General features: G+C 44.6%; 2 protein-coding genes across 2 annotated transcripts in view; one reads left to right on the plus strand and one right to left on the minus strand.

The window, feature by feature from the left end:
• NABP1 (nucleic acid binding protein 1) overlaps positions 1-3,455 on the plus strand; it is a 10,933-nt gene extending 7,478 nt beyond the window's left edge. The window contains exon 6 of the mRNA XM_056496334.1: positions 1-3,455. This exon is cut by the window's left edge and continues 1,279 nt beyond it. The gene's annotated coding sequence lies outside the window, so the exon portion shown is untranslated.
• A 35,453-nt stretch (positions 3,456-38,908) lies between these two features.
• Positions 38,909-48,892, minus strand: CAVIN2 (caveolae associated protein 2). The gene is made up of 2 exons (XM_056496332.1): positions 48,445-48,892; positions 38,909-41,360 (listed from the first exon to the last, which is right to left on the minus strand). Exons 1-2 carry the CDS (start codon positions 48,832-48,834, stop codon positions 40,608-40,610), a joined length of 1,143 nt encoding a protein of 380 aa, XP_056352307.1. The 5' UTR covers positions 48,835-48,892; the 3' UTR covers positions 38,909-40,607.
• Positions 48,893-66,138: the final 17,246 nt, after the last annotated feature.

Here is a 66,138-nt window from a genome sequence, read left to right on the forward strand (position 1 = left end):
CTAAATGAGAGTCCAGTGCCATATTTCAGATCAGGTTCAAAAACAACTCAGAAACTGAGGTGTCATACTGGATTCATCTGTTTAACTCTTCTTACCTGACCTCTCAAATAAAAAAATTGCACTAACCACATCAGAAACAAATCTAACTTTCTTTCTGTCAAGCCATAATGACTTCATGACAAAAGGCTGATTCTGAATTGTGAGTTGTCTCTGTGTTTGAATCTACCGATGTGTTAATAATGTTTACAGGTTGTTTACATTTGATACCTTTTGCTTTTGGTACTCTATCATGATCTGTTGAAAAACTCTTCTGATTGGTGCAAGTTCCCTGCTTGGTGTGAAATACTGAACTTTGTTTGAAGTGCAAGCATCAGCAACAAGAAACTTCTGAAGGGAGGGTGAGAGAGACCTGTGTGCCCAGACACCTGAGGGCTGTTTGTCTCTGCTCTGGTAAAGTGCTTTCCTGGTACTTCCAGGTGGAACTAGTGAAACTTGTTTTGGACACAAGAGGGTGGCATGCCTCAGGAGATCCCCTCTGGGTGCTGCTGGGGAAGAGTACTGTTCATTGGTGAAGCAGAAAGCAGTCATTTCTGGAGAAATGGTGTAAGGAGGTGATGTGTAACTCAGGGACTTAAAATTGCTTGTTTAAATAAATGTGGTGTATAGTCTAGATGCACGGACAACCTCTTCTGCAGTGTTGCTCTAAGACACTTGATAGGCTTGTGAGAAGGAAGCCAAGAGGACTTCTGAATCCAGGAAGTACCTGTGACATGTTCCAGAGGTACAGAAGATGTAAGTATGGTGTGAGAGCCATGCTGTAAAATTAGCAAAGTGAACAGTGCAGGTGGTGGCATGGTGGGGACTTGGACCTCAGTGGAGTATGTGCAGTGTGGACCTCAAGTCCTGGTGGTCTTAACTTCTCTGTGGCATGAAGAAGTTTAAAATCAAGGGCAACCCTGTTTTAGTGTGTGCTGAGGTGCCTGGTGTTTGTAGCCCTATGCATCTGAGCTTTTATTAAGCTAATAAACAGAATACTTGTTCACAAATTCCAAGTAAAAAGTGATATGATTAATTCTAATGAGTGGCATAAGATTGAAACCCTGCAGTCAAGTGGATGATCGATGTGTGGTTGGGAGGAAAAAAGCAGGAGACATCACATTCCAAAGGTTGGTAGCATTCCTGCTTTCCCATTTCTTACATGAAACTATTGCAGTTTATTAATAATTTTTTACTTCTTTGCAGGGGAAATCTGTGCCCTGAAATGGACATGGACTTAAAAATACAGTTTTTCAAGGTCCTCTGATCTTCCACTGAACCTGTGACAAAATTGTTTCCCTCAGAGGTATCAGTGTCAAGATAATGAGCTCTCAGCTTGCAGAGGAGTCTGGGACCTGCCTTACAGCTGCTGGGATCACACCACCTCGGTTCACAGAGACACAGGCACACACCACTATGCAAACAAGCTGTTGTGAATTACTAGTTGTGAGATACTAAGGCAGTTCATCAGTGCCCAGTGGTTAGGTCAGGGAGTCTCTTTACATGTCCTCCTGTTAATGGTTAGGCTGCACTTAGGGTAGTCTCATTCTTGGTAATACAGATTTCCAAAGGAAAAAAGACACTGGAAGGTGTTCACATACCCAGACACAAACTGCACGGTGCTGAGTAGTCCCCATACACTTCAATCACAAGATTCCCTGCTCTCATCACCTGACATCCCCTCTCCTACCTGCCCCAGCACAAGGACTGACGGCAGAGTGGCAGTGGAAAGACCTGTGCTGTATTTCTGCTGCCATCTATGTTTCTGCTGTCCATCTGCAAGTGTCACCTTGATTTAAAAGTGGCAAAGCAGTCCTGTGCTGTGAAATGCTGTCATGACTTTTGGTACAGGGGAAAGTCACACACCCCATGTCCATAGTGAAAATGGGAAGGTGCTGTAAGAACAAATATAAATGCTGGACCAAACTGCAGGACCTGAAATGTAATCTGCCTTCAGAACTTGTTTAATTAGCTTTGGCCATAACATAAAACTGGCAGATTGCAGTCCTGTGCTCTCCAAATAATGCTGCTCTTAAGCATCACAAATCCCAGGAAGGGTGTCAGCAGTGAGTGCTGCTTCTGTAAAGCAGTGATGAGTGGTACAAAACACCTTTTCTACCTCAGTGCAGTGTCTGCACAGACAACCCCCTTAGCAGCACTGCAGGGCTAGTCACCGTGTTCTCTGGACAGGGGACTGTTCAGGAGACAGGTGCTGTTTCCTGAAACCCCCTATGTTTTTTATAGACAGTGAACTTTGTGTTTTGTACTGACCTGGGTGCTGTGGCCATCTTCTGCAGCTCATGTACATTTCCTAAAACAAGGGATTTTTTTCCCCACTATAAAGCAGTTTTCTTCAGAAGCTCCTGAAGTGCTTTTCTAGGACTAGGAGTTAGTAAAAGCAATGGGGCTTAGAGTGTTTCTGGGGAAGTCTGGGCTCCTTCATGGCCCATGTGTGTTCACCTGCCAGGTTGTTCCCCTGCTTCTCAAATGCTTGCAGATTTGCCCAGTCAAGCATGCTCTTTGTCCCTAGCCCCTGAGCCAGGCATTTGCACTGCGTGTGTGGAGTCCAGCGGTGCTTTCCCGCGGGATTCCCACAGGGAGGTGCCTTGCTGGTGGCTGGCTCAGGAGCTGCAGTCAGTTAATTCGGGGAATTGTCCCTCAGTTCAGCACCTGTGCGTGCTCCTGAGGAGGCTGCAGGGCTGTGAGTGCCCATCCCAGAGCTGATGAGCTCTATTAATGACTGTGCCCCAGCCAAGTGCTCCCCTGACTGCAGTGCTGCAGGGTGAGCCTGGCCCTCCCTGCTGAGGAGCACAGGGGACCCAGGCATCCCAGCAATTCATTAAGAGATGCTCTGTCTTCAGCCTTCATCATCCTGCTGAATCCTTTATTCTTGCTTCCAGAGAATGTGAAATTGTTATGGCTCTTTATGGGAATTCTGCTTTTTAATTTATTCTGTGATGAACATTTGTGTGGGTGTGTGTAACTGGGATGAAAAGATTAATCCTAAACAAGCTGTTGATTAAACTGGAGTTCAAAGGGATTAGGAAAAAGTTTGGAAGTGACTAAGGGGAACTCTTAAGGACTTCATTTAGGTTTTTAGTTTCTCTAAGTTGTTGATGTTTTTTTTCCTCATAAAGAAAACAATGCAGTTGTAAGAGCTTCATCTAAAACTGCCCTCCCACACCCCCAGCTGATAAAATACTGTCTGGATTTGTACATGTCCTAGGAAAAAGATCAGGGAAGGAAGAAAACATCAGGATGTAGCTCAGAGAAGAAAACTCTTGTGCTTTAAATGTACCTTCAGAGCTAAATGTTTCTTTATTAAACAAGTTTAAATGGGATGGTTTCAGCTGTGTAGAATGGATTGTAGGGCTGACTGGCTGCTCCATTATTAATACATTTGCATATAAAAGACAAAATTGGCGTAATGCTCCATCTATGACTCTATGGGAGAGTATTTTTATGTTGGTTGTAGTGTGTCAGCAGGGCCCTCTACCAGACTTTCTGTGGGTTCATGTCCAGAGGATGAAATGGCTTTGCAAAGTACTGGGCAGCTATTTGGGAAATTTGGAATCATGTTTGTCCACCTGATGTCCCATGGGGCTCACTGGGAGATCCCACTGACTTCAAGGATAATTTGGATGACGCCCTGTGCAGGCAGTAGTTTCTCATCTGTAAAACTGGGATAAAGGGGTAGTGCAGACCTGTCAGATGCTAAATTCATAATTGATGGTGTGGACAAGCTGGAAGCCACAGCCATTATATAGACTTCTTTCTTTCTAAATCAGGAAACTTTTACAAATATATGTTTCTAAGCCTGGATCCTTTCTAGTTAGATAATTGGCCTTGCCCTTTTAGATTTGCTCTTTTTTTTTTTTTTTTTTCCCCAGTGGTGCCACGTGCTGCAGTTCTGTGCCCAAAACTGCAAGTGATCTGTCAATGCAACTGAGAGTAGCTGCTGCTTTCCTGGGCCCTGCCTGCCATGGCAGGGGTGGGGATAGCCCAGATCAGGACAGCTGGGGGATGCCAAGGCAATGCCTGTAAGCAGAAGGGCTGGTGGGACCCTGACTGGTGGCTTCTGGCACCTGTGTTGTGGGTAAATTTTTGAGAGGGTTGGACAAGAACTGTCAGGAGTGGCTTGGGGAAGGGGGAAGTTGGTTCTGGTGTGGGACAAGATGAAGATGCATTAAATGATCTCTAGCTGGCTCCACCATTCTTTTCTATGATTTATGCATTAGCTTAAGTTTTGTAATTTCCTTCTTCCTAGCTTGATTAATACTAAATTTAATTTTCTATAATCAACTTGAGCATGTAACTTGAAGAGATGAGGTTTAAGCTGATTGCAGTAAAAATCTGCCTATCCAGCCTAGCTTGAATAAAACAAAACTATTTTTATCCCTAAATTATGCAATATTTTCATGGAGCTCTGCAGCCTACTTATATTTAACCTTTGAAAGCAGTGCTCTGTTTTTTCAGATCACCTAATGCAAACTTTGCAAATGGGTTTTTTAATTATGAGAAACCCACCTGCATGCCATCAACCAAATTATTAGTGAGGCAGAGAAGGATAACCAATAGTGCTGCCAGACTTAAGGTGAATATGAAAAATGTTTAAACGCCGATAACAGAAGTTGCCAAGAAATAACTTTAAACACCAGGTGCTGGAGGAACAAATTAATATTACTTTATTTTTAGAAATAGTGAGTTGAAGCCTGATGCAGATAGACATTTCTGTCTGCAGCAGCAGCAGTTTGCTATGCAATAGCACCAACAAAATCAACATAGCTTTCTTTTAGAAGAAAATAAAATACCTATTTTAGTTTAAAAAAGCCTTAGATAGGGAGAGAAGGAGAACTTCATAAACTCTCTATTGTTTTTAAGTCTCTGGTGAGCTGTTGAGCTGTTGCTTATCAGAGCTGTCTGTGATGTGGGTTGGGATGACCTTGAAGCCAGAAACTTCTGTGCAAAAGCCATTCTTGCAAGTGTTTCCCTGGAATGCCCAGTCTGGTTTAATTTTGGCTGTGCTTTACTGATGGCAGGGCCCATTGCTAGGGACAATGAGTCTAAATGTTCTTGCTGAGCTTATTTTCCTCAGTAGTATGAGGAGTCAGAGGTAATTTCTAGAGAAAGTGAGACCCAAAACTTCAGTAAGCCAGTATCATGAAGCAAATTAGAAAGATGTGTCAGCTGAGGAAAATTGCTACAATAAGCTTCCTGTAGTTTTTTTAGCCAGGTGGATTTGCAGAAGCTCACTGTGCAACTTCATCAGTGTTGGACCTGAAGGCACAAGTCGCAGAAAATCTGGGTCTTTCTAGTAGATGTAAATGTCTGGAAGCCACACTGGAAAAGAGGTGCATTGATCATGGTTGTTCTATTGGATGTCTGGTGACTGGGAAACAAGAACTGATAGCAGATCTGTAATTACCTTGTGGTCTGGGGATGTGCTCCAGCGCCTGTTGTCACTGGGCTAATTGTGATTCAGTTTGGGTGTTTTGAGCAAATGGCTCCTTCTATGGCTGTGGCTGTTCAATGGCCAAAGCTGGGGAGGCTTCTTCAGTCCAGCCACGCAGGTGGCCCCAGAGGAATTAGTTTAAGGGATTAGCTTCAGGTGCTGTGTGCAGGCTGTGATCAAAAGTAACAGCCTGTCACAGGGCCCCAGCTGCCAGCAGGGTGATGCACAGGAGGAGTTGTCCACAGGACAGTATTTTTAGCTACCACAGGTGTTACCTCATGTTCCAAAAATATTTGGTTCACTCAGGATATGAGGGTTTTGGGTTTGGGGTTTTTTTGTTTTGTTTGTTTCCTGTAAACTTGAGAGCTGCCTGCTGTGCTGCTCTGTGGTTTCTTTGCCTGTCTTCTCTTTTACCTGTCCTGAGAAAATCTTCCCAGTGGAGGTGCTCACCAAGTGTCCTGCCCAGCCTTCCCCTGCCTGTTGCTTGCCTTGCCTTGTGAGCACTTGCACTGCTGGTATTACTCCTTGAATGTTTGATGTGTCTGTCTCATGATTCCTGCTCATTCCAGCTCATTTCTGTATTACCAAAGCAATTTACAGCCCTGCCCAGTCAGAGCCCGTTTCCCTCCCCAGCTGGGTGTGACATTGCCTGCTCTCAGGAATAACCATGATCCCATTGATGGGATCCACCGGGGCTGGAGAAGGCGTTCCATGCATCACTGTAACAACTTGTTCACAGCTCCCCATGTGCTGGGCTTCAAATTCAGCCTTTCAAAAGACTTTGATAAAGAAGAAAGGACCATTTTTTTTCCCTGACTGCTGCAAATGAAAAAGCTTCTCACTTGGGAGTTGTGGGTCATATTTATGGAAATGGGGAGAGCAGTTGCAATATTTATGGCAGTAACAGAAGAGCTTGAATCTATATTTTATTGATATGTATTTACGTGCCCACAAAAATCTTATTGCACACTAGTTGAGAGAACTTTATTTAGATTTAGTATTTTGAAGTCATTTTTTAGTGCTTCTTTATTACCCATGGAGTGCGAGGTCCAATATTTCAAGTAGGACTGTCACCAAACAGCCGGAGGTTTTTAAAAGATTTTTATTTTACATAAAGATAAATGTTGAAGCCGCATTTTTCAGAGGCACCATCTGTTCTGTGTTGACCTTAATTTTCTGGATGAGTGCTTTTCTTCAAACATTTTAAGTCTTGTCTACATTTCATTTGGTTGGGAGTGTTTAGGTTATTTGTTGAACAGGAAATCAGATATTCAGAAGGCAAACACACCATTACGTTGCAAATTATTCCCTTTGTATAATTTAGCAAACTGCTTGGTAAATACTCTGCAGACTTGCTGGGGTAGCTCTGTGTGTCTGGCATCTGGTGGGTTGGCCCTGTGTGGAGCTGGATTTCTTTGGAATGTCATGCCTTGCACTGGGCAATGGAGTGCAGAATACTGAGGGAGAGCTGCTGAGTGGCTTTTTAATGGATAGTTTCTGGGAGTGAGGGTTGGGTAAGCATTTGTTGGTTGTCTTTGTGGCCTTGGAAGGATTTGCTGTCCAACAGACAACAATATGTGCTCCTGCTAAAAGATGACACAGGGCAATACTCCCCTTTCTTCCTCCAAATTCTTCTTGCTTCCATGTCTCCAGCTGAAATGGGTTTACAGATTTTGCCTTCCTTAGCCTCCAGCCTTGCTTTGTGGCTTGTCTGAGCTCCTGTGGCTCCAGCGGTTCAGCTGTTTGCTCCTCTGCCACTTCCAAGGGCTTTCAGGGCCCTGCCTGTCTGTCTGTCCCTTCTCTGCTGTATCAGCTCCCTGCCTTGCCCTGTCCAAAGCTTGTCCCTTGTCATAAAAGCTTCTTGGCGCTGCCTGTCAGTGTCTCTTGCAGGGGGCTGCAGCCTAGGTCTGTACAGCTGAATTTCTATTGATATGTGGTCAGTCTGGGCTAACACTGGTCTGCAGCAGCAACTATTTTAGTGACAAAATGTACTCTTGGCAGAGATAGTAATTTCTTCGTGGCTTTGGATGGGAGGTGAGACCATAACCCTGCTCTTATGTGGTTTTTTTAGTTTTAATTTAGCATCTCCTTTTGCCTCTGCAAAATGCAGAGTGATAGTGAGACTTTTTTTTCCCCTCAGAGTGCACGGATTTGGAAGTAAAACTCATGATGTGGTAGAAAAAGTGTTACAATATAAATTTTTTTCCTGTGTGTGCGCTTCAAGAAATTCCCAGAGGGGAAAGCTGTAAGGGCTGCACTCTTCTAAATTAACCAGCTGGTTTCTTTACAGCTCTGCTATGTAAGTGCCTAGTAAAGCCCACTTCAATGAGGTGCCAAGATATGGGGGAAAAGAGCTGAACAAACAACAAAATATCTGCTTGAACCAAGGCTGAGCTGTTCTGAATACCAAAGCACAGAGTCTGTCTCACCAGGCTGGCTGCATGTGGAAATACCCATTCCTACACCAATTTTTGAGGCAAGAGATGGATGGGGAGGCAGAAGGAGTGACTGCTGGGCTTGTAGCTTGTGCTAGTGGCTGTTTGCCATCCCAAAAAGCACACAGAGTGCTGGATACTTAGAAGGTTTTCAGATGTTCATGTGGTAAGTGAGGCCCTGTGGAGAAAAGCAGTGTGTGGCCAGGGCAGGGGAGGCAGCAGGTCAGGTCACTGTTCTTCCTCCTCACCATGCCCAGGGCACCAGGCATCTCTGCTGGGAAGTGGGGATGTCAGTCTTGTTTCAACTCCAGGATCCTCTCCAAATCTGTGTTATAAAATAATTAAATCTAGAGTGGGTAAGTTTTGCCTCTCACGGTTATCACTAGCATCTAGCTTTATATCTTTGTTTGCAAGGACAGAATTCATTAATACTGGAGAAAACAAAGTCTGCTCTCCCTTGACCATGGAAATAAATGCTTTTTTTTTTTTTTTTTTTTACTTCTGAAAAAGCACTGAGTCCTGAAAATGGAAAATGAGAGTGGTATGGGTTGTTTTGAGGCTGTGATTTATGTGCAAATTGCACATCTTCAAACAGGAGAAGAGTAACTTATCCTGAAGAACTCCAGCATCATCCTGCGCCTGTGAGAAGGGCTGTTAGGAAGGCAAGGTATCTGGCTGAACTGCCAGAAGGTCAGCTGTTAATTATTACTGTAATTAATCTCAGGTGATCTTCTTTATCTACTCAGCAGAAGGAGCTGTTGCAGAAACTCATTAAAGTGTGACTCTTCAGCAGAGTAGGGAGCTGTTCCTGGGTTCTCCTGGGGTGGGTGAGACCTCAGAAACAGCACATGGGGCTGACAGCAGCATTTAGGTCCTCAAATGCCAATCTAGGCTAGCTTGAAGCATCTGAACTGTCAGAAAGCTGGACTGTGCATCTGATGTGGGAGTTCTGGGCAATCTAGTGGCACCCCAGTGTGCTGCCAGCTGCCCTGGCAGCAGAACCCCCTCCAAGGGGGCTCCCAATCAAGAGTCACAATCAAAATCCGAACATTCCGAGACAGAGTCTGCATTTGCAGCTGTTGGAGACTATGGCAGAAGTGGAATAAGTGAATGAGCAACAGCTGTGTTGTTTTCATAACAGAGCTACACTAAAAGCATTATTTCTGTCTTTCTAAACAGAAAAAAGTTTAATTTTACAAGACAAAGACCTGGTGTTTGGGGTTTTTTTGGGTTTTTTTTGGGGAGGTTTTTTATGTGTTTTTTTTTTTTTAAATACCTCATGTGTTTGACTTTCTACAGCTTCTTGAGAAAACACCTAATTTTGGTAGCATTGTGGCAGAATGAATTGTTTGGTGCATGTTCATGTTTCTTTTGGTAGTTCCATAGTGTGGAGTTTGGGAGGGTTTGAAGAAATAAGTCTTTTGAGCTAAAAAAACTAGTTTTCATGTGACTTAAGTAAAGTATTCTGAAAATACTGCCTTTGCTTTGTTATGGTATGTGGTCATATCTGGACCATGTGAGTAAGTGTTTTGGGGTAACCAAAAACTCTCTGACCTGCTGGTGGCAAGTTAAATAGGAAATTACTGTGAAACTATTTGGAAGATTACAACTTTGTTTCTTGAGTTGAAATGTAAGTAGTTATCCACCTTAATGTCATTACTATCACCACCATGTCATTTAAGATTAAAAAAAAAAAAAAATTTTGAATCTAGGGGGAAATAAGTTTTTCACTGGCACATAAGGATAGGTTATTACTTAAAATAACAAAGGCAGCCCCATCTACTTCAAATGTGGCCTCACCCTCCCCAAAATCTGTGCTTTTCACTGCTAGTGCTTTTATGTTTTGTGGTGAAATCTAGTGCCTGTTTAATTTTTGAGGGAGGCTGCTGTGCAGTCTTTCTCCCTGGGTGAAACTGATGCTGAAGCAAGGGAAGCAGTTCCAATGTTGCTTTTGTTTGTCAGGGTGAAACAAGATGCTCAGTAACGGGAGATTTCGTGTCATAACTGGGCTAACCCCAACATGCAGAGCAGCAAGATGAATCGACAGGAAGGGACAGCTGAAGGTTGTCACAGGGAGGTTACTAAGGGCTGCAGAGAAGGCAAACACAAGCTAATGGGTTTTGATTCTCCTAGTCTGCAGCAAGAAAAGAAACCTTCACCCAGTCATACCCTGCTGCTTGGCTGCAGGGTCCTTGATGAGAAAATGAGCCCACAATTTTCCAGACAGTGCTGGCTGCCCAGGTCTCACCTGTGTGCTCGTAAGGCTCTGCCTCAGCAGCTGCCCTGCTCTCTCTCCAAGGGCTGCAGCCTCTCCTGGCTGGGCTGGGGCAGCACAGATCTCCTGGGGCTCCCCACTGCTCAAAATAACCCCAAACCTTCAGAATGATTGTTTGATGTTTGGAAGAAACAGCAAGGTTGGTCTCCTTGGCTTCTGAGAAATGTTTTCCTTTTCACTTCTCACAGAAAACAATTACAATTGCTGCTTTGTTTGTATCCATAGTTTTTAATAATGCAGGCTTCTCTTTAAGGAAATTGCCAAAAACCCACATGTTCACAAGCCAAGTGTCGTTTTTCCTTATTAGAGCATGTTATTATCCCATGTAATCTCTGAATTATAACTAATGAATATAGCTGCACCTAATTACTGAGCTAGCTACAGGTGAGAAGTTTATTTTTAATGAGATTTCTGTTTGGTGGGAATCAGTGGATTCTCCAAATGGCATATCTGCTGTCAAGTCATTTGATGTTTTGTGTAAAGTCATTTCCCGTAAACAGGTTATTGAATATCAAAAGACTTGTCTCATACATAATTTCTGGAAAGAAACAATATTATAATAAAGATGAGAATCTGGCCCTCATGTGAGTTGGTGAGCACTTTCTGGATCACTGTAGCTTCTTGGTGCTTGCTTTATCCCAGTCAAGGGAGTGACCTGGGAAAGGAACATTTGGAAAGGAATCCATAATAATAACGATAATAATGTTTCTAGGTTATTCTGCAATTAACTGCTGATATGATATATGAGGAAAGACAGCAGTGAAATTTTTTTCCAAATATCAGAAAAAGTTGGAAAAATATGGATTAAAATACCTCAGATCTGACAAACCTTTCAAGCTGTAGAACTCATGCAGAGCAATGGATTGGGTAATACAAGCAGATATGTTGAAAAGCTAAGACATATTTGTTCAGAACTGTTGATGAAATAACTGCTATATTTTCTTGGCATGAGGTTCTTACCTGTGCTTGGAGACTGCTGTCATTTGGCAGATGCTGCACTATGTAAAACTGAGCATCAAAGCTGGTATGTAGCTGAGTCTTTTGCAAAAAGAAATAAATTTGCCTCTGGATGCCACCAGTTCCTCTTCCAAGTGCTGACTAACATACCCTGGGTGTAGGTGTATAAAACACACAAATAAGGTGTTTGGGGTCTCAAAGATTTGATGGATCAGGCCAGTAGGGTTGAAATAGCTTTTTATTTAATCATTTATTCATTCCTTTATTTGAACAATCTCTGTTTTGAAAGGGGGTTTCTCCTTCTTTGAAGACTGCCAGAAAAAGTAGTTTCTAAATTTTTCATCTCTTGTAGTTTAATGTGATGGATCAGTATAACAAAATCACTGAAATAGGCTGGGTTATATTAAAGAGGCAACTGGACATTGTGCTGAGTAGAGCTGGATTGTACTTCTGGCTTTGTCCAGCAAACTGCCTCCTACTTGATATAGGTTTAAACAGTTTTACACCTTAATAAACTTCAAATATAAGCCCCCTATTACTGCAGAGGGTGCACAGTGGTGTCACCACCAAAAGGAGCAAACAGCAGCTGGGTTTTGCCCTCTGCATGGTTCTCTCATTGTTGGGCAAATTCTCATCTGCTGGGTATTGCCTCTATCTCCAGAGGAACTGATGTGACTTAATGTATCTGAGGAAAGGATTTATTATGAGGAATGGGAAGGTGCTGTTCAAATCCTTGGTGTTCATATGGTAACGTTTTCTCCGTGTTCCTTTTATCAACAAGGTGAAATTAATCCCTGAGGGTCATAGATATCTAATGACCTAAATCTAATGCCATCTAAAGACCTAATCTGAAAATGCTGACACCATTGCTTTGATTTGATTCTTGGAAAAGAATTCAGTGCAGGTAGAAAGCCAAGCACAGGGGGGAAAATGGGATAAATAAAACCAGATTTTCCCAGTGAGTACACAGCTTTGAAGGAGTAAAAGTGTAATGTGCACTGATAGTGCTGTAGCCTGCAAGTTAAAATTATAACATAAAGCAAATCCACAATACCCACAGTAGGAAGCACAGAGCATTACAGTGGAAATAATGTACCATTTCTGTGGTCAAAACGTGGGGCATGCTGAATAGCAACTAAATTGTCTGGGAAGAGCCTGGCCTGACACCCTGTATTCCTGTGGAGCTCTTGTTCCGAGGTGTTTTACTTCTCCCTTCTGGCTCCAAGGAACAGAAAAAGAAAATCTCCCCAGCTCCTGCACCCTGGGCAGGACTGATGTCCATCTCTGCCATGCCAGCTCTGTTCTTTGAGAGGCTGCTGTGTTCTCAGGCCACTGAGATCCCCCTCTGCAGAGACCCTGACCTGAGGGCACTGAGCTGTGCTCAAAGGTGAGGAAGAAATAGCAACCTTTGGTTGCTGGCACTGTGTGGCTATTGTTCAGTGCTCATACTGTGACTGGTGTTCAAAGGAGTCACTGCAGATGTCACCACCTGGGACTGCCTCCCAAAGTATCTGTGCCTTTCTGCTGCACACAGAGGAGAGGTGATGCTGGGAGAAAATGGTGTATGATGTAGTATTTCTGATAATAGCATTGTGTCAGTGCCTGCTGTGGAGTGTGCAGGAGAGGCTCAGTGGTGCAGAGGTGCCAGGGATGTCTGCAGCCTGCACAGGGGATGGGCACCCCTTCCTTGCAGGGTCAGTGCTGTAAACTGAGTTTGCTGTACAGTAGGAATAAACTAAATTGGAGATGATGTTGCCTTTGAGCTCATGGAATACATGGGAAAGAGAAAGAAGGGTTAATTTCAAGTGGAGAAAGTTCTCTATGGCCAGGGCTCTTTGTGACAATGAATCCAGAAATGCCTGAGCCAGAGGTGAGGAGGCACAGGAGGTTCCAAAGAGGCAGCAGCACACCTTGGCCAGCCCAGGACTTCCATATTTCCCCCTGGACTGGGATGGTGGCAGGGATATAGCCACAGCTGCTGTGTGCACCCTGGTGTCAAACAGCTGCTAAGAGGGAGTGCTGCTTTTCCAAGCCCATTCTAACAGGATGCTGGGAGCTCTCCTGGATTGCTGTGCTGCCTTCCTGGCCCCAAACCAGCAGCTCTCTTGTGTCGATAGGTGGTGCAAGTTTGCTACGGCTCCTGGAAAGCTGGAGCAGCTTTTCCAAGACTGCAGTACGTGTTCAGGCTACAGGGATCTGAGAAGGAGAAGCTGCCTATTAAATATAGCCCCTCTCAACAGCCAGTACCAAACAGCAGTGTCCTGCCAGGTGTGCCACTTCCACAGCCCTGGGGTTGTGCCTGGGAGGTGGCACTTGGGCAGGCTGTGCAGCAGAGGGATGCCCCAGTGTGATGCCCAGGGTTTGCTGCTGGTGGCTGCCCCAGCCTTGCTGCAAGAGGAGTGAGCTGTGCTCGCTCAAAATGAGCTCTGGAGAAAACATGGGAGGACAGCAAAGCAATCAGATGTTGGGCTCCATGTTCTGCATGCCATTAAATGGCTGTGACAGAAAGTGAAAACCTTGCTGATGCAGAAGTGACAAAGCCCCTGGTTTCAGCTAAAGCAGCTATGACTGATAAAAACAAAGGGAAAAGAGGATTTAAGCCAAAGCTGGGTGTCTAACAGGTCCTTGCACACTGAATGTACAATTGCACAGTTTATCAGTCAGCTTGTAAATGTGTCCTGTAAGGTTTGCAGATGGTTGTGTTGGGGAAATCTGGTCTAAATCAGAGGCAGAGTTAACTATGTGCAGGAGCATGAGGCCATCAGGACTTCCACTGCCAGAGGAACTCTGTCCTGGTGTTCCAGTGGTTAACTGTGGTGTTGTAGAGTCTAAATTATTATATGGAAATAATTTTCTTCAGAAGGGATCCCTATGAACAACTATTTAGTAGGTCCACTCAACAGAAATATTAATGCTCATGGACACCCCCAGTGTAAGGACACTATGAAGCTGAGGAGTGGGAAACCTAAGTGGTTAAGTCTGGCTGCAGGAATATTTTCTGCAAGGGTTTCTTTCCATGCCTTGTATCTGGCAATCACCCTGTCCCAGCTGTCCAGGGAACAGTGATTTCTGTTTGCTGCAGCTTTCAAGGTTTTTAGCTGCGGCTGTTTCACATTGAAACAAAAATAAAAAATAAAAAACTTGGACTGCTTTCATCAAAGTGGAAACATCTGGTTTGGGTGTAAAAATAGCTGGGTGTGTTCTCATGGCAGAGCACATTTTGCTTCGCTTGTCCTGTTCTGCAAGAGCATCAGGTGCAGCCACTCTCTGCCCCCATGGTCACCGTGGCACTGATTTGCTGAACCATGGTGTGTGTGTGTGTGTGCCCCTGCCCAGCCTCCCTGCCTGCTCTCCTGAGCAGCTGGAATTGAAAGCACTCTATCTGCAAGCAGCAATGCTGTCTGGAAAAGCAATGTGCTCCAGGAATATGTTACTGGGTTTAACATGTCTCAATCAGAAAGAACATTGCTTGAGGTAGAAGCAGTGTAGATAATGGGGTTTGGAAAGCTTTCCTACTACATTTGCCACATTTGTGGATTAATCAAGGCCTTCCTCAGACAGGCTGGAAGAGAAAAGTTGAGGTAGATCTGGTATTTCTGCCCTTTTTTCTCTCCTTTCCTTTCCCAGCTGCTCTCCTTGCACAGCACATCAAGCCACAGGGAAAAGCAGCAGTATCTCCAGTCACTGGAGCCAAGGAGCAGACCTTGCACACCTTGCCCTGCTCCCAGCTCCTCTGCTGGCCATGGCCCAGCACACAACCTGCTCTGCCAAGGAGGAGTATCTTTGCTTCATATTGTGTGGTTCTCTTGTTGCTGATTGTGGGGATGGTGGCACTTCCAGAGAAACACAGAGTGCATCCAAGATGGATGGGGGAAAACTGCATTAAATCTCTTGCTAATAATCCTTGATTAATGCAGTTATACGTTCTTGTTAAAGGCTGTTGCTGGACAGGATTAAGGAAGAAAGACCTTTGAGAAGCAGGATTGGTTGTGAGTTATCTTCTTGTATCTTTTAATCTCTCATGTGCTGCTGCCTGATGTTTTCAAGTTTTCCTTTTGAAACAGCAGATAGAAACATATTACTGCTCTCTAGAACCTTTAATCTTCAAATGAAAATAAGCTTTTCTTGCAGAAGTAGGCTGCTTTTTCAGATGCTTTCAGAAATGCTGATGTTGTGCCTTGGTTGATCTGGCTAATTAAAAATGAGCTTCTGTCAATCAAAACTATTACTGTAATGGTAATGGCAAAAAATGCAAAGTGCTGCTCTAGTAAAGCAGTGTTAGAAATGTGCCTTATTTCTGCTGTGTGATTCACTCAGGGAGAACTGGAATTTTTGTGAGTTTTGATACTCACTTTTCTGTTACAAATATTACCCTTTTAATTCCTGTTGTCTGCTTAGATGACCAATAATAGATGACTCCATACTTAATTACTTGCCTAAAATTGTGAAGGGTATGGCCTCGAGGGTTCTGCTGGGCTGAGTCCAGCTGGGTTTGAGTCTTCTCCTCCTCCTCCCCCTTGAACACCTCATTTTACCAGACACCTCATCCTGCTCCATGTAAAACTGGGCTGAACTGAAGCCACAGTTCCAGGATTTCTATCCTGCTGTCAGTCTCTGAGCTGTGCCATTTCCCAGAGTTTGTTTGCTGCCCTTGATGCTCAGAAAACTTACTCTGATGATGCTGAATCCTTCTCTGACACTGGCTATGAGTGACTGAGAAGGCTCCCTGATTAAGCATATACAGACAGCAAAGTATTTTTACTCCCTCACATCCTTTGTAGTGTATTTGGCTTTTAAAAATCTATTGCTGCACCAAATAGATGAGTAGTTGCAGTGAAAGACATTCTGAGTGTAGAGTTTGACTTAGAAGTGCACACATGAAAAGCTTATAAAGATACCTCATTGTCAAGGTTTGAAGGTTATGTGCATGCAGTGTTACATCTGCCCCTGGTTTTGTTTCAGCAAAGACACAAACCAAAGAACCAAACTTTATAGATTGAATCTCTCAAATGGCAGTACAAAGACTCCAGGTGCCTAATGATTAATTAGACTCAAAATGGCAAATATGACCACCTAGCAGCAAAACCTAATTATATGCAAATAGTGAATTGAGCTCAACCCAAGGAAACTCAAAAGATCATAAAGCAGCTGAAGGATTTTAAAAAGTGTTTCTTATCCACCCCCCCGCCCACCAAATGCAAGGAGCTTGACCTCCCTCAAAGCAGCCTTGTATAGAAACTCTGCCTTTCCCTTCTTTTCCTGTATTTGCTAACCCCCAGTATCTCTCTTTGTCACTTAAAACTTTCCAGTGGTGAAGTCCTCCTGCTTCTGTCTGACCTGAGCTCCTTCCCCTGCTGACTCCTGTTATATCTGGCTCAGCTGTTCCTGTCCCTCCCATCATTTTGGAATAAAACTCTTTTGTTCTGCCTCTATGCATGTTCTTGCATCCCCATCCAGCAGCACTTCTTTGGTTCCTCACCCCTTCTTTCCTTTCTTGCCTCAGGCGTTTCTCCTGCCTGTCTGCAACCCCCCCTGCACTGTGAGCTAAAAATCCTCACCTGGGAAGATGTAACTGGGGCAATTTAATAGCAAGCCTGAATGCATCAGGACAGCCTTCCTCAGGTTCAGTACCTTTCCCCAGGTGTTGTAAAAGTCAGTCATCCCTGTTACTTTAAGTGTTCTTCAGATTTAGTTTGACACCAGCCTGGTGGCACCAGTTTCCTTCTCCAAGTCCCACTTTAGCCTGTCTCAGTGTGGGAGCTGGAATTGAGCAGGGATCCGTGACAAGAAGAGCTGACATAGATCCTGCACACCTCTGCAGCAGAGCCTCTTGCCTTCCCAAGGTGGAGGCCTCAAAGAAAGTATCTGCTAGGGTATTCCAGTGCTCTCACACCCCTAATTACCTCCTCATGACTAAATCATAAGCTGCCTTTTGCTCAGGTCTGCTTGTAACATCCCTCTTTTCTCTGCTTCTGATGCCAGGGCTTTCCCTTTAATGTAGCAGCTGCTCAGCTCCTGTCTGAGTGATGGGATTGAAATGCCTGCAGACAAGCTGAGGATCTCTCAAATTCCTTTTGAAATACACCTGGAAATTGCAAATCCAGTTCCTGGATGGAGAGCTGAACTGCCTGCCAGCTGGGGGAGAAGGCAGGCACGTGTTCCCTGCACAAGCAGGCAAATGGCACGGATAGGAAACACAGCCTCTCCCCTTCACAATTCACCCCTCTTCCACTGCAAGGCAGTCTCATGATGGTCACTATTTTCCTAAGGCCTTAAGATTCCAGTCTTGTGATCAGACTGCTTTCATCAGGTAAAATTGGCCCAAAAGCAAGGGGGTGTTCAACAGGGGGGTGTGTTTGGCTTGAAAACCATAAGGCAGAGGTACACAACCCCTTATTGTAAAGCTTTTTTTTGCTTTAGAGGCCATGATTTCTTTGGAGGAAACCAGAGTGATAATATTGGAGTGCTAGTGGCAGCTATTCCCAGCTGCCTTTTATTTTTAGGGTGGAACATGAAGGAATGTTTTCCCCTATCTTTGAGATATCGCTCAGGGCGAAAAGGATCATTCTGAAAAGTCTCTCTGTTTTGTATGACTCTTACATTTGAAATACTGGGCTTCTTTTAGGCTAGAAGACATGGATTTTTAGCCAAGCTGTTTTGACCATGGCTGTTGGCATGTGCACATTGAGAAGAGCTCACTTTGGTTAAAGTGCAGTGCCAGTGCAGGTAGAGGCAGCCTTTTGTCTTTCTGGTCATGTGTGTGCTGAAATAATTTTTCCTTTGGATGATGTAAAAACACAAGGAAAAATTAAAACATAGCATCCTTTCTGCTCTGTTGGGTTCTCCCAAGACTTGATTTTTTGATAGTGAGAAAAGAGAATGTGTCCAAGAGGGGAAAAAATAAACCTGTATATAACAGCTCTAAACTAGGATGAAAAATGTATAGAAAAAGCACCCTTTATTTCCCTCAGGTCCTACAGCAAATCTGGGAATGATCTGCTTTACCTTTCTAAGGTAAAAATCAGATTTACTCCTAAAAAGAGTTTCTAGAGTGTTTAAATTAAAAAGAGTTACAAAACACATCATGCACTGGTTACCTTTATCATCTATTTTATGAAAACTGAAGGAAATCTGTGGCCAAAGTAAAAGGCCAAGGTCTAGCAGAACTCTGGCAATAAATTTGGGAACTCCAAAATCTCGAGAACAGTATATTTGGATCATGCTTTCATCTAGTGACAAAATCTTCAGAGTCACCTTCTCAACCCTTTGCTGTCTGTGATCCATTTGTCCTCCTAATGCATATTGTGAATTCACCTGGCTCGTATCTACGCACATACAAACATTATAATGAGGAGGAATTACTGCTGCCACCAGTGGATGTGCCTGGCCAGCTGCCAGGGAGTTCACTGATTGCTGGGGGCATGCCAGCCTTTATGAAAAACGAGCATTCTCTCACATCACAAAATTGGTTTTGATTGAGGCTGAGTTATGAATAGCCGCTGTGTCTGCCGTGGCCAAATAAGTTTACTTGGGAATCAGTGCTGGCAAATGGCTCTGTGGATATTGAGGGTTTTGGACCAAATTTTCGGGTGTGCAGAGAGCTGCCAGTTGGGACTGGGCTTGCACAAAGGGAGTCTGGTCCCCAAATCCCTTTGAGTGACTGGCTGCTCCTCTCTGGATTGTCTGGTGGCTCCTGCTGCTAATGAGGAGTGGGAGCCTGGTCTGGAGCATGTCTGGGAATAGTCTGTATTTCCTCTAGCTGGTCCTGCCACCTCCTCCCTTTTCCCACGTGTGGTCCTGCCCCGTTTGGCTGCTCTCCGTGGTCTCGGTGTTCGGTCAGGCTCGCTTTGCCCTCCTGTGGCTGACAGCAGATATTCAGGAGGTTCTGTGTGTGCCTGCTCAGGGCAGACTGAGCCTGGCACCAGGCTGGACCTGCCCTCCAGCCCAGCTTCTGCCCAAAGCAGCTCCTCAGTGGTGGTGATTTAGGATTTGCTTTTAAGCACAAGTCTCATCATTGCCTATATAGTTCTGAGCATCTCTGACTGGACTAGCTAATAGATACAGCTGTTTTAGGATTTATTTATTCACCCTGAAACACAACCAAATTTTTAAGAGGAGAAGCCCACTGCTGGTTCTTCTTTCTCTGACTTCAGACAAAATAACTCATGGTAACAAAAACTTCTCTGGTAAAAGGTGAAGCATTCAAAATCACTTCTTGAAATATATAATTAATAATAATTCAAAGTAACATTCATATTGTTAGCCTCCTGCAGAACTGTTGCACCTTCAGATCTGTGGCTGCTTCAGCCTGTTGATGGTGATTCTTCTGTTGGTTTATTACCAGCTGACAATTTGTTTCTAGAAGGTGCTAAAATATGTACAGAGAAGGATAGGACTGGGGAAATGTTTGCTGGCTGTGTTGTTGCCTTCTCAGGCACTGCAGAGGCAGGTGTTTGACTTCATCCTGAGGAACTGGAGGTGTCATGTGTGGCAGATTTATAGATTATTATTTATTATGTAAATAATATGTATAATTTATATCATTATATCCAGATTTATAGCTGCTGCATGTCGGGGTGACTTACTGGAAGTGAGAGGGGATTTTTAATGTGAAGATAAAAAAAGGTCATGTTTTAATAGTTGTGAAGTGGAAATTACTGAAATAAGGGAAGCTGTTGATGTTTGCATCTGATCTCTTAGATCAGCAGGTACTTGCTGGCTGTGATTCCAGTTTCAGCATGGTTCATGGATATACTTGGGATATTTTGATTTCTAGGTGGAGAAATGAGAGGACAGCATAAATACACACCAAATAAAGCTCTCATAAGAAATATATCCTTAGTATATTATAAATGGATTTGTAATTACCTTGTACTTAATTTAAAATAGCTGAAATCTAAGGAGTTCAGGTCAGGTTTGGGTTCTTATTCTCTGGTATGTGTGTGATTCTGTATAAATCTCTTACCTGCTTGTGAGGTTTATGAAGAGGAATGGGGGAAAGGAGAGGAAACTCAATGCTGTATGAATTGCAGCCCTCTAAAATAAACCACCTGACATAGATGCAGTAGACTAAGGAAAGCCATCTGATAATCCAAGGAAAAGTAGTCATTAAAGCAAGTGGGAGCTCTTCCTTTCCCTGCTGTGGACATGCTGCTACCCTGGGAAAGCTGTTCCATACTAGTAGGGTAACATTTTAAGTGGATCCCTTTCTCCTATTTTTGAGCATTAATTAGTGCTCCAAGCATCTGTTATTGGCTGTGCATCCTCCTGGCTAAATTCCTGAAATGTGCTCTTAGGGTCTGGGAAAAATTGGGAATTCCAGTTCAAAGTGTGCGTTTGATGCATTTTGCATTTAAAAAAAAAAAAAAAATAAAAAAAAAATAAAAAAAAAAAATAGAGTTTGGGAGTAAAATTGATTTTTTTTTCTGTTTTGGTAGAAGAGTAGGTAACCAATTCTTATCCCTCTTAGAGCATAGTTGTTCTATCCCTAAGCTCTGAAAAATCCAGCCTTGTTTCAGGGAGAAAGAAAACCTCTCCATTTGATGCTAGAACAGTGTTCCTTTTTGCACCTCCTTTTTTTAAAGAGGCTGTTGAGGATTCTGATTTGCAGCCACAGGTCCAGGTGCATTCAAATGGTGAGGAATCCATCCCTTGGCTGTGGCAATAATGATTCCCCACAGCTAACCCAGAGATGGGTGCTGTGCATTGGAAGGTACCTCCCTGCCTGCAGCCATGAAATTTCCAAAGCAGGACTGGGACCCAAATGACATTCTAATGTGAGTCAGAATGTAATTATGAATGCAGGAGGGGATGTGGGAGTGCAAACTCTGTTTGATATGGTAAAATCTTTGGTGTGCTGTAGTGCTCAGCCTGAAGTTTTGCACCTATTGAAGATTTCTAAAGTTAGAGCTTTGGAGTTGCTTGAATGTGAAATATTTATTTTTACATTACAAAGAAAATAATGGCCTAAGAAAAAAACATCTGGGGAAGGTGTTCACAGCACACCAAGATTAGGACTGTGAAAAATTGCATAGAAAAATGCTTTCAGGTTGACACTTGAGAGCCAAAGTGGCACGAGTTCTCAGATGTGACAAGCAATCACCATCTCCTCTTAGAGGCTCCAGGAGCTGCTGAGTGCTCAGTGTGTGTTTAAAATGAGGCCACTGATTTAGGCTTCTGTGTAGGGACTTAATGGCCTGATCTGAGGCATCCACTTCAGAAGGTTCTGACTGGATTCACATAAACCCTTCGAGTCAGAGTATATGATTTTCTATTTCCTGTGGCCACTCAGAGACTTAACTCCAGTTTTGCATTTCAAATGCTGAGATTGTTTATAGCCCCAGGAGGAGGGGTGCATTTTAAGCAGTGCTGTTTGGAGGACTGGTGAACCTCCTGAAACTGCCTGGTGTTTGCATTCCTGCAGGCAGAGGGTAGCAGAAAGCTGAGTGGATGCCTGATGTGAGCTGGGGAGGGCTGACTCAGCAACACCCTCACCTCCACCCTTGCCAGTGAACAAGGGTCTGGTCCCACCATCTCCAAGTGTGTCATTCCTGGCAGAGGTCTGTCCAGCCTGCTTTAACCAGCAGCTGATGGTGGTGGCTCCTCAGCCTACCTGAGCAATCTCACCAGTGCTTGGTGGTGGGTGCTGGTGAAGAGCATCCCCTCACCCCTTCTGATGTTCTGACTCTCACTACTGACATTTTAGGTCACTACTTTAACCCTTTCCTTTAGGGGGGTAATACCTGGAGGATTCCTTCTTGGTTTTGCAAAGTCCTCCTTGCACCTGACAGTTAATTATCTTTTCATTCAATCCTCACTTTGTGCAGCATGGTTGAAAGAAGTGCCTCATGTCCTAGTTTCTGTTCCTTTGACACCCTTGGCTCTCTGACTGGCCTCTAGCTCTGTGAGGGCAGTACTTCAGCCAAGGGCTAAGGACTCGTGGCTCTACTGTTATTTTTGCTCCATAGGGATTTCTTACAGATACTGCATTTTATGACCTAAGTCTTTTTGCATCAGTATGACTTTGACACACATTAATTTTAAGATTCCTTACAAACATCCCAGAAGAATTCCTGTGCCACTGCCAGGCCCTTCCCTGTTTCATACAGGTGCTTATCCTTACTCAGTGTAGACCACTGCATTTTTTTCTTCACTGGGTTACATTTTTAAAACTGTTTGTTCTTCAGCTTTATCAAAATCATGTTTATTCTAGCTCTGTTGTCAAACTTCCTTAAAGCTTTTGTCATCTGAAGGATTAGTAAGCATGTTCTTTTCTATCATCCAGATTATTTATGAAAGTGTTCAAGTCACCCAAGACAGATCATCATGGAAAATATCCTTTCAATTTGACAGTGAACCACTGATACTGCTTTCTGAGAACAGAGTTTCTTCTGTAGTCTAGGTCATGTATCCCTTTTTAATGATTATGTCTGCAAGGAAAGCCTTCCTGAGGCAAAATGTGTATCACTGCTCCTATTCTAAAAAGAAGGGAAGCACGAGATGATCATGCAAGTTTTGTCCAATCCTACTACATGATCCCATTAAACAGGGACAAACTTGATGAACAGGCCAAGGAGGAAGAAATGGGCATGGGGGAATTTCCTTTCCATATTTATTTTCCTGTGAGCCCTCTGGGGTTGGGAGAGCCAGGCTCAGACAGAGCTCTGTGCTGCTCCTGCGGGTTCCCTGGTGGATGCTGCTGTCCCCTGGCCAGGCTGCCTGCACAGCCCCAGCAGGGACGTGCTGGCTGGACATGCTCTGGCTCTGCCCTGCCAGCCCTGACCTCCCAGACAAGGGCTGGCCCTGGGGAGCTCAGCAGCAGCTTTAATTGCTTTCAGCTCGAGGTGCAGCCAGCCAGCACACCAGCTCTGAGAGCTGCTGTCTCAGCAGGGCTGTGCTCACAGGGCTTTAATGAGGGCAGTGTGCATGGGTGCTGCAGAGCTGGGTTTGCCCTTTCTCTGCTGCCATGGTAAGAAGGGCTTCTGCCCTGCCAGCCTGCAGCCTGAGGGGCACAGGGAGGGCTGAGGAAGAGATGCTGAGTGGAAGGCAGCCAGGTGATGTGCCCTGTGCCAGCCTGTAGGGCAGCTGTTGTTGGAGGAGGGAGCAGCCTGGTGCTGTGGAGATGTCCCACATTAAATTCTTTCACCTGGTGTGCAGGAGGCCAATCTACAGAGAGATTTGAGGTATTTGATTTATTTACACAGTTCTGCACAGAAAGGGGAGCTGGGTGGCAAACCCCCAAAGCCACCACAGAGATTACCTAAACTTTTCACTATTTATATACTTTAGCAAACAAAGGCATCGATGTTCATTGGCTACAAGTCACCTAGTTCTCTTATTAATTAGTATTATATCTTCCACTGGCTCATGAATCTCTTGCTTCCCATGGTAGTTAGTCCATATGCTCAGTCACCCTTTTCTTTTGGGTTGGGGCATTTTTTGGGTGGGTGGCCATGAGTTGGTGGTTGTGATCTGTCCCTACCAGCACTACCTTTTATGCACTTGGAGCTGATTCATCACAGTTGCTGTGGTGGCTTTATTAGTTTCATCCTTTTCTTGGGAGTACATCTGCCACATGTCCCTGTGGTTCATAAGTTCTGGTCTCTTTCTGTTCACTGTCAAGGGTATATCCTGGGGGTGTTGATCAGACCACAAGCATTGTCTTAAAATCATGGGAGTCCAGTCTGTAGACCTTCACTTAACTTAGGGTGAGCAGAACTCCACCAGTGTTGCCCCCTGGGAATCAGTATGTGAATAGTTTCATCCTTATGAGGTTTGGTACTGGAAGGTTCTCTGTTCCCCTTCTTGTTATTGGTTAAGATTTACTGCAGGGATTTAAATATTCCTAACCCCTTTTCCTCATTGGACCCTCACCCTCAGATTCTGCCCCAACCTACCTTTTATATTTTCTGTATCCACCCCGGACCTCAGTTTTTGGAGTGCTCCTATTCCTGCCCTTTGGATTGTGTTGTTTGCTGTTTTTATTGCTTATTAAAAGTTTTTCTGTTTTGCATCACTCCATCGAGCCCATCCTTTTATTCTGTCATCACGTTACTCTTGTCCAGCGTGGTCCTGAGGTGGCAGCAATCCAGGCTGCCAAAACATCCTTCTCCCCAAGCCTTGGTAACCTCCAGCTGTCCCAGGTGTGGGAGCTGGGCCTGCCAAATGGCTGTGCCAAGACTTTGAGCTGCTGGACATGAAATAAATATTCTTTAAAAAGACACATGCACTGGACATACCGTAACTTGAAGCACAAGGTCTTGTGGAAGGAAAATTTGGCCTTTGCATGAACACACACTGACTCATGCTGAATTTTGCAGGTCAAAAAAATTCCTGTGCTGAGGCATTTGCAGCCTGGCTGTCCTGAGGAGATAGCACTGACCCACCCTCAGCTGGGGTGAACTCTGGGTTTTCCTAGAGCGTTTCCAACCCATGTTCCCTGTCAGATAAGCAACCTTGAGGATGCATAATGTCAGAGGAAGGGGAAATCCTGTGAACTGAGCCCCACCTATATGCAGAAAAGAAAATGCGTCTGTGTGTCCTTGGATTTGGCCCGTGCTGCGCAGCATCCCACATAGATTAGTGATGAATCACAACTCCGTGACGAACTCCAGTCCCGCCGCTGCCGCTCTTCCCTTCCTTATCTTCTGCCTGCTGCCTTGCTTCGTGCTAAGCAGGTCGCCAGACCATAATAGTTCAGTGATTCTTGCATAGATGACTCGAAAGTATGGGCTGGGGAAGGAAAAAAAACAAAGCAGTGCTAAGTATTAGAAGTACGTAATAACTCCAGTGCTGTACCAAGGAGATATTTCATAGCGTAAATGTGAGTCACTGCTAATGGGGAGCATCACGTATAAATAACATTCCCATCTGGTTAAATATTTTCCACTGGAAGGTAATTCCCAGCTACAGGCTTTTTCCTGAAGCAGGCACTGTCTCCTGCTTTGGCCTGATGCTTAGCCACGCAGGCATGCAGATATTAGGTAGTGAGGCATGTTGAGCCTTTAGTACCACAGTCTTATCTTAATTGATATTCATAGCATTCTGACACTTTCATGGGGAGAGGAGGAGAAGGCAGAGCTGTGAATTGAAAGCACTTGTGTATGTGAGGGATACAGAGAAAGTTGATTTCTCATAGTTTCATCTTGCAAGGTATGTTATAAACTGAGCTGGAGAAAATGCTGGTTGTTTCATCTCCCGAGGCACCCGAGTTACCTTTGTGTTATGGCAGGGCAGATTTTCAGTTGAATTGAAGTGCAATAGTGGAGGCAGCAATAATAATAATTCTTACTTCTGTATTGTTTCAGTAAGTGGTGCTAAGGACCTGCTCCTTGGTTCCCTCTCCTGTGCTTTCAGGGTGAGTTAGGTGGATCTGACATTCACAGCTTGTTAATCACCACAACCCCAGGTAAAAATAACTGGACACTTTAAGTGCTGTAAGATTTTCTATTGAAATTCAATAGCACCCTGGATGCTTGCCTTAGCTCCTGTACTGTGTGTGCACTGTAGGAGTTTCATCATCACAGCACAAACGCATCAGCGGCCGCACTGAGATGGAGCAGGAAATGGGGTGGGAGGTTTGAAGCTGCCACAAGGTTGTTTTTTTTGTTAAGTTTGGCAATTTCATTTCAAACCATTTTATTTGGCTTATTGTGAGTGGGTAAATATAGTCCTTGAGAGTTCAAGCCATACAAAAGGATGTTGTGCTGCAAAGAGCATTATGGACTTCAGAGCATCATGCCACTCTTTTTCAGGAAAGGACAAAAGACGTGTACATCTTGTGTGTTTACTCTGATTCTGTTCCTGTTTTGACATCAGGAGCACAGTGATGTTTCCATTTTGAATTTATGTTCTCATACTAAGAAGAAGGATGTGTTTTAGAAATGGTGAATTTCAGAGGGTGGTATTGTTGTAGATGAAAGGACTATGATTTTGAAGAAGAGGAAGATACATGATCTTTAATTTTTTTTTTAAACGTCCTTTTTGACACTAAAGTAAAAAATTTTGTAGTCTGATTTCTGCCATTTGTATTCAGGGTGCTCTTGTCCCTAAACAGAACAAAGCCAAGATAAAATAGCAAGACTCTGTGCCCTGCTTTCTGGGGAGCAGCTAAGAAATCTCAATGGCTGTTGAAAGTTTCTTCAGTGTTAGCTGGGGTTACAGAGTGCTGTTTGCCAGTGATGTTCTCATTGTCATAAATGTGATAAGCACCTGCCAGAATCTGGCTGGCATCCAGCTGCATGGACCCAGCTTAAACAGACAGGGTTTTGTTTTTAAATGCTGGTTGGAGTTCCCACTTGGAAATTCAGGACAATTAAACTGAACTACCTGGTGCCTAATAAGTTAATTTTACACACTTGCAGACATGAATCAATTAGATTAACAACCAATACATTATTAAAGGGAATTAAGTTCCCTTAGTTTGTACTGCTTTCTGGGTAATGTGTGTATTGCAGGGAGAGATTCACATGTCAGGCATGCTTTTCAACCCCCATATTAGGAGTTCCAGGTTTTCACATTGCTGTGGCAGTTTGCTGAAAACAGATGCACATATCCTCATGAGCACTGGTACTTGAAAACTCCCCCCTAAGCTGAAAGGGGCCAATTTACTTTTGCTTTGTGCCTTTTGGCACCACAAGCAGCAGCACTGGCCACAGCTGATGTCACAGAGTCCATGGCCAACAAGCAGGAGAGGAAAATCAGAGTTTTCACAGCCTTGTAATGCCCTGTTTATGAAATAGAGTGAGTGTCATGTAAAGTTTGGATGTGCACTTAGCTTTTCCCAGCCCCCTTGATCTGCAGTAGAAGGTTCTCTCAGCTGCTGCTGCCTCTCTAATCTGCACTTTGATTCTGCAGGCATTTCTTATCTGCTGGCTGTGGTCTGTTTGACACATCCAGCTATGAAAGGAAGAACAGGCTGCTGAGAGCCCCTGTGATAATACTTCTGCCCCAGCACAAAGGAACTTTATGTTCCTTGCAGACTTGCCATGTGCCTTAAAATTCTTAGAAGCACCAAGCTATTAAATGCCAGCGTTACCCTAATTCATTTTGATTTTCAGTGGGTATGAGCTGATGTATCAGTGGAGCTGTATGTGTTTTTAGAGAAAAATTCAGAGCTGCACAGCTCCTGGAGCTTTGTGATGATGTGGTTTTACTAAATCTACTCATGAAGGTTCATCTTTTCAGGGCTGTCCCTGGAGACAAAACCCTGGGGTCAGAAGCTCTAGTGGATGATGTGGGAGCCAGATGAGTGAGCACAGGCAGTGACCCAGTGTCAGAAGTGCCCAGGCTGGGTGGCTTACAGGCTCATCCTGAGCAGCAGGGCTGGCTCTGTGACATGGCCCTGGTGCTGGAGCCTCCTTATCTAGGCTCATGCTGTTTTTTACAACATAAATTTATTTTACTGCGTGGGCAAATCACAATTACTTTAAAATTACCTAAGCAGGTTTGAAATTTGGGTTCTTTGGTCTGCCTTCCAGCTCCATTTGGGAAGCCAGCTACCAATGCCCACTCTGACTACCATTTTGTCTTCTGACCTGAAAAGCTGGTGTCAAAGAAAATAAGCTGCCTCTGCTTTGCCTCCTGCTTTCCTGTGGTCTCAATGACACCAACCTGCTCCTTCAGTGGCATAAGGCTAGGAGTAAGTGTGATATACATAACCAGCTGTTCATTTTCCCTAAGTGAGGGAGAAAATCACCCAGAGGAGCAATGGCTGTCCCTGAGGCAGCAGCTGATGTGGATTTATGAGCCTGTAGCAGACATAATCAACCTATTTAGTTTTCCCAAAGCAGGAAGAGCAGCTCTCCTGTGGGAACAGACCTTCTGTACCCTTCCTGGGTGATTCTGCTCCATGGGAGCCAAAAGCTGGGTGTTGTGTGGCAAGCTTGCTCACCTGCTTGTGGAACAAGGTCTGCTGAGGATGCTCAGGGCTTTAGATCACCTGGCAGCTATCACAGTCCATCCTAAACCTTTGCAAAAGGCTTTCCAATGGAATCTTGCCTGCCTGGGGAAAAGCCTGTACTCACCCTTGCTTTTTTTCACTGCTTTGAGTGATAAAGATAGAGCCAGTTTTTCTGAACTCCAGTTCAAGCAGTGCTGGATGCAGCCCTCCCTGGGGAAAGCTGGTGTTGTTTGCACTGCTCTCCCTTGATTGTGGCAGGATCTGAGAGCCACAGCCACAGTTCAGAGCCCCCTCGTGCAGGGAATTGATTGTGGGCACCGTTGGGATGGAAGGTGGCAGCTCCTCAGGCACTGGGTGAGGTTTGGTATCTTCTCCTCAAGTTTTATGGAAAAAAAAAAAAAAAATCCTTCTTAAATGAGTGTTGGAGCTGGTGGTATTCATGGCCAGCCTGAGCAACAGCCCCTTTCAGCATCTTCCTTCAGGATGTGAGCAGTGGGAGGCTGAGGACTGGGAAAAGGAGTTTGTAATCCAAATTGCAAAGGTGGTGCTGAATTCAGGTGGCACATTTTGGTGGCAAATTCTGGCATTTTTAGGCAGTACCTGTGTTTTCAGGAAAATCTGAAGTACAATCAGGTTTGAGAAGATGTGGAAGTCAGGGGGAAACTGCTATCTGTTGGAAGATCTAGTAAGAATGTGTTTAAACATTTGCATGGTGCAGGGTAAAGAAGTTGGTAAATACCTGTGGAAACTTTCATTGTTTTCTGTTAAGTGTGACCTTTTCTTACCCTCATTTTTCTGTTTTATTTTGTTGGCTGAGTTTGGTTTTGCTTTTCTTTTTTACTTTTTTTTAATCAAAAGAACTCCCTGGGAATTACTGTAGATTTTTGTCACAATTCCTTAGTAAGACACTGGATATTTTGCTTGTCTAATTCAGGAAGCACCATTAATTTCAAAGAACCAATCAGCTTTAGTAAGGCTATTAGTTGAGATTATTAGGTGAGAGTTTGTGCAATATTGAAAGTGCCAAGCTATTACCAAATTTTACATTGATTTTTTTTTTTTCCCCCAATTGTCATCTTTTTTGACAAGTGTTGTAATTGTTTACTGGAAAAGGAAATGAGTGTTCATGTTCCTTCTTTTGCTGCCTCTCTGTTTTAGAGAGAGGAGTAATTCATTATCTCACAGATAGAAAACAATTAAAGTGTTGTTTCCTTCACGACTGCATGATAATGGAGTAACAAAACTCAGGCTCACATCTCTTACCAGAGTTCTTGGGAGGGAGACAAGTGCTGTGTGCTGAGCTGAGCATCAGAAATATTTCATTTTTCATGTGCTGGGGGTGATTGAAATCTCCCTGCAAGCTACTCTATTAGGTATGCTTATGCACTGCTGAAAAAAATGCAGGCAGTGCAAGAAAATACCACTGCAAGCACACCCTGAATATAGTAATACTTAATTTGTAGGCAGAGCTTCACTCATCTGGCTGAGAGCCAGCTTTTCCTGATAGAGGCAGCAGTGTTTGTTTAATGTGTCCCTTATCAAATCCCAAAGCTAATATTTGCATTAGTCCTCCATGAAGATAAACAGGAACTGTTTGAGTGAGAATTAAGATCTTGTGTGCCATCCTCCTCAGAACTGTATCTGGGTACTTTACCTTGAATCCAGAGAAATGTCTTGAAGATGTGCATTCAGTCTGTTCAGAGCAGGCTCTCTTTTGAGCTAGTTTATGTTGTTCAAGTATTTGGGGAGGTTACAGCAGCGAGGGAGATCTTAGTTTTCATCATGGAGTTGTTTTGAATCCATCAACCATCCTTTCAGGTCAAGTTTTTGGTCCTGAAGGTAGCAAAGAGGTGGTGTTTAGAAGGAACTCCAGCAGGACTTCTGCATTCCTGCAAAGAGGAGTTCTGCAGTCCCAGCCTGGCTGTGCAGGGCAGTCTGGTCCAGGCTCATCTCCTCTGCTACACAGCCCCCTTCCCTTCAGAGCATCCATTCCAAAACTGCACCCAAAAGTAGAATTACTCTCCCCATACAAACTCAGACTGGAAGACAAGCAGCAACATGAGGACTCAGTGACTGGTCAGGATAAAGGTAAATAAATGGGTGGTAAAACAAATTATTCCTGGATGCCACGGCTGATGCATGTCCCCATCACCACCCCCTCAAAACAAACACTACAGCTGGGTGGCTGCAAAGTTTAACATGGCTTAGTAGAAGCCTGTGCAAAACAATCTGGCACTGCAAATCATGGTGGTAATGGCAGAGAAATGTGCATGGGGGAAAAAAAGTAAGGAACTTAGAGGGCAGAGTCACAGCAATGCAGCTGGGGAAAGGAGCAACAACAAATGATCACTGTATTAAAATAATATGTAGTATGTTTTTCCTCACCAGGCAGCGTTCATGCAGCATTCAGAGCTGAACAGGAAAATCTGAAAATATCATGAAGCTCTGAAAAGAGGATTATTGTGCAAAAAGAAATCTGTAGTAATGAGGAAAAATAGCCTTTCATGCTAAGGGCAGGCTTTAACTATTGAGATAAGAACAATAGCAACTGTTAATGCTGATAATCACGAACATTTGGGGTTTTCAGATTCTTGCCAGGCTCACCACATGCTTTGTCAAGCTAAATGCTGGAAGGAAGCAATGTAGCTGGAACTTGCTGGAGTGCATTAGGTGGAGAAGAGGAAACCTTGTTTCCTGAAAAATAACTTTTTCAGCTAATGCTTTTTGCTTTTTTTTTTTTTTTTTCTCTCTCCAGTTTTTGGCCAGCTACACTGTTGAGTGAAAATAATATTTGGAGAAAGATGGCAGAACACACTGAATAATACACAACCTTCAAGAATAAATTGTCTCCATCCCCAGTGGGGGTAGAGGAGTAGGCTGAAGCCTCTTCATTACCTACATATAGTAATTATTCTGTGGATCTCAGGAATGTCAGGAAAGCATCTTTCTTTTTATCTGGTGATAAATGTGACTGTGAGCTTTGCCCAGGGCTGTGTGCCACGGAGGGGTAGGCACATGCCTTGCTGCTGAGTCCACAGGCAGTATTTCATGTGACTTTCCCTGGAGGATTTAGACTAGAAGAAAACCCTTGCAGAGTTTAGCTGATCCCTCCTTTACTCTCATATTGTACAAAGAAAATGAGAGCAGACACCAAGCTCTGTATTGTAGTGTGATGATCAGGATCTGTAGAACCAAAATAATCTTTCAGGTGGCTCCACTAGGATGGCATCAGAAAGGGATTTGTTCCACACTTTTGGCAATAACATGAAAATCACCTGAGTTTTGAATAGATATTTTTACCTCTGGCTTCAGTACTTACTACATGTAAAACAGTCACCAAGTTTCTTTGTCTTGTCAAATTTCTTCTATTTTAAATTACAGTCTGAGGATCCATTTCAGCCCAATACTTGGGGCAGATTAGGCACTAACAGAGCAACAGTGGATTAACATCCCCTGCACTGCACTGCTCATGCAGGCAAAGCTCCCTGTGTGCACTGTGGAGGCAGAGATGATCTCACCCTGCCTGCATTTCGAGCTGACCAGGCACCATATGGATGCAGTTAGTGCTGTGCCCTGATGAGAGATGTGCCATATTAGCTTGGGGCAACATCTGACATTTACCATGTCTTCCAGTTGGCTTGAAGCATGGGCAGAGGGAGCTGGTGTCTGTCTCCGTGTGAGCTTCGCCTCTGCCTGGAAAATATTGCACAAAACTGTGCCTGGAAGACTTGCAAAGCGATTTTGTGAAATTGTTACAAAGTGAAATGCTCTCACTAATATGAAATTACTCCTGTTAGAGCTGCAGCTTGAGTAGGTTATGTATGATCAAGAAGCACCAGTTCAAGTTCTCTTGCCCCTGATTTTCTATAAACACTGATTTTGGTTGTCTCCCACTGCTGGCATAGGTTTTGACTACTGTCACACCTTGCAAAAGGGAACTGTCTGAAATGGTTGAGTTTTCAGGCTGGATGCTGAATACTGTGATAGCATAGGCACTTTAAAAAATACCAGGAGGAAAACTTTTGAGGAACTTTGTCTTTATCAGTTTATAGAATGAGGTATAAGTGTGCAGTGGTCTTCAAAATCAAGGAGCCTTGGATGCCAAATAATTTTTTTAGGGTTTAGCATATTAATCCTTATATTAAATAGCAAGGATGGATATGAAGGTGAGCATTTAGAAGTACATGTGTGATGTACATTACATATATGTACACGTGTATGAGATGCATTGCTAGGTAGAAATGTACCTTCCCCTTCCTTCCTTTCTTCTGTAGAAGGAGACTTTCTTTTCAGGCACTGAAATTTGACAGCAGCAAAAAAATAGGTGAGGAGACATTTTCCATTTAAAGATTAGAGCCCTAATCCAGTTTTTTCCTCCTGTTATTTCCAAAGCTTGTCATCATTTTCTCCTCATGTATTCTTCTGCACAGGAAATGATCCAAGTATGGTAATTATGAAAATTAACCTGCATCCTGTAAGTCATTAACAAGAATTCATAGTGCAGCCTTCCATTTTATGAAATTTTATATAGCAAACAGAGAGTTTCTGGAAAAGTACAATAAAATGTCAGGCAACAACCCAGGAGATGTCAGGAGTGGAGCAGGAGAGAGCTGCTGCTTTATTTTGTGAAGAATGAATGGTGGGAAGGGGACTTGGGCAGGTCTGTTCTGGAGTTAGAGCAGAACCTGGCTTCCACTGTTGTGTGAAGTTGCACCACTAAATAAAGAACCTGAGCAAAGCCAGAAAGAACAAGCTGTTTCTCAACAGATACGTGAGAATGGAGCAACTCCCACGGGAGGCCAAGCACGAAGGAGAAATGGCCCAGCCAGCATGGCTGCCTCATGTCTTAATATAGCCCAGCTTCTTGGCAAGGCAAGGGGCCAGGGGAGGAGGAGAGCTGGTCTGCTTTCCCCAAAACCTGCCTGCAGTAGGAAAGAAATCCTATTGCTACTGCAAACAGGCTGTGTGCAGTGAAGCACTGGGATTCAGTGACCTGCCAGTGAAATCCAGCTGCTGGAGGTGCATTCCTCAGTGCTTCCAGCAAATCCTGCCTGCCCCTTGTCTGCACCAGGTCTGTACTCTGTGGGAATTGCCCAAATGCCTGGACAGCAGGTGACCCCATCCTGCTGTTCACAGCACCTCTCTTCTTCCCTCCCCATCTCCCCCAAGCCTTGGTAGCAGGTAGAGATGGCAAATGTGAGCTTGCACTGCAGACCTGGCAAGGTGCTGTCACCATCATGGGTTTCTGCAGGCTCAGGCTGAGCTATTTTCATATAAGATGCTGCTTTTCCCTATTCTAGACCAACTTTTCTCATACAAAAAAAACAAAACTCTAAGCAAATAAAAATGATTGACTGCACTGCACAGTAAAAATCACTTCTAGACCTAATCCTGGGCATTGCTTCAGCAATACATTTTGGCAGGTAGAGAAATGATAAATATTGAGCTCTTTGCTCACTATTGCTATCTTTTACATGGCAGCTGTCCCAGAGTGATTTCTGATTCCCTACTCCCATTTCCATCTTTTTCAGCTGCAGACCTTATTGACCCTTGTTTTTCCTTTTTCCCATTTTTGCTGGTGCCTCTTGGTCCCAGCCTTTGTTCTGGGCACTCTGCCGGTGTTTCTCAGCAGCCTTTCAGCTCCTTCCTCCTGTTCCCCACCCTTCCTAGTGGCTCCTTCCCTCACACATTCCCTTCTCTCATGCACACCCCACTGTTCCATTCCTTATCCACATTTTCCTACTATTTTCACCACCTACACACTTCTTGTTTAGTGCTTCCCTCCTCTTCTGGCTGCATGTCAACTATTGTACCATTAAGAAGTACTGAGAACTAAATAAAAAAATATATCCTTGATGCATTGTTTTGCAGGACTAGATTTGTGGGATCCTATCATTCTGTTTCCTTTCTAGCAGAAGAATTTACAGCCACTTCAAAATCCATTAAAGCCTTTCCAGGTTCCCACCTTATTTGAAGCTGTGTGTCATATACATTACATATCTGTGACATACATAGTGTTTAATAGCTACACCATGACATGATTTTGTTTCAGCTGAGATCTCAGTGTTGAGCCTAACCCAGGAATGCATATTTCCATATCCTGCAGCTTGTTTTTCCTTTGCAGAGGACACAGGTATTCTTCTCAAGAGCTTATGCCTGAATATGCCAAAAGAAACCTCCTTCCTTTCAGTTTTACTCAGGACATATTTACACAGGTCTTGCATGACATGTCACCCTTCAGCTTTCAGTCATAACCTGCTCTCTGACTGTCAATCTCCAGCTGCTGCCCACAGTGGAATGATGAATTTTGCAGGGAAGTGAAGGTTATTTAGGAGTCATCACACAGTGCTCACAGCTTTCACTGTGGCTGTGTGTGGAAGTGACAATTGACGCTGCATATGCAGGCAGCTTCTGTGTGCTCATAATTTGTTTACCCCTAGTCAGAGGTTCTCAGTGTCCCCTTTTCCATGTCTCTGGCAGTGCTGTGCTGAGTTGCAGTGGTTCAGGGAGCAGGCAGTGAGTTAATGCAGCTCATGTTGTCACCCTCACGGGGCTCGTTTGCCTACAGGCATGTCAGAAGGAACAAGTAAAATGAGGGCATGTATAACTGTAGCTGGCAGCACACTGAAAGGATGCTGAAACTCCTTTAAATGGATAGGGTAGGACATCAGGAGCTAAGTAGCTGAGGAATAAGATGAATTTTCCTGAACAGTGCTGTGTTTCTGTAGTTAGGCTGTGCCTGGTACTTGATCTAAATGAGTATGTGTGTGTGGTGTGCAGTGAAGTCATCCCTTGTGTGCTATTTGTTCCTAGCACTGTCTTACACATTTCCATCACAGCTCACATCACCTGCACTTCTACTCTGCTTAAGCCTGTTGGGAGGGAGTGAAGGAGGCAAAGCCAGAGTCTCCTCACTGCAGATAATGGCAGAGGGGCTGCAGTGACTTTCTGCTCCCAGCGTTCAGGAATGTGGAGGTTCAGGGTGTTTTCCCACAAACCTTCTGGGAGAGTAGAGAAGCCTGCAGTGTGATGGATGCTGTGCTGGCTGAAGTGCTGCTCTTTCACGGTGTGCCTGCACAAGCCTGAGCCTGCCTGGGCAGGACAGGCCAAGAGCAAGCCACGTCCCCTCTGTTGGTGCAACCTGGGCTTGGTTTAGCTGCTGGGGATCACCCTGCAGAGCCAAGGGAGATCCAAGATTGGTCTGTCTCTCTGTTTTGGAGCATGGCTGTTGGCTGAATGCATGTCCTTGAATTTGCTAATTGTGCTTTTGTAATTATTCTCCAGCAACAGGCAGGTTTCCTGAGCACCCTGCACCAGTACACAGCAGACTGCATTAGAAGGGGAATGTAGGACAGCCACACACAGGGACAAAAAGTCATGTAATCTCTTGTGATGATCCAGTGTGATTATCTGCTGAGATATTCCAGGGAGCTGTACAGACAAGTTGTTCCAAGGCCAGATTTTCACTGAGGGGAGTAAAGAGTATCACCATTATTATGGAATTCGGACAGTGCATTTCAGCTGTGTTCTGAGGGAGAGCAAATGTTGGAGAGTTTGAAGCCATTGATGGCAGAGGAGCAATGCTGGTGTGCAGCCCTGCTGGCACTCTGTATAGTACAGTTCCCAGTCTGGATCAATTCCAGCTCTCAGACCCCAATTTACTAACCACGGTGGGAAGGACACGAGTTTTCTTTTAGAAGGTCAATATTATTTAAGGTTATTGAAAATGCGTAAACCTCTTCCACCTTTATGGAGAAAACATTGCTGTGGAGTTTTTAGGAGCCACACAGTTATAATGAATAATGAATATATGATACTTTGTGTAGTGTTTAGCTCAGCCTGAGAGAGTGAAAATAATGGAAGTCTCTTCTTTCTGCCTGGGTGTTCAAATGAAGGAAAATCAAAGCTGTTATACCAGAGCTATATATCAGCTAACATATTTTAGGAACTGTGGAATGATCATAATTACAAAAAAGTCCTCCAGAGAGAAATTATGAGTCATAGTTTATGTTCTCTTTGGTGTTGCTATGGAAAAAGAGGTTAGTGCCAATGGTCATACAGCAATATTAATCTCTGATCTGAAAGAAAAATAAATAACAATCTCTAGCTTAACCCAAAGCAGATTTATTCTCAGTTAGCGCAGCACATCCCATTAAAGGGGATAACCACGTAAGAAAAATTAAAGATGACACTGATTATCAACATGCAGTTAGGGAGAGTTCCTTATTTGAATTAGTGTGCACTTCAGACTCCCACAAATGACTTGGTGGAGTGAGAGGAAGGGAAAAAGGCAGTTTGATCAAAAGGAGGGCAGCAAAGATCAGCCACCACTGCCAGCTGCAAGTACGCTGATTAAAATTTCTTTATGCCTGCAGTTAGACCCAGCCTGGGGCGTGGATGTCGGTTCAAGGCAAACCCTGAAACAAGCCCTTGGCAAGGGGCAGTGTGGAGCGGTGGAAAGTGGCTCTCAGCCTTTTTCCGTTTATTTGGGAGAGCCGGGTGAGTCAGGCAGCTGCGGTGGATGCTTGGGTGCTGAGTCAGCACCTCCGGGGCTCTGCCAGTTGTTTCTTGCCCCTCTTTCCTTTCCGAGGCAAAGCCCTGACCAGGACCGGGGCCAAACAGCTGTGCTGGCCTCGCTCTGCTGTGGGTGAGCCTTCTTCTTTTCCTGCAGGACTACCTGACACCTTCCCCCTGATACCCAGAGCGAGTGTGGTCATAACAGGTCACAGCAAAACTTTCCCCCCTGCCTGCCAAGCTGGCATTGTCTTTAAGGATGGTGGTTACACTCACTCTGTCACAGGCAGCTCCCAAGAGCACAGACCTTGCAGTCAGAACCCAGCTTGCAATTCTGCTCACAGTGCACCCTGCAAAGCAGGGCAGAGCCCTCCTTTCTGCCACACCGCTGCGCCTGCCGTGCTGATGGCAGGAAAACTTTGGGTTGGGTTGATGAGCTAAGCAGATTGGAGCGGGGAGATACAGGGATCTCATGCCCTGCATCCCTGCACACAGCTTACTGATGATCACAGGAGCTGTACGTGTGGCCCTAAAGCATTGTGTGGCTCAAAGCATCTTTTTGAGCCAGCTGAAGGCTTTTCACTAACTTTCAGGGTTGGGCTGGCCCCTTGTGAAGAGTCTGACCTCGAGCAAATTGCCATTACTTCACTAATTCTTCCAAGCTTACCTCTTTTTTAAGTGTGTGACTATCAGTCATCAGTTGCGCAGTGTTTGGCATTACAGCTTATAACAACAAAGGGTTTTCACTGCATCAGTGTAAAGGGCTATCCAGGTGTATTTTACCTTCTGATCCTTTTCTTCTCCCCTTTCTTGTGTCTGTTAAAGAGACAGAACACGCTTCAGTCAGGCCTGTGGGATGGCTTACACTGCACTCTCTCATTTGACAGTGAAATGGTCCAGAAAACCCGAATCTGTGCCTTTTCACAGAGGAGCCAGCTCGTGGATTAGCACGTGGGGGTCAACGGAATGCTCTGTGCTCTTTCCCCTAAAAGGGGACAGAAATGTCAGCTGGTTTTGTGTCATTGAAAATGGAAGTATCAGCAGCTGCTGAGTGCTGCTTGTTTAAATATTTATGCCACAAGGGCTTTATCACACCCTTTTCCTTTGTGCAGAGCTGCCGCCGACTCCGACTCCGGCGGAGCTCAGGCTCTGAATCTGTGCAGCAGCTCACAGGCCAGGTCCTCCAAGGAGTAATGGTGCAAGTGGAGCTCACTGTTACTGTGTCAGGAAGCATAAACAAGCAGTGTTTTTAAAAAAGTAATTCTGTGGACAAACCTGTCAGCACGATCACGGAATGCTCGTGCACATGCCTGACATCTGCCAGCCTGACGAGATCCAGGCACGAACCCGAACTCCTTGAAGGAATGCTGTGCTGCTGTCCCAGCTGTCTCCTCCCTCCATCAGTAAGTTCTGCAGGCTGATGTCTTCAGTCAGGCCCTGAGAATGGAAGGCAAGGGGAACAAGCAGCTTGGGGGGCATCTTGAGAGCCTGAGCTTCCTCCTCTGGTTTATAAGACAGCACAAAAGCAGAGCTCATGAGCTGAGTGAATGTTTTCCCCTCTTGCAGAGCATGCTTTGTTTTGTTTGTTAGGATTACAGACCCACCTGTCCTTGGAAATGTGCAATTGTGGTGGAGAAAACACTTAATCCTAGTCCTGCAAATACTGTGCTGTATTCTGAAGTGGGCATTTGAGTTAATTCTCCCAGATGCTCAGTATCTGCATTTCCAATGGTTTTACTGGATAGCATTGTAATGCACTCAGAGCAGTGTGCCTGGGATTCATTTCAGCATCCCTAACACTGGGTAAAGCATGGCCAGGGGTATTGTTTGAATTAAAGCTTAGCAGGACAAACAAACCAGCACATCTGAAAGGAAAATACAAACATGATGCTGGGGCTCCTGGTTAGCACTTGGTGGCTGTGAGGGGTTGACAGCTGCTGCATAAAGGTTAAACGTGCTTTCTTTGGTCTGTCAGTAAAATTAAGCCTGCTAAAGACTATGTGGCACTCCAGAAGACAAGAGTTTATCTCTGTGCATAAACAGAACATACACTTCAATATAAATATGCTTTCATGACTATTTAGAGTACTAGGAGAATGCTGCAGCCCAATAAAAAGATGCAGAATGAGCCAGGAGATTTTGGAAAGTGCCTGAGCACATTTAGATGGGCTAGAAGTCTGATAAGTGTCTGGAAAGAAAGCACTGGTGTTTGCATTGCTAAATAACAGCGCAGGATGAGAAAGAAAATGGTATAGATACAACAGGGACACAAACTGAAGTAATAAACACTTGACCTTTAAATTTCATCTTTACCAGCTTCTCCCAAAGACTGACATCGCTGTGTTTTATATTATGCTTTTATTTGTCATATTCATAGTTAGTTACAAGTAAAAATTATTGAAATCCATTGTAGTTAATACAAAATAAAAATATAGCTGCACGAGTTATGCCATGATTTTCCTTAGAAACAGTATCTTCTACATGATACCATGCACTTAAGAGCTTAACTCTTAATAGTACTTGACTACACTAAGCTCTAACTAACTAACTAACTTCCAGTGTGATTTACTGGTTACAGATATTATCCCTGTGGAGTAATACCTGTTAATTATTTCATAATGGTACTTCTGCTGTAGCTTTTATTTCCCCTGTAATTTGTGATTCTAAAACACAAAAGGAAGCAATCTTTTAGTGCAATGTTAAGTATCAGTAGAATTTTTATGTATATAAAAAAATAGAAATAACCCACTGCATAAACAACCAAGGATGTAAGGGAACTGTTGTGGGTATTGTGCTTCCCTTTCCTCCCTTGCCCCTTACCTTTAAGTGACAGGAATGAACATTCATAGTGAACAAACTGCCTTGTTAACCTCTCATTTTCAATCAGTTTTGAAAAATTACAGACTAGTAATTTTGAGAGCAGGTGGGTGACTTTGATCAAAGTTACTAGCAGAGAACCAAATCCTATGGCTTTGCAGGCTCATACTTATGTGAACTCATCCCTGCCATGAAGTTCAATCCGTAACACATTGTTCCCTTTGGACATGCCTGAAAGAGTATTTCACCTTTTTGTAGAAATTGTCCTTACATCCCTGTAATTATCTAACTCTCCTGTGTAGATATAGCTCTATATATGAAATAATCTGTAAAAAGATAAATTATGCTATTTTCAAAATACTCTGAGATACAAAGTTGTGCAGGTGCAAAGTTTGATAATATATTGCTATAAAGACTGCAAATTAATTAGTGTTATCTGAGTATATATACTTTAAGCTGGGAGTATAGATTGAATACTGTGGGGGGTTATTTTTGCTTTTTTTTGCATTTTATAGCATTTCATATTTTCTTCATGCTACCTTCATGTTCCTATCAAAAACCTATTTTTTTTCTTTTAAATTTCTGAACCCTTAAAGGTGCAGTAACCAATCACACCTTCATGCTTGTCATTAATGTATTTCCATAACTCTGTTAGATTGAAAAATACTTTTCTTTTTTCCCCCCACCTAAACACGGTGATTTCTTCTAAATGACTAGTGAGTGACTACTGGCAAAAATCTCTCCCCCACTGAAATGGATGGAGCTGGGTTTTCAGCTCTGCCCTCTAAGTACTCTGCTCTTTTAGTCCTATGGTGCTGTGGAGCAAAGCCCCAGACAAATTACAAGTGTGTGCACAATTACTGAGGCTGTTAGTATTCACGGAGCACGACAGGGCAGCCGAAACCAAACGTTCTCATTGGGATTCCTACATCTACATACAAAACTACTCACAGTGCTGGGGAATACTGGGGGGAGGAAAGAGCACAGAAATGCCTCCAGGTGTTCCTGTGACCTAACTCTAAGAAAGCCAGTGATCAGCTTGCTTCTAGCAGACATCCTCTGTGACACCATCGCTAAACTCACGACCACCAGCGACTCGGCCTAAAGCAGAGCGGCTGCAGCTGAAGTCATTGACCGAGTCCGCGATGCAATAAATTATCACTGCAGAGGCAAGGATGGGAGAGTGGCTGCCTCAGGAAAGCCGTGGGTGCCTGGGGCTGCTCAGGCTGTCTGGTTCACCTGCAGGACGGCAGCCTGGGCGCTCTCCTCGTCAGATTGTTCCATTTCCCCGCCGACCGGGATGCTCCTCTCGTCGAACAGTTTCTGGCTGGGGACTTCCAGGGGCACCCCGTACTCCTCGTCGTCCTCCACGATGGACAGCTCGATGTTGTTGCTCACCACGGCCTTGCCCTCCATGGCTGCCTTGCCCTCCTCGGCCAGGGAGGTGCTGGGTGCCACGTCCGAGCGCGTCTCGCCCAGGGACGCCTCCTCCTCGTTCTCCGCCTGCTCGTTGCTGGCGCTTTCTGCTCTGTCCTCACCTTCGGCTGGGCTCTCTCCCTCACGGCCTTTCTTGCTGCTGAAGGTGAGGGGAGACACCTTGAACCCCGAGCCCTTGGAAGAGGAGGATTTCTGGTGGTGCACAGTGAGAGATTTCTTGATCTTCTCCCTCCGCTCGGGCGACACGATCTTGTTCATCTTCTTCTCGATGTTCTGGCGGGAGAAGGCTTTCTTGAGGCTGTCCACCTTCTTGAGGCTGGACCTTTTCAGTTTCTCAGCTCTTGATTCTTCTGTTTTCTCCTCTGCACTGTCATCTAAGTCGTCTCCCTCGTGAAACATATCGTCATCCGAACCCAACTCCACGGTGTGCAAGGTTTCTTCCAGTGTTTTGTTCTCATCCACGGGCTCCTCTTTTCCTTCTGTAATGCTAGGAACGGGCTCTTTTGCAAAAACACTGGCAGGGATCTCATTTTCCTCCTGAAAGAATGGACAACATTTGAGTTTCATAGTTCGCAGGACACAAATTTAATAAACAAAGCACAACCCTGAACAGTTATTCCCCCACCCACCCACGATGAGATGAGTGCTGAACGTTTATCGTTTTTTTCAACACATTTAACCAGTAACAAACCACTGAACCATTATCTGGTGAAGTTTAAGACTTATGAGCTGTCAGCTGCAAGACTACTCTTTCAAAGTGACTTGGGATGTATGCAGAATGGAAATCCTGTTCTTTTAATTTATATTAGATAGCTTTTAATGATAGTTTAACTGTCAAGTTGTGCACCTGTCCCTGGGGAAAAGGGAGGGTGTGGTCAGGAGGGAGGTTGTCCTGCAGACCTCCAGAAGTCACATAACCCCACAGAGCTCTCAGTTTATTGAGCCAAAGACTGAGCATGTCCTTGCAGAGGTGTTGGCTGCACCTGGGAAGTATCTCAAATGGCAAATGCACTTAGCACTTTTGCCATATTCCTGGAAAATGTATGTTGCTGTTAAAAATGGATTGTTGATGTTGAAAAACCATGAAGTTCGTGATGTTTAGAGTATATCCTATTTTACAGCTGTTTACAGGAAGAAAAACCCCAAAGTAATAAATTCTGTTGGTAAATGTTAAAGTGTGGATAGGATGCAACTCCTTGAAATGTAGGGATACAAATTTATGGTATACAAAAATAAAAAGAAGTTATACCACATTTTTAGAAACAAAACCAAGAAAGGACAAAGAAAGAAATAATCTAAAACCAGAACAGGCTGAGCAAGGGCAGAAGCTGCAGGTCAGAACGAGGGGTGTCTGTGCCCACTGAGTGCAGAAACTGCAACCCTGAGCAGCTCAGAGGCAGCACAATGAGCTCACTGTTCTGTGGGGGCTTTGCATCTACCCATGCACAGAAAATGAGGCTCCTTCCACACTCCCTTCTCCTCTCAGCACTTTGAGCCTTGGATCTGCATAGCCTCTATTCATTACCCTTTTTATCACTTTCAGACAGAGTGCATGCAATTTCATTTCCTCACATGCATGGCGAGGATTTTCTTTTCCCTCCTCCCTCCACATTTATCTTCAGACACAAAAAGCAGTAAGTGCTGAGTGAAATGGTTGTAATAGTCTCAGATCTGTCCCCAGTGGGCCTGAGTGTACAGTTAAGGGGAAAAAAGGCCACATACACTTCCAAGTTCATGCTCATTATTTCAGGACTGAGCACACAGTTGTGATCACTGCAGAGAATAGTGTCTTGGGTCAAATTTGCTGTCAGGGCTGTTGTACATGGCTGTTGTTTAGTCTGGAGAAGAGGAGGCTCAGGGGTGACCTTATTGTTCTCTACAACTCCCTGAAAGGAGGTTGTGGCCAGGTGAGGGTCAGGTTCTTCTCCCAGGCAACCAGTGACAGGACAAGAGGACACTTAAACTGTGTGTCAGGGAGGGTCAGGCTGGACACCAGGAACAATTTCTTCACAGAAGGAGTGATTAGACACTGGAATGTGCTGCCCAGGAAGGTGCTGGAGTCACTGTCCCTGGAGATGTTTAAGAGAAGACTGGAAGTGACACTTGGTGTCATGGTCTGGTTGACAAGGTGTTGTTGGGTCACAGGTTGGACTCAATAATCTCATTTCCAACTTAATTGTTTCTGTTATTCTGTGATTCTATTAAAACCTAGGACTACTTTGTAGCCCTACTGGAACCCAGGAATATGCTATGTAGATGGGCAGAATAATTTTATACCATATATATATATTTATCACACACAGATTCAAGCATGCTGCTTAATATCCCTCGTGGATATAAAAATGAAAAGTATAAAATAAATGGACGCTGGTTTGACAGCTTGTACATGCTTTATTCCTATGGTTACTGCCTTTCTGGGCCAGTGGCTTTAGTCAGGCTGGCACACAGCTTTACAAGCCCTGTGCCTGCAGTGGAACATCTAATGAAGCCCACACTCTTCTCCTGACACCTATTATGCTGCTGCAACTATCAGCAACAGTGACCAAGATAACAAAGGAAACCTGCACCAGCTTTAAGTGAAACCAGCTGTTAACTGCTGTACAAATATTTATATTTTCTCTCCACTGCAGTTAGTGAAATGTGGATTACATGAGTGGGTGCAGCGTTGAATTATTCCCCAGAGCATGAGAACTCAGTATAAAACATAATTTTCCTATCTAGTGCATTCTTTCCAAACCTAGGTAATCATACACAGTTTTAGACAACTGAACATTCAGGTGTAAGTGCCTGAATGGGATAGAAAACTCTGATTTTAATGGGCAGAGAGGTGGGTTGTTACTTTTTAAGTGTTTTATCTGGGAAAGTGGTGTCATATGAGTTTAATCACAGCACAGCCTGAGCCAGAGATGGGTCTGAAAGGTCCTTCTCAAGGTCAGCCTAGCTCTGCCTACAGTATTCATGTTAAACTGAAGTACTGCATGCAGTCTCTAGAAGAATATGGACACAGATTTGATTGCAATTTTTATCAAATTTCTGACTGAGTAGAAGAGAGAACTGTCAAACTACCCATGTTTATAAACAGAAAAAAAATAACCCAAACAAAAATATGCTGCTTAATAATGAGCTAATGATTCAATCAAAAGCAGACCCTAGGTGGTCCCTGGCTATCAGTAGTGGAATTCAAGGGATCACCCCTCTGTCTCAGCTTGCTGCATGGCTCAGGAAAACATCAGCCTCTGGGCATCTATTTGTGTGCTCATAAAATGAGAATGACACGCTTTCCTATGCCACAAGACCTCAGGATTACAGGAACTATTCAAATGCAAATGAAAATAAATTAAGTAAAGTGCTTGGAAAACGTGAGGGTGGTATAGCAGGAATGCTCTGTGGTGGAACAGACATTTCTGTTTCAAACATGGTTACTGGGCTATTGATAACTTTTTTGGTCTTACAAGTTTATGTGACAGCTATATTTTGCTCTGATACATTTTTAAGCAATCTGCTGTTGCATTTAGGAAGACTAGAACAATACACTGAAAAATGCCAGCTGTTACAAACTGCATAACTATTTTCCATGCCAAAAGAAGTAGAACTTTGATCTTTTCTTCTTGATCTAATCTAAAATTCTAAGAAAGCAATACATCTTTGTATTTTCCACATCTGAGCTCAAAAACAGCCCTTGCATTTCTTTTTTTTTCTCAGATGGGCTTGACTGTAGGTAGCAAGCTCCTCTGAATTTTATTTTTCCACATAGGAGATGAATAGAATGGTGGAAGTTCTCTGCATAAAACAACTCTTGCTAACACTAGTAATACTTGCATAGTTAAAATCCTTGTGGCTTTGATCAGCCATCCTTGGGAACTTCCTGCAGGCCATAATTTCACACCTGGCTCTTACAAAAAGGAGTAAGATCCATAACAGTGTACTACAAAACTGGGTGGACTGAGTGAACAGGTAGTTAATTTATTCAAGAAGTGCTGATTCTCTGATGCTGCAAGAGGGGAATCAATCTGCTTTGCTTTGGGTTTTTTTGTTACATTTGCTGTATGAGGCCTTGACCTTCAAGCAGGAGAGATTGAATTTTCCCAGTCCAGGCTCCTCTGTATGATGCTGTTACATGCCCAAATGATCACTAGCCTAAAACTTGGTTTTGCTACACAAAATAGGTCAAAACATGACAAATCCTCCTGAAACCAGCTCCACCTCCTCCTACTTTTCTTTGGGCAAATACAGCTCTCCTTCTCACATCTCTTGGATGTCAGGGTGGGGAGGGAGGGCAGGCAGGAGGAAAGTTGCTTTTGCAGAAGATTATTGCAGTGATCCGTACAAGAAGATACAATCAAACTGCTAATTTTTGTGCCCTCCTCTTGCTTCATTTTAGGATGAAGGATTTACCAACAGCAGCATCTGAAAAGGACTTGAATATTATTAGTGTGCTTGACCCTAAGCTGCAATTTTGACTTATTTTATCTGTCCAATTTCCATGACATTTAACCAGTAAACATGACATTTAATTGAAAAATTAAACATGAACCCTTTTTTTTTTTATCTTCCATTTTGCTTTTGCAGCTAAAAAAGCAAACAAAACCCCCACCAAACCAGAACCAAAAAGCTGGTCATGTGGTGAGAACAAAATAGAGGGGAACAATGCCAAAGCTTAACGAGGATTTTTAAAACAGTCACTTCAGTGTTTTGCTGAATTGCTGTGTCATTTATAATAACTTCTGCATCCTCAAATTCTTGGAATGGAGCTCCATTAAAATATGCCACCAATTAAAGAAACATATGCAGACATTCTAGGGAGAGAAAACTAAGAGCATTTTAATGGAAAATATGTAAATAGGTGAACTTTTCTAAACACAGTTCATTCTCTGTGCAGATGCAGAGGGAAAGCAGATGCTGGAGTGTGGCAGCACAACTTCATAAAATGCAGAGCTGGAGCTCAGTCGTGTGCTTTGGCTCTGCTCAGTGCTCCCACCAAGTATTAGGGAGTTCAGGGTATATGGTGAATGCAGAACTGGATCTGCAAATGCAAATGTGAATTATTATTTTCTTATTGAGCTGTCTCCCTAAGCTGGAGAAGCTGGTTCTAATGAGAAACACGCTCTGTGAAGTTTGGCATGGGTTTGTTTTCAGTGGAAAAGAAGGATCCCCCAGCTGAAGAGGAGTCTCATACATCCATACTCCCCTTTGTTTTCACAGAAATCTGGCATCAATATTGTTTCATTACTGAGACTTCTCTTTCCTGCAATTGTTTTTCCATGGATTCCTGTGCAAGGCAGGACAGAAACCCAGCCAGCCTGCTGCTTTTTCCCCCTGTACAATTATCCTAGCAAGGCAGTGGCCCTGCTGACTGCCAGACTGTCCCTCCTGCAGCCTGAAAGATCATCCTAAAGGGAGGTTTCAAGGTGGGCATGCAGGTACAGCCAGGAGCTGCATCAGCTCACAGCTAATTTTTATTTATTTTTTTTAAAAGTAAATTTAACTGCAGTGTTTCCTTTTTTAAGTCTTGTGTTCCTGATCTGCATTGGCTTGGGGTTGGTTGAGTTTATCATCCTGCTTTACCCCTCAAACCCTTCTTGGTGATTTTTACAAAATCTTGGTGATTTTTACTGCTGCTTTCACCCAGTCCCTGCAAATTGCCACCAGTGGAAGATCCCCACCCGAGGCAGCGTCACCTGTCCTGGAACACAGAGCTCTGTTTGTCTTTCCTCTCTGCATTATGTCATGTGAAAATAGTAAATATTGAGTTCTCTGGAGGAAGACACTCCTTGCAACAGCAGGGCCTTAGTTCTCACACTCAGAGGTATGAGAAATGTTAAAAATTCCCTTCCCCCAGGCCTTGCTGATGCACCCACCCCACAGGACATTTTCTGGGTCTGATCCTGGAGGCAGGAGCCAGTCATTAGCTAACAGGGCCTGGGAGATGGCAGTGTTCTGACATACAGTAATGGATCCTAAATTACTTGCAGAACTGCAGAGAACATGTGTCTTTTAATTTACCCAGCCTCTGGAATAATTTCCACATTCCTTCTGGGGTGGAAACATGCTGCAGCTCCTCCTCTTCTGGCCAGACAAGCCTGGACTGTAATTTGGGAGAACAATAAGCAGGGAGGTGGGGGCTTCCTTTCTGGGGAATTACCTGTGCACTAGCCAGGCCTGCCAGCTTTTCACAACCAAGCACTGCTCTGTTATTTTGGGATTGCTCAGGAAAAAACCCCAACAACCCAAGGAGCAGAGTTAGTGGCTCAGAGGTAAAGCCCAAGCTGACAAGCTCAGTGTGAAGCAGTGAAGTGCCCAAGCTGTGACTACCCCAGCCCAGCATTTGCTTCTCTGCCCTCCCTCAGTGATTTGTGAAAGCTTGCCTTTATTTTTTTTTTTTGTTTTAAATATGTGAAAGTCACGTCCTGTGTTTAGTTAAAGCTCACGGCATGTTCTATCCAGACCATTGCTTAAAAAGGGGAAAATATGCAAACTGCTGCTATCACTGGATGGACTCCCAGCAAGCTGAGTTGTTAAGCTGAATTTTTAGCTCATCTCTGAATGGGCCAGATCAGTCCTGCAGAGTGAGGCAGGGCACAAGGAGACAGGGAGATGCAGCCCTGCCCCTCTCCTGCCTCTGAGGGCAGATTTCTTAGGGGCATTTCTACTGCAAGTTTGCAAAATGGGCTCTTTCCTCAACTTTGCCAAGAGTTTGGATAAACATAAGGGCCCTTCAAGTTTAAGTAAACCCCAAAACACCCAATAAAACAAACCTTTCCCTGAATATGCTTGGAGATAGTAAAATATGGCTCTTTCCCTTCATTTGCACAGAGAATAAAAGGCAGCAGTTTTCTCACAAATGCTAAGAGTTAGCAAAACAAGGTCTCTTTCTTCATGTTTACTAGGAGTTAGTAAAAGCAACTTAATCTCCAAGGCTGCAAGAGTTAAAGAGGGCTTTGTCCCAAAGTTTGATGAAAGTTAGCAAAGAAAAAAATAAAAGGAGAAAGAGGGGAAAAAAAGAGAAAAAAGTGCTTTTCCCTCATGTTTGCAGGAGTAAAAAAGAAACACAGCTCTTTTCCCAGATTTCCTAAGAGTTAGGAAAACATATTTTCCCCACCTCCACTTGAAGGAAGAACGGGCGTTTCTCCTGAATTTTCTAAGAATATAAGAGGGCACTTTGCCCGAGTTTAAGAGCTAGCAAAAGCCTTCTCTTTCCCGAAGTTTGCTAAGGTGGAAAAGTTTTTCTTCCACACTTGCCAAGTTCGAGAGTTAAGAGTTAGCAAAAGAGTAATCTTTCCCCAAGTTTGATAAGGTGGAAAAGTTTTTCTTCCATGCTTGCCAAGTTCGAGAGTTAAAGAGTTAGCAAAAGACTACTTTTCCTGAAGTTTGCTAAGGTGGAAAAGTTTTTCTTCCAAGTTTGCCAAGTTAGAGAGTTAAGGGCTAGCAAAACACTACTCTTTCCCCAAGTTTGCTAAGGTGGAAAAGTTTTTCTTCCACTCTTGCCAAGTTAGAGAGTTAAGAGCTAGCAAAAGACTACTCTTTCCTGAAGTTTGCTAGGGTGGAAAAGTTTTTCTTCCACTCCTGCCAAGCGACCACGCAGACGCAGAGCGAGCAGCAGGGGCCGGGAGGATGCTCTCACCTGGAAGATGAGCACCTTGAAGCGGTCGCGGCGCAGCAGCTGGGCGTGGTGCTGCTCCAGCCGCCGCACCTGGTCGCACTGGCGGTCCAGGCGCTCCCGCACGGCGCGGGTGTGCGCGCACACCTTGCGCGACTTCTCCAGCAGCTTCTCCACCGCCTCGCCCGTGGCGCCGTGGCTGCGGCACAGCTTCACCAGGTCGTCCTGGATGCCCCGCACCGCCCCTTCCAAGCCGCGCTGCCGCTGCTCCATCTGCCGCTGGTGGCCCTCCACCGCCTCCAGCATGGACACCAGCTTCTCCAGCAGGGCCAGCACGGTCAGCGCGTTCACCTGCCCGCCCGCCGCCTCGGCCGGCAGCGGGGGCACGGCGCTGCCCGCCGCCGCCTCGCCCATCCTGCCCGGCCCGGCTCGGCTCGGCGCTGCCGCTATTTAGCCCGTCCTGCCCTGCCCTGCCCGGGGAGGACGCGGCAGAGCCCGGCCCCGTTCCGCCCCGGGCAGCGCTGTGACCGCCCCGCAGCGCGGCCCTCGCCCGGCATCGGTAGATGGCAGGAGATACCGCGGAATGCTGCCGCGTCGAGACTGGGAGGGATTCTAGAAAAGATTCTATAAACTTGTGGGAAATTAGGGTTTTAAAGTAGCTGTGCGTTTATTCAGCGTTGGGGCGCATGGGGGATGGCTCCTCTTAAAGCATGCACCGCTCCAAACTATTGCTGTTTATTCTCCAACAGCCTAGGATTGCACAGTATGCCTAATACAGTCTCAGCCCCGCCTAGTTTTGCTTACTCTCGCTTCGTGTTAAAATTAAAATGAACCAAAAGTTCTTTTGCACTTGCGCCTCCTTAATTTGGGGGTCCTTGGGGGTCTTTGATGAAGGCTTCCAAACTCTTCATCGCACTTGAACCTCTCCAATTTTTTCTCTGGAGCATCCATCTCAGCTTCTAGGGCACATTCTGGGCTTTGGGATTAGTTGATTCAGGGTTTTGGATTTATCACTTATTACCAGTAGCCTCGCACCCCTCACCTTGTTTTAAAGTTTTGGCTTCGTTTATCATAAACTAGTCTGCCTCTCTTCTCGATTTTGCAAGCACAGTAAATGTCAGGCATTCCTCATTGTCTTGGTTAGTTAATTTTGATGAACTGTTCTTTACTCCTCAATTCTTTGTCTCAGCCTAAGGAGGAGAAGAAGAATGTGTTGGTGGTGATGGTCAAGGAGGTCTCAAATCTCTCCACTGTGGTGTAGACTGGACTTCAAGCTCATTGTATAGTCTAAACTAGTAAGAATAATTAAAAATGTTTAAATTATTGCTGTAATAATCACAATTATTGCAACAATAGTATAACAGTATATTAAATATTATAGTATATAGTATATATGATATATAATAGATAGTATATAGTATATATATAATATTACATATTATAGTATAATAATATATTGAAATGCTTTTAAAAAAGTAAATTGCTACTCTGATAAATGCGTCAATTATTACATTAATCACAGATGAACGTGCTCTGACAATATGCAGTAAAATGGTATCAGTATATTTATTCTTATGTCAGCATCCTGATGATGATTTGTAATACTCATCATAATAATTAACAAAATTATAAAAAATTTACTCATGATGAATCAAATCTCACATAATTCCTTCCACCCCATGCAGCACCAGACTGGGTGTTGGGTTTTTTAAAATAATAACGTAAATATTTTTATCTCCTCAATGTATTACTGGGCTTTAAAAAATAATTTAAGTGTTGACCTATTCTATTCTATTCTATTCTATTCTATTCTATTCTATTCTATTCTATTCTATTCATGTTTTGCTAGTAAAACCTCTGAAACAAACAATTGTGGTGTTGCATGGTGTGCTTACTGTGGAGGGAGTGCCAGGAGCTTGGATTCCCTGCTTGGGATGTGCAGATTAGCTGGGCACTCTGCTTGCATTCTCCAGGGTTTCTTCAGTAAGAAAGCATCACAAGGTTCAGCCTGGCTGTTTTGGGGGAGTAGTGATAAACTGGGTGTGGACTGGGTGTCCCAAGCACCAAAAGGAGATATTTGGCATGAAGAAATACCAAGCTGTTTATTTAGAATAGTGCATAACTGTTCCCAGGATGGACTCAAAGCTGTTATCACCAGGGAAAATGTTGCAAAATTCCATGGACTTGGGTGGCTCATCCTGTACTGATGTTCTCAAGCAGTCAATAATCTGTGTTCTCTCCTTTACAGTTGTTTGGAAACAGGACTTTTTGCTGCAACACAGGTGTTTCCAATGCTTGGGTATATAGGATTCTAATATCTGGGTAGCTGACATATAACATTTTCTAATATTGGCTAAATACACTTAATGATTTCCCTACATCCTGCAGATTAAAAACATGTATTTGGAGTCCAAATGGCCATGATTTCTGCCCTTTCCTTTGTATACAGAAGGAAAAAAAAATTACCATGAAAAGGAATAAAAACTAATGAAGAGCTATGCAAATGAGTTACCCATTTCAAATACTGTGTGCTTGAGCCCCTGAATGTTCTGCAGTGTTACCTTTTTTTGGTCCTTGCCTTTTTTTTTTTTCCTCAGGCTGCAACTTCTATTCTTCAAATTGTGGGAGCTTGAAAAATGCATTTGTGAGTGAGTTCACTTTGGAAAAAAAATCACCGAGCCTGCCAGAGCTGTCCACAGGGGAAACTATGCTGAGACTGTGAAATATGCAGGCTGGGAGGGGAGTGGACATATTTTAAAGGCACAACCTAAACAAAACCCTTCTGTTTCCAGGAGCTCTCCCTGGCAGCACTACCTGCTACACCCTTTCCTGGGAAGGAAGGGCATGTTTGTGTCTGCAGAGGGCTGCCAGTGTCAGCCCCTCTCCTGCCCACCTCGCTTCCTCTCTCCCTCCCTTCTTTTTGGCTGGCACCTGCAGCTGAGGCAGAGGAGGAATTTTTGCAGCTTACCTTCCTCTGGCAGGGAGCAACCTGTCTCCATGCCCTGCTATGTATCTTTCCTGTGGCAAAATTTTTTTTATTTTCCAAATTAATTTTTCCTTTCAGTTTTGCTGGGCTGTGGTGAAGCCCTGGCCTGGCTGTGGTCCCAGCTGCTGGCCAAGCTGGCTTCCCAGCCCATCTCTGGAGCCTCCAGCCTTTTTGCATCCTCCTTCTGCTGTACCTGGCACAGATGGATGATGGAGGAGAGAGCTGCCCTGTCTGTGGAATCTAAAGAAACACTCTCCTGATTCCAGCTGTGAGCCTTCTGCAAAGGCTCTGCAAGTTTTTGAGTGTTGAAAACTCCCAGCCCTGTGTGCATCCTACAGAAAAGTTGTGACACCCCACAGGAACCAGCACAAAACACAGAATTTGGTTTCCTGCAGAGCCAAGGCAGTGACAGCAGGGCTGATGGAGCTACAGGGGCCATGGGCACCCATGGCAGAGGGTTCCTCAGGGTCCCCATGGCTTGGGAAGAGATGCTGTGTTGTCCCCATGCTCCCTTCCCATAATTGCTGCTTGGGCCATCAGCCTGAGGCAGTGGGGAAAGGAGGGGTGATGAGAACAGGAGAAAAGATAGCCCCAAAATGGTACCTGTCCCATTCTGCTGCTAAATTTGGCTGCCAGTGCTTGGAGGAATTGGAGAGTTTTTATGCAGGTTTGGGGTTTTTAATTTTATCAATTAATTTGGCAGAGTAGTGAAGGAGGTTTTTTGCCAAGTTTCAATAGAGATTTTACTGGTGAGAAACTTTCTAGAGGAAAACATTTTACATTTATTTAGAAAGAAGGAGCATTAAAGAGATTAAATTTATCAGGGTCATCCGATGTAAGTCAAGAGTTCTTTTCATGTAAAATCAATATGTGAGAATTATACGGACAAAAATTGGAGGTTAACTCACTCATTACTCACGTGGTGCTCAGGATAATAAATGTTTGATGCTGGAGCATTACTGATAATTTATTAGGCATGGAGTAATAGGTAAAACAAAATGACAGGAAAGGATGGAGAAGGGAATTAATAGGGGAGGGAAGAGCAGCAGGGACCATACAGGTCATCATCATCTTGTTGAATTTCATACCCAAGCTAGCAGTGGCTTTAGAGAGATGGTGTGAGGCCATCTAGCTGCTGAGGGGAAGGGCTGGCTGCTGGAAGAGCTGTGGAAGGTGTGGAAGAGCATGGGAGGGCTGGTGTCTGCTATGCTTGGACAGGGGGGAAAAGGGGATATGGGTGGGACATGGGCTGGGAAGGAGTGATGCTGCATCTCATGCACCAGAGCCAGCAGTGTCTGCACCCAGCAGGGGCTGGAGACATGAGATCTGGCTGCCTGCTGCTGGAGGGCTTCTCTGAGGGCTGGGCCACCGTGCCATGTCCCTCCTGTCAGCCTGCCCATCTGTCACAGTGACACTTGTCACGCTGCTGGCACCTCTGCTGCTCAGCCAGCGTTGTTTGACACTGGGCAGGAGCTCCTGGGGAAACAGGGGCTGGACTGGCTGGTTTGTTAAACACATGTGATGGCTGAGAGAGGTTTCTGTTATTAGGCAGTGAGGTTAGCAATGCTGATGGGACAGCACAGGTTTCTTCTTCCAGGGACACAGCCCAGAGAAATTGGTCCATGAACCTCTAATGTTGCCTTTGGTATTTTTTAAAAGAAAGTAGGATGTCTTTTATGAGTCAGTCTCACTGGAAGCACCCTGTTTGTTGTGCTCTGAAAGAATTAGAGAAGAAATGTAATGGGTCAGAGAAGCAGAGACTGATTTCCTGCATTGTCTTGGCACCACTCTGGGCCAGTACAACTCACCAGGAACTGCAGTGGATTGTGGACTGGCTCTCCTCTAGCAGTAGTTACGAGCCCTTACATTTTGGGAAGGTGCCAGTATCTCAGATGTGATGTAGTGTTTTGTGTAGAGGAGCAAGCACCTGAGCTGGGGAGGGGGAACCTCTTACACCCATGCATGAGAATGGGAAATTTGGACAGTCACTGCTAGGGGAAATTTTAATACTGGGGGAAAGAGATGTGGCTGTCTGACAGGAAATGTATCAGCACAGAAGAACATGAAACTGCAATTCTACTCTCTTGTGCAAATGGTATCCAGCAGAACTTAATATGCAATGAAGAAATCCACTTCCACTTTATCGGCCAGACTAAATCATGTTGTGCACAGGAGACTTCCTTTTGCTGTGTGCCAAATAGTAATGATTCTGTGCAGACTTGCAGACAAGGGAAAAAAACAAGCCACATAAAATACCATATGTGCCAGGCATTTTCTGTGCATGTCCTCAGACGTTCGAGGAGCACAATAATGAACGGCGTGCTTTTTAAAATATATATATTTTTTCCCCTTTGAACAGCAAATTAAGTTTTGCAAAGGGGGAAAAATAGTTTCTTTCTCTTCAGCTAAGAGAGAATATTTCAGCTGCTCGGTTGGAGGCTTGTGCAGCTCGGACAAAAGCGAGGTCAGGACACCAGCAGTTACAAATTGAACAGCATATGGCCGGGCAGCCCGGACCTGCCAGCGCTTTATATTCTCCAGATATGTGGGGCACGGAGCAGGAGGAGCAGCTCCCTTAAAAAATGACACTGAAAGGACCTGGGAAGTGGCAGGATCTGCAGGTTGGGCCGTGGTTGCCTGCAGGGAGCAAGCTCTGCCTTTGGAGCAGAGAAGCAGCTCTGTCCTCGACACCTGCTCCTGCAGCCAAGCCTTCGTGAGCATCTGCAAGGTCACAGGCAGCCTCAGCTTCAGGGAAGGGGTTTTGTTGTTTCTGGAAAAAGCCCCTTCCAAATGGAGGGTGGGCTTTTAGGAGGTGTGATTGAAATGCTCACCAGTGTTCTAACTTCCTTCAAAAGTGCCATGTTCTTTGGAAGAAAATGCTGTTTGTTTTTCCCAGTTTCAGATCAGAAGCTGCACATGGAAACTTTTCCCTTTCACTTTTGGGTTTTTCTGGGAAAAGGGGATGTAGTTTTCAGGCATGATAACCTGTCTGCTTTTTCTTTCCCTCTTCAGTAAAAGAGAATGAAAATTAGAAAGCTTTTAATAACTTGAAGCTGAATCCACATGGATGCTTTCATCTAATATGTTCTCAGTGATTTATCGTCTTCTGAAATTTCTTGAGGAACATTTAAGAAATCAACCCTCTTGCAAAAGACAAGAATGGGCTGCTCCTGTGAAGACTGACAAAGTGTTGTTGTGTTGTTGTGGAGATTACTTGAGGTGATGCCTCTTCTTAACAGAGGGGAGATTTTCTAGCAGTAAATAAGGGATTATGATGAGTATTGTAGTTAAAAGGAATTGTGCCTTTATCCAGAATTTTTATTGTTGCTACAAAGCTGAAAGAAGAGATTTTCCTACTTTGTAATCAGGTTGTTTGGAAGAGGATGATAATAAAATAACATTTAATGGAAGCAAGTAGGGCGTTAATTATGTGAAAAGCAGGTGAATTGAGATCTGTTTTCTGCAGATAACTGAGGGGACTTGAGTCACTTTTGGCCTGCAGACACACCATCATTCATATCCTTTGAATCTTTTATTTGAGATGAGCTATAATGGACTTGGAATATAGAGTGTCTTTCCTTCATTGCTGAGGCATCTGTCATGTTGTGCCCTGTGACTTCATGTTGTTCTGGTGACATGGCAGAAGATACCAGTGCAATGCAAAGCCAGGCGTGATAAATACGACATGGCGTGTCCAAAACAATACTTGCTTTTAGTAGATCAGTTATCCTTTAAAAGCTAGTATTTAGGTTTGTCCTTAGATAATTCAATAGCTCCCATCTCTGGCAGGAGTGATGTCAACCTGAGTTACTGTTTGTGCTGAGCAGCGCTGATGGGACATGATGGCATGAAAAGGATGAAAGAGCAGTGCACATCCCAGAGCTCAGTGCTGAGTACCTGGTCAGGGCCAGGTTCACAGGGCTGGCATGACAGCAGTGTGAGAAATAATCAAACAGGATGTGTGTGTTTCCAGCTGGCCTCCCTGACAGCCTCTGCCCACCACAGCACTGTGGGTTTTAATTTATCCTTTTGCAGAGGTCGCCGATAGCGTGCCCGCGTTAAAGCAGTGACAGAAGAAGGAAAGGAAAAGCAACTCCCCAAAAATGTAGAAAAATTGTGTGAACTGGTTAAATGAGGAACTGAAATAAAATTATTAAAACCCAAAGTTGGATGTAAACCTTGCCCTGTCAGTTTGTCGTGCCAACAGCATCAGTGTGACCCGACAGGGCTCCAGGGAGAAGCCAGCTCAGCCCCCTGGGAGAGACAGGGTCAGAGAGCCTCCAAAAGTGGGGTCATCCTGGACCTCCAGAGTTACTTCCTCTTCACAGAGAAATATTTTGAAAACTGTTTATTCTTATATGTGAAAATCAGAAATCTAGGCTGAAAGAATCTGGAGTATTTGACAGTATTTTCTCTCTTGCTCTCCCTCTCTCTCACCTGTACTCTCCCCTTGCTGGCTTTTATATGCCCTGTGCATACTGCTGTCTGTTCTTGATAGTAATTATTTTCAGTGCTTCAAAACACTTATTAACTTAGTTATAAAAAGATCACATATTTTTCAGAGCCCCTGTTGAGGCTAGAAGAAGAAAAAGAAGGTTAAATCAGGTACTGAGCATCCATGGTGCACAGTATTAATAGCTTATTTATTACTTCACAGGCATTAAGCATTTTTATTCAGAAGTATTGAATAAGCAGAAAGTAATCTACATAGGACACGGCTAAAATGTCAGGCTGCAAATGAGTTTGTTTATGCAGCAAGCACTGAGGGTTTCAGGCTTGCTCTCTGTCGTGCTCTGGGTTACAGGCGGTGAACCCGTGCTCACATCACAGCCATGAGCGCCCTGAACTTGGTTTTTAACCCGGGCACAGTGCACCAGGAGTTATTTACATGTGCTGGCTGCGGGACTGAACCCCTGGTAATGCTGCTCATGGTTTCACTGTCGTTGGATACTGCTGGGAACCAGGGAAAAAGCAGCCTTGAAGCCTTGGGTTTCTCAGGCTGCTCAAGGACAAGAAATTATAACAATGATCAAACACCTGCTGGAGACGTGAGAAACGTGTTTTACAGAAAGCATGTTTTCAAAGAGGTGTTGCCTTCTTGGACCAATGAGCCTTTTCTATTCTGTTTTGCACAAACTACCCTATATAAGTCTGGTGTTTCTTTAAATAAAGCTCTCTTTTGCTTCTCCATTACACAAAGAACTATGCTGCATTATCCTTTTCACTGCTCACCTATATCTTCAAATGCAGCATTTCACATGGTGCCCTGCAGCAGCCTGTCACCCCCTCCAGAGCTGTGCACCTCCTCCCCTGCCATCTCCCACTGCCTGCCCCAGCCCTTAAATGGGTTTATGGCTTTATTTTAGCTCGTGGATCTTTAGCTGCTAAAGCCTGACTCTGTCCACAGGCTCCAGGCTGTCTTGCCAGGCTTTCTGGAGATCTCCCAGATGACTCAGGGCTGCAGCCACATAAAGGTTACTCCTGCTGTGAGAAAGGATGGTGAGGGGCTTGCACTGGGTGCACTCTCTGCTAGCCTTGGTCCCTTGCCAAAGTCCATTTTGTTTTGCAGTGTTCGAGCAAGCTGGTGGAAGAGCGTTCTGCTCTCTGGGTGACAGGGAAGCTGCCAGGGTAGCCAATCTTCCAGGCTGGCCTCTTGCTGTGCATCAAATCAGCCCTGAGATCTCTGTTTAGGCTGCCAACACAAAGATCAATTAGTCCCTGCCATGCAGGGTACCCCGAGGAGCATCCCAGTGCCCTACAAACCGGTCTGGACCTGCAGAGCATCTCTTGTCTGCCACCGAGGAGCTACCAAAGAGTAATGACCTTGGTGCTGGTGTGCAGCTGAGGTGGATGTGAAGCCATGACCCAGATGTGTAAGACTGTCCCATAATTAGTCCTCCAAACCCAGCAGCTGCTGGGCCATTGCCTTTCAGCTGCCTCTCAGCCTGCTGCCATCCTCCCGTGGCGCTGCTTGAATCATTTCACTGAAAGCTCTCTTGTGACACAGAAATCCGTGCAGCTGTACCTGCCCCTGGGTGCACAGTGCCAGCTGCAGGCAGGTCCCCAGTCCCACAGCCTCCCCTGTGAGTGCAGACCCATCTCCTCTGCTCTCCATCGCTTGGGAAGGGAGGACAGGGCGAGCACATGGGGATCTCACATAGCTGAGAGATTTCCTCAGAGGAGGCTTTTGATTTTTGGTGGTGCAGACCTATTCTAAGGGGACCTCATCCCTCAAAAAAAATACAACCCAAAACAAACACCAAAGTATTTTTCCCTCTGAATCTTTGGATTGCATTGCGGATTGCTGAAAGAAGGGTTGAGAAAATCAATCTTAATTTGGGAAGGGTTTTTTCTCCTAGGCTGCTTTCTCCACAGAATCTCTCTTTCCAGATTCTTCATTGCTTGCCAGGAGCAGTAGCCACAAATCCAATATTGAATGGGAGCAAGGAAGGCCATAGCAGGGGAAAGTTGTAATTGAAGAAATAGAGCAGCGTGGTTTTGCTTTTGTTTTTTTTCCCTTGGATAAACTCCCTTTCATAAAACCTATAGGCCCCCAAGAAGAAACATTTTCTTTTTCATTGGCATTTTGCTTTACTGAAGTTTGCCCTAAAAAGTACAGATGAACAAAAGAAACCTAGTTCCTCACTGCTAAACATGTTTGCCCAGCCTCAGAGCTTCTCTAATAACTCTGTTTCTTAGCACTAGACATCATAGCAACTATTCTGCAGTGCACAGTGCTGGGTTGGTTTGTTTGTTTCTGAGTGATTTCCAGGCATCTGAGGATACCACACTGGGTTGAGGCAAGCAAGATGCTTTTAACCTTCATGCACAGATCGAAAAAGCTGGCTGTTCTAAATGAGCTACATGTAAATCCAAGGACTAACATGAATGGAAATCCTGGCTTCTTTAGCTGACTTGACTTGAAAAATACCATTTAAGGGACTCAGAAAAATTTCTTGGACAACACCTAGCTGAATGGGAGGTTCAAGGGAAAAAAAGGCAGGCTGTATTCTGCATTAAAACATAGCACTCTTTCCATGCTCTGTGTTCCTCTTTTCTTTTCAGTGCTGATAAGTATTTTCCCCCTGTTTATCATCACATCGGTCGACAGCTTTGTGTAGTGTGACAGCACGTAATTCAAGGAAGCAAGCAGCATTCTTTAAAGCTGTGTGTTTCCCAGAGTCAACATTATTGTGCCAGACAGCAGGTCTGCACCTTCTGCTGCTCTAATGAGCTTTGAGAGGACCAGGCAGACAGAACAGTGTCTCTCTCCACCTGAATCCTCTCCATGTCATTTGCCAGATCTGCATTTGTGAGAGCCCAGTGTCCACGAGAGCTCTCCACCTTGAGATCTAAGAGTGTGGATGTTAATAAAAATGAAGTGGTCTAAAAAAAAAAAAAAAGAGAGAGAAAAACCCCCCTGCTTCTGGCCAAGTTGCACTCAAGGTGTGTGCCATAGGGATGATGCAGGAGGTTTGCAGTGAGTCCTCGGATGATTTGAGAACTGCAGATCTGGACTAAAAAACAAAACAAAACAAATTCTCTCCACTTTATACCTTAGGCAAATAATTTCACATCTTCTCCTCTTACTTAATATGGTAATGTCTAAAGAATTAAGAGCTGATGGTAGGAGCATATGAAGTAGAAGGTTATGGGAGGTTAAAGAAGCGTTTTGAAGTCCAACTTCCCGGATTAATTTTCCTCTAACAAAAAACCTGATTGCCTTTGGAACAAGCGTTTGCTGATCCCTATCTGGTGGGCTCACATCCTGCAATGGACCCTTCCCAGTGCCTGTGCTCCATCCCACTCCCCCCTGATGGCACCCACTCCCCTCCTCTCCTGCTGCTTTTAAAGCACAGCCAAAGTGTTTCAGGGGCTGAAATCCCCATCTCTCTCAGCTGGCTGATTTCCTTTGCCTTCTAACTCTTAATCAACTAGGAAAAGCTTAATTCTGCACCTTCCAGTACTTACTCTCCAATATTATTCAGGCCATGGTTATTTTTCCTTTCCCCCTCTTTCCTCTGCCTCTCCTGTAAGACTGGCTTTTTAGGATTAGTCCATTTCTGATCTTGACATCTTTGTCTGTTGCCTCACACATCTCTATTTAACAGCATATTACCGGTGTCACTTCATGTGAAATCCATGTAATTATTTTTTGGGTTTGAAAGGTTTTTGCTTTTAAAGGGCAAACAACACTTTTCAGCAGTCTTTCCAGGTGCATTAAGACACGTGGGAATTTCCAAACACAGTGGGAGGAGAAGTTTCACCATCAGCAGTGTCTAGAAGTGCTAGCTGGTGTCCCTTGACACTTTCTTTGTGCAAGATGATGGTTGTCTGCAGAGGCTTTTCAGCAGCTAATTTTAAGAGCATCTTAAATAAATCTCTCCTTTAGTTACAAAGGGAGAATACCAGGTAGGGACAAAATGTCTGCAATCTATTGTGTGTGCCCTTCTAGAAAAATTCAAGGTAAGAAAACAAAGTTTGAGAAAATGTCAAGGCCGTTTCCGAAACATTTATTTCGGGATGCAGGGTTTTCTTTCCTCATTAAAAGTATTAAACAAAGTCAGCATGATGTCACCAGCTGACCAGATCAGTCTTAGGTGTCACCAAAGGCTATTTGGTGTTCCCAAATCCTGCTGGGTATGGGACCAGAGGTTTCACATAGGAGAGTAGGTCTTAGTCTGGTGAAGGGTAGTGCTGTGTAACACTGTTGGTTTTGCTGCTTCACTGTGCTGTGATTGACATATTTTGATATGTCCCAGGAAAATATTTCATCTAGAAACACTAAATACATACAATAGAGCAACCAAAGTTATGGGGACATAGAAGGGCAGGTCAAAGCAGTGAGAGGACCATATCTAGCACTTGTGGGGGCTTTGGGGGCTCCAGTAACTGTTCCCAGTGATGTGGGTGAATCTGAAGATGTGGAAGCTGTGTGGCACAGAGTGCCTGTGTAATATGTCATGTACAAATACATTCTGCATCCATTAAACCAACCTTTAATAATCTGCACACAACTGTCCCTCAACCCTCCAGTCCTTGGAGCTCACAAGGGTGAGATAAGGACATGGTCAAGAGGTTCCTTCATTCTCTATTTTTGATAGGAGAGGGTTGGAAGTACTTCAGCTGTGCTGCTGAACTCCTGGTTTTGAGCTCAGTGTTTCTAAGCATTATGGCTTTTTTCCTACTTTATTCAAGTACAGCATCAATACACACCAACTTTAATACCAAGCAAACATGAAATACTTGTGAAGACCTGGGAGAAAGGGAGAGGGAAGATGAGGTCCCCCTTGCTATCCTGCCCAAAGCAGGCTGGGCATCCAGTGCAGCACTTGCTCACCCAAAGTGGCCTGACTGTCTTTTCAGCAGGTGATGTATGTTAGGGTGAAGAATTTTGGTTTTGGCTCCCTGAGGGAGAAATTACACTGACCACTTGTAGCTAGTCTTTTAAGTGGCACTTGGTAGAGCAAATGCATTTTAAAAAATAATATTCTTGAAACAACAGCGCTGTGGATGTTTTATTCTTGCCCTCCAAGGATCATTTTTCTCCCATCTTTGAGGAGAGCAGGGCCAGCCCACCAGGCATGACTCCAGCCCCACGTGCTCTCTGCACAATGTCACCCACCCTCTTCTGAAATTACTTTTTCACTTTTAGCCATGGGATTGTTTTCTGACCTTCAGGCTTCCACCTCCAGCACAAGACTTGTCAGCTTCTGGGACATGGGCTGTGGACAGCTCCAAGCTGAAGGGCTGCCCACTTGTCTTTTGGTCTTGTGCCAGGCTGTCCTTTGGGTCAGGGCTGGGCTCCAGCAGCCGCAGCACAGCCAAACCAGGTGATGCTGGGGTTTGCAGGTCCCTTCTTGGTGAGCATACTCTGTAAGAGTGCTCCTACAGAAGCCTGAAAGGCAAGGGGACAAAGCTAACCTGCAGGGCAGTTAGTTTATTGATGCTGTTTCCAACCCCTGCGTTGTTTTCTCGTGCTCCTCGTGCTGCCTGTGATTTAATGCTGCCTGCCTGCAGGCTCAGGGAGAATTGCCCAGGCAGCATTAGCAGAGGGGGTGTGGAATGAAGGCAAAAAGGGGACTTTGGGGACTTTGGGGGTGGAGGGGACAGGGCTGTGTGGAGAAGCACTGCTGATAGGCTGACCATTCCTCTGCAGGGCTTTCCTCTGCAGCAGCCCTTGCAGTGAGCTCCAGTGCTGTTTGTAACATCAGGGGCTCTGTCACTGTGACAGTCCCAGCTCCCCAGATTGCTGGGGCAGGCTGGTCCCTGCCAGCCCCATCAGCTAGCTGGGGCTCCTGGCAGGGCTCTGCAGGCAGGGCACCCTTGGCACCAGCCACTGCTCCTAATGATTTTGGTGCTCCTCCATTAATGACTGAGGGCCTGGGATTTCATTTTCTCCCCTCTACTGGCTGTCCAGACCCCTGCTTGAGAAAGCAGACCGAATTCAGACAAAAGTGATGCTTTTCTAGATGAAATTAATTCCATTTTTTTTTTATTTCCTTTAAACAGAAGGCATCAAAATGGATACTGCACTATTTGCCCCTATCATCTAACACAAACATGTCTCTAAAAGTCATGGCTATTCCTGATTGAGTATTATCACATATTTCTGGTGAGAATTTGGATTTCAAGGAGGGGGCTTTATGCACACAAACCCCACCACCCGAACCACGTGTGCTTCTTCAAATACATTTTCCACAGATTTCTGCAAGGAGCAGTAGCCAGAGACTGGCTTCATGCACCACAAATGTCAGGAAATCAATTTAAGGGCAGCAAAACATTCCCCAGCTTGGGAAGTGGGGAGGCTTTCCTTCCCAGCCCTGGAGAGGCACAGCCAAGAGAGGGGCGAGCAAAGTGCTGAGCTGGGCTGCAGAGCAGGGCTCGACCTGCAGTCCCAGGGAGCCTGGGCTCTGGTGGGATTAACCTGCTTATCTGCTTTTCTGCCTTTCAGTTAGGATTTCGTTAAGAATTTCCTGCATCTGCATCAGCAAGAAGCAATGGCTGTTCCCAGGATTCAGAAAGGTCAGCAATAGGCCACAGATATTTAAGCACAGAGTCTGAGACTTTTAAGGTGTTGGGAGTGCACAGGCTGGAGCCAAATCCTAAAAGTAGGTCCTTGGCATGAGGAAGGAAGAAGCTTCTAGCTGTGCTTTGCCCACCAGCCAGCATCTGGTAGGTGCCTGCTTTCAAGCCTTCCTCCTCTGCAGGCAGAAAAAGCCCCTCAGATTAATGGTCTGCCTAAAAGCTGAAGAGAGAAAAAAAAAAAAAAAAAAAAAAAAAAAGAAATAATTTAAAGTATCACATTAAAATGCCACTCCACATCTCTGAAAGGATCCATTAAAACTTTTATAGAGGTTTTTACATTTGTTTCCCCTCTTTTACATTTTGTTCTGATTCAGGCACTTCTCTCTTATAATTCTCCTATGTAATAAACATTTTCGTCTCAGTTGGCTCTGCTCTAAGAGGGACTAGTTCTGGTGCAGAGGAAAACGTGGCACTTTTGATAGAATGGAGCTTTTCTTTCCAAAATCACAATTTGCAGGGATCCAGCCTGGGCAGGAGCCTTGGGCTAACCCCTGGAGGTGTTCCTGCACAATCTTTCTTTAAAATGTTGTATTTTTTAAGGGATTTCGAGACTGCACCTGGGCTTCACCCTCTGATTCTTCTCTTTGTTAGAAGGAAAGGTTTCTAAGGTCCAGCAGAAATCCATGAAAACATTCAAGGCCAGGCTGGACTGGCCTCTGAGGAGTCTGGTCTAGTTGAGGATGTTCCTGCTCATTGGAAGGGGTTTCAACTAGATGACTTGTAAAAGGTCCCTTCCAACTCAAACCATTCTATGACTGGGCTAATTGGGCAGGTGGCTCCCTCCTCCTCAGGATGTGGGCAAAAACCAGAGCTTTCACCTGTTTAGCCTTTGTAATTGCTTTTAAAGATATTTTGGTTCCTGAGTGCTTGAGGGGTGTGGACACATGCCCTGCACCCTGCCCAGCCTGTCCCCTCCTCGTGGGCTGGGGACATGCTCACATCCCATCTCCCATCCCAAGGCAGCATGCTGAGCCATGTTTTGCCCTTTCCTTGCCTTTTCCTCCTTCTCCTGTGTCCATGACATTGCAGATCCTGCCAGATGAAATCCCACTCGCTGCTTACCTGGCTGGGGGATTTGACAGGGTATTATTTAATCTTTTGTCTTGTCTCTAGTCCTCTTACATAGATATGCATTTTTGAAAGTTAAATGCTTGACACAAAGCATCTGGATGCACTGGGAATGGAGTGCCCCCCAGCTGGCATTTCTCAGGAGGAATGAGGGTTTAACCCCAGCATTGCCAAGCCCCTTGCAGGGCTCCCCTTCTCTCTGTACTGCCTTGTCACTGTACCTGCTGCTCAGGCTTTCCTGCCCCTCCTCTGCCTGCTTGGCATCAGCACTCATAAGCCTTGCAAACCCAGGGCAGCCTTCAGGAATGCAAATAATGCTCCCTGTGCATCCAAACCATGTCTCTAAAAACCTTCTCGTCTTGTTCCTTGTTGCCCTGGAGGATAGTTACTTCAAAGAGCAGCCCTGTTGCCTGGTATTTCAGTTTATCTCATTACCATTGTGTTTGCCAAGCCAGCCAGCTTTGCCAGAAACAGAATCAAGGTTGTTGGCAGTGCTGGCTGGCTCACATCTTCACCCTCTCTGCTGGCAGAGATGCTAATTTCCCCTTGATTGCAAACCCTGCATTCATCTTTTGTGAATAAGCCGTGCCTACAGTCACGGCACAATGGATTAAAAACCTGGGCTGGAGCCTGTGGGCCCCTCTGCTGGGGCTGCCCAAGGCAGGGCTAATGGATGCTTTAGATTATTTACTTGCCACTTCTTTGGCTCAGGGCAGCAGCTGGCAGAGGGCAGGCAGGAGAGCTGCTGGGCAGGCAGAGCAGCCAGGGGAGTGTGGGTGGGTGGAGGGAGGGAGGGAGGGATGGGGGATGGATGGATGGATGGATGGATGGATGGATGGATGGACAGAAGGAGGGATAGATATGGATAGATGAAGGAGGGATATAGATGGAAATGGATGGATGGATGGATGGATGGATGGATGGATGGATGGATGGATGATGGATGGATGGATGGATGGATGGATGGATGGATGATGGATGGATGGATGGATGGATGGATGGATGAATAGATGGATGAGTGGTAGGATGGAGGGATGGATGGATTGGTGGACGGATGGATGGATGGATAGATGGATGGATGGATGGATGGATGGATGATGGATGGATGGATGATGGATGGATGGATGGGTGGATGATGAATGGATGGATGGATGAATAGATGGATGAGTGGATGGGTGGAGGGAGGGATGGGGGATGGATGGATGATGGATGGATTGGTGGATGGATGGATGGATGGATGGATGGATGAATAGATGGATGAGTGGTAGGATGGAGGGATGGATGGATGGATGGATGGATGGATGGATGGATGGATGGATGGATGGATGAATAGATGGATGAGTGGTAGGATGGAGGGATGGATGGATTGGTGGATGGATGGATGAATAGATGGATGAGTGGTAGGATGGAGGGATGGATGGATTGGTGGATGGATGGATGGATGGATGGATGGACAGAAGGAGGGATAGATATGGATAGATGAAGGAGGGATATGGATGGAGATGGATGGATGGATGGATGGATGGATGGACAGAGGCTGGGTGCAGGGACTCAAAGGTCATTTATCACAGCAGGGGCTGATCACCAGAGCAGAGGTGAGAGCTGACAGCTTCTGCCTCTAGGGGCTTCCCTGGGCTTCAGGAAGACCAGAACAGCCTCAGGATACCCTCAGGATGGTTTTAATACAATCTGATTTCCCTCTTGTCGCCTTGAGTTGATTGCAACAAAGTGTGTGTAAATTTTTTAACAGTCTCCAGTGCAAAATGCTGAGCTGGCAATAGTGTAGCACAACCTGAGCAGTTTGTGCTCATGCTGACTTGGGCTGGCATTGCCCATGTGATCAGAACAGGACAGCAAGCTTTGGGTTGCTGCTTAAAGTCAGTTTAATGGCTGGGGATTGTTCTGTTGTTTTTTACATACCTAAAATGAAACACACCTCAGGAAAAAAAAAAAAAAAAAAAAGAGAAATTAGCAAATCCTGGATCTATTAACTTGCAGGGATGAATGAGTTGGGGTGGATAGCCACATCCCTGGGCTTTACATTCCTGTCTAGGATAGACCTGCCCCAAGTGATGCTGTGGCTGTTGCTAAGCAACAAGTGATGCTTGCTGTAGCCAATATTGCCAATATTGCCCTGTTAAAGGTACGTTTGCAAGGAGCAATCTGCTGTGTGCATGGCAGTAATTTGTGGGTGTATGGATTTGTATTAGTGGCAGTAAACCTTGGCAATGCTTCAGCGGGGTGTTAAAATGGAATACAATGTGGCATGAAGATATTGTGCAGCAAAAGCATTAAGCCCTCCCCTTTACTTAATTGGAACTTAAAGCTGGGATATCTTACTCACCAAAATAAATTAACAGTAAATCAGGTTACAGAATAAATTAACAAATTAAATTGAGTAAGTTGGGAAGTTTAAAAAGGAGGAGCATCTGTGAGCTGCTTGCATTACAAATACAAAGTCCTGAGCTGGAAGGGAAGGCTCACACAGAAACATGTAAATGTCCCAGTGCTGCTTTGATTCCCAGTCTTTATCAGCCAAAGACTGGACCTGCTCTAACCATTAATTAAAACCCAGT

The sequence above is a fragment of the Oenanthe melanoleuca genome, chromosome 7 (genome assembly GCF_029582105.1).
Source record: "Oenanthe melanoleuca isolate GR-GAL-2019-014 chromosome 7, OMel1.0, whole genome shotgun sequence".
NCBI classification, from domain to species: Eukaryota; Metazoa; Chordata; class Aves; order Passeriformes; family Muscicapidae; genus Oenanthe; species Oenanthe melanoleuca.

What these genes read in the sequence shown, in the direction of transcription:
- CAVIN2 (XM_056496332.1), bottom strand. Translation starts at nt 48,834, where the DNA reads ATGGGCGAGGCGGCGGCGGGCAGCGCCGTGCCCCCGCTGCCGGCCGAG. An exon ending in TCAAGGTGCTCATCTTCCAG is followed by an intron (nt 41,361 to 48,444) that starts GTGAGAGCATCC and finishes CCATTCTTTCAG; the next exon opens with GAGGAAAATGAGATCCCTGC.